Consider the following 72,089-nt stretch of genomic DNA (forward strand, 5'->3'; position numbering starts at 1 on the left):
CATTTCTGTGTTTACTATCTAGAGAAGATCCTTTAACATTTGATGGAGAGCTGTTTTTGTGATGCTGAATTCTCTCATCTTTTGCTTCTCTGTAAAGCTTTTGATTTTTCCTTCATATTTGAATGAGATCCTTGCTGGGTGCAGTAATCTGGGCTGTAGGTTATTTTCTTTCATCACTTTAAGTATGTTTTGCCATTCCCTCCTTGCCTGAAGAGATTCTGTTAAAAGTTCTGCTGTTATCCTTATGGGAATCCCCTTGTGTGTTATTTGTTGCTTTTCCCTTGCTACGTTTAATATTTGTTCTTTGTGTCTGATCTTTGTTAATTTGATTAATATATGTCTTGGAGTATTTCGCCTTGGGCTTATGCTGTTAGGGACTCTTTGGGTTTCTTGGACTTGGGTGATTCTTTCCTTCCCCATTTAAGGGAAATTTTCAACTATTATCTCCTCAAGTATTCTCTCATGGTCTTTCATTTTGTCTTCTTCTGCTGGGACTCCTATGATTCGAATGATGGGGCGTTTCACATTGTCCCAGGGGTATCTAATATTGTCCTCATTTCTTTTAATTCGTTTTTCATTTTCTGTCAATTCATTTCTACAATTATATCTTCTAGCTCGCTTATCCTGTCATCTGCCTTCGTTATTCTACTGTTTGTTCCCTGGAGAGTGTTTCTGACCTCGTCTATTGCATTATTCATTGTATATTGACTCCTTTTTATTTAAACATTTCTTGCATCTTCTCAATCCTTTTCTCCAGGTTATTTATCTGTAACTCCATTTTGCTTTCCAGATTTTGAATCATTTTCACAATTAAAATTCGAAATTCTTTATTATGTAGGTTCCCTATATCTTCCTCTTTTGTTTGTATTGGTGGATATTTATCCTGTTCCTTTACTTGCTGGGTATTTCTATGCCTCTTCATCTTGCTTATATTGCTGTGCCTGGGGTGGCCTTTCCGTCCTCTGTCAGTTTGTGGAGTTCCCTTTATTATATAGTTACCTCATTTTGTGTGGGGTTGGATGGGTGACTTGTCAAGGTTCCCTGGTTTGGGAATCTTGTGTCGGTGTTCTGGTCAGTGGAGCTGGATTTCTCTCTGGAGTGCAATAAAGTGTGCAGTAATGAGTTTGAGCGGAGAAGGAAATGGCAAGCCACTCCAGTACTCTTGCCTAGAAAATCGCATGGACAGAGGAGCCTGGTGGTCTGCAGTCCATGGGGTGGCTACTAGTCGGACACGACAGAGCGACTGCATTTTCACTTTTCACTTTCACACATTGGAGAAGGAAATGGCAACCCACTCCAGTGGTCTTGCCTGGAGAATCCCAGGGATGGCGGAGCCTGGTTGGAGGCAATCTATGGGGTTGCACAGAGTAGGACATGAATGAAGTAACTTAGCAGCTGCAGCAGTAATGAGTTTGAGATGTCAGTGTGTTTGGAGTGGCTTTGGGCAGCCTGTATATTGAAGCTCAGGGCTGTTCTCTTGTGTTGTTTGAGAATTTGCGTGGTATGTCTTTCACTGAAACTTGTTGACCCTTGGCAATCCATAATTTACATTTTAAGGTAACAGGATTAGAATCTACCAGACCCACTATCATAGTATACATTTTAATATCGTTTAGTCAGAATGTTTTCTGTTCTCAAGCAGGATACAGTGTTGTTTAAGGAATAATGATAATAAAAATAAAGAGATTGTCCTTTCCTACTCCTTGAGAATGCCAGGCGTCTATTTCCTCTTCAAGAACTTCAAACTCTTTCCCCTCCTCAGGGCCTCTGGACTTATTATACTCCTATTCGATCTGATCACATGGACCACGGCCGAATTTGGTCCACTGGAGAAGGGAATGGCAAACAACTTCAGTTCCTGCCTTGAGAACACCATGAACAGTTTGAAAGGCACAATGATAGGATACTGGATGCGGAATTCCCCAGGTCGGTAGGTGCCCAGTAAGCTACTGGAGATCAGTGGAGAAATAACTCCAAAAGAAATGAAGGGATGGAGCCAAAGCAAAACCAATACCCAAATGTGGATGTGACTAGAGATAAAAGCAAGGTCTGATGCTGTAAAGAGCAATATTGCATAGGAACCTGGAATGTTAGGTCCATGAAACAAGGCAAACTGGAAGTGGTCAAACAGGAGATGGCAAGAGTGAACGTAGACATTCTAGGAATCAGTGAACAAAAATAGACTGTAATGGGTGAATTTAATTCAGCTGACCATTATATCTACTACTGTGGGCAGGAATCCCTTAGAAGAAATGGAGGAGTCATCATGGTCAACAAGACAGTCTGAAATGCAGGACTTGGATAAAATCTTAAAAATGACAGAATGATTTCTGTTCATTTCCAAGTCAAACCAATGAATATTACAGTAATCCAGACCAATGCCCCAACCAGTAACACTGAAGAAGCCGAAGTTGAAAAATTCTATGAAGACATACAAGATTTTTTGGAACTAACACGCAAAAAAAAGATGTCCTTTTCATTATAGGGGACTGGAATGCAAAATTAGGAAGTCAAGCAACACCTGGAGTAACAGGCAAATTTGGCCTTGGAGCACGGAATGAAGCAGGGCAAAGGTTAATAGAATTTTGCCAAGAGAGGGCACTGGTCATAACAAACACCCTCTTCCAACAACACAAGAGAAGACTCTACACATGCACATCACCAGATGGTCAACACTGAAATCAGATTGATTATATTCTTTGCAGAGAAAGATGGAGAAGCTGTATACAGTTAGCAAAAACAAGAGCAGGAGATGCCTGTGGCTCAGATTATGAACTCCTTATTACCAAATTCAGACTGAAATTGAATAAAGTAGGGAAAACCACTAGATCATTCAGATATGACCGAAATCAAATTCCTTATGATTATACAGTGGAAGTGAGAAATAGATTTAAGGGACTAGATCTTATAGATAGATTGCCTCATAAATTATGGATGAAAATTCGTGACATTGTACAGGAGAGAGGGACCAAGACCATCCCCATGGAAAAGAAATGCAAAAGGCAAAATGGCTGTCTGAGGAGGCCTTACGTATAGCTGTGAAAACAAGAGAAGTGAAAACAAAGGAGAAAAGGAAAGATATCAACATTTGAATGCAGAGTTCCAAAGAATAGCAAGGAGAGATATGAAAACATTTCTCAGCAATCAATGCAAAAAAATAGAGGTAAACAACAGACTAGGAAAAACAAGAGATCTCTTCAAGAAAATTATAGTTTCCAAGGGAATATTTCATGCAAAGATGGGCTCGATAAAAGACAGAAATTGTATGGACCTAACAGAAACAGAAGATACTAAGAAGAGGTGGCAAGAATACACGGAAGAACTCTACAAAAAAGATCTTCATGACCAAGATAATCACGATGGCGTGATCACTCACCTAGAGCCAGACATCTTGGAATGTGAAGTCAATTCGGTCTTAGAAAGCATCACTACGAACAAAGCTAGTGAAGGTGATGGAATTCCAGTTGAGCTATTTCAAATTCTGGAAGATGATGCTGAGAAAGTGCTGCACTCAATATGCCAGCAAATTTGGAAAACTAAGCACTGGCCACCAGATGGCAAAGGTCAGTCTTCATTCCAATCACAAAGAATGGGAATGCCAAAGAATGCTCAAACGACCGCACAGTTGCACTCATCTCACACGCTAGTAAAGTCATGCTCAAAATTCTACAAGCCAGGCTTCAGCAATATGTGAACCGTGAACTCACAGATGTTCAAGCAGATTTTAGAAAAGGCAGAGGCACCAGAGTTCAAATTGCCACATCAGTTGGATCATGGAGAAAGCAAGAGAGTTCCAGAAAAGCATCTATTTCTGCTTCATTGACTATGCCATAACTTTTTACCGTGTGGATCACAATAAACTGTGGAAAACTCTGAAAAAGATGGGAATACCAGACCACCTGACCTGCCTCTTCAGAAACCTATATGCAGGTCAGGAAGAAACAGAACTGTACATGACACAACAGACTGGTTCAAAATTGGAAAAGGAGTATGTCAAGGTTCTATAGTCACGCTGCTTATTTAACGTATATGCTGAGTACATCATGAGGAACGCTGGGCTGGAAGAAGCACAAGCTGGAATCAAGATTTCCGGGAGAAATATCAATAACCTCAGATGTGCAAATGGCACCACCCTTATGGCAGAAAGTTAAGAGGAACTCAAAAGCCTCTTGAAGAAAGTGAAAGAAGAGAGTGAAAAGTTGGCTTGAAGCTCAACGTTCAGAAAACAAAGATCATGGCATCTGGTTAAATCACTTCATGGGAAATAGACAGGGAAACAGTGGAAAGAGTGTTAGACTTTAGTTTTGGGGGCTCAAAAATCACTGAGGATGCTAATTGCAGCCATGAAATTAAAAAACGCCTACTCCTTAGAAGGAAAGTTATGACCAACCTAGATAGTATATTAACAAGCAGAGACATTGCTTTGCCTACAAAGGTCCGTCTAGTCAAGGCTAAGGTTTTTCCGGTGGTCACGTATGCATGTTAAAGTTGGTCTGTGAAGACGGCTGATCGCTGAAAAATTAATGCTTTTGAATTGTGGTGCTGGAGAAGACTCTTGAGAGTCCCTTGGTTTGCAAGAAGAACCAACCAGTCCATTTTAAAGGAGGTCAATCCTGGGTTTCATTGGAAAGACTGATGCTGAAGCTGAAACTCCAATACTTTGGCCACCTCATGTGATAAGTTGACTCACTGGAAAAGACTCTGACGTTGGGAAGAATTGGGGGTGGGAGGAGAAGGGGACGAAAAAGAATGAGATGGCTGGATGGAATCACCAACTAGATGGACTTGAATTTGACTGAATTCTGGAAGTTCGTGATGGACAGGCAGGCCTGGCATGCTGTGATTCATGGGGTCGCAAAGAGTCGGACACTACTGAGCGACTGAACTGAAACGAAATGAATTGATGAATTGATTCTCTTTTTATCCTCTTTTCTTTTTTAGGAGAATTACTTTGTCAAGGAAAAGTGGTGTCCTTTTCATTCCATAACTACTTCCTGAAGTGATGGGGCTTCATCCCTAAATTTATCAGCATTTCTTCTAACCCTCATATTGAGTCTGTGGTCCAGAGGTGCCAAGTAATATTTGGGAGAGGCTGCGGCAATTGTAGCAGACTGTACATTTGTGACTTAAAAACTTTCACACAGTTAGAAACAAACCCTGTTATAAAGTTAGAGATGAAATATAAAATAGTCATTAAACCAAATTAAAGCCCAATCAAAATCAAGAGTTACATTATGTCCTTAGTTACATGAGTCTATTTTAGGCTTTATAGGTATCTTCAGATCAAGAATTATCACATAGGATTTTTGTGTTGAAGTCATTCACAGAGTTGAAAAAAGGCCTTTCCTTGAATTGGAGAATCCCAACATGGGAGGCAGCCTTCAACTGATGAGGAGGTTGAAAAGCTGAAACCTGAGTCACATAGTTAATTCTATAGCTTGAGGATCTATGCTAATATCTGTGCATAAAATTGGTGTGTCATTGAGAAAATCCATTTTTTTTTTTTTTTGCAGGGGGATGGGGAGTCTGAGCCTTCGTTAAAGGTAAGGGTAAATTTTCAACTTATGGTTCTCTGTTTCCTGAGTTAGCTTATGTAGATGCCTCTTAATGATATCGTTACACTTTTTCTACCTTTCCTGAAGATGGGAGTTGGGTTAGTGATATTCTATTCATATAACTTTTCACACTCCTGCAGTTACAAAAGTTTTGAAAATGGAGCCACTGTTGCTCTGAATTGTAGAGTTTTAGATTCCACTTACATCATGAGAAGTCAGTACAGTAAGATTTTGTCCATTCCTTAAACTCAGGCTGTAATGGATACTGCTTTTGACATGAAAAGAGGTTTTTGAGCATGGTATACACAGGGTCTTTGAGGTTGGTCACAACAGGAACAGCATTTGCGCTCGACCCATACTTTTCCCATCAGCCCACATCCTAGCATTTACATTATTGTCCATATTAAAAAAAGGGTTCCGTATTATGAAAACAGAGGCCTGGACCTTTTTCAGCATATTCCTCCCTAAAGGGATAAGAGAGGCTCTGGCATTATTAGGAACCCATGAGGAAATAAAAGACAATCCGAGTTGCAGCTTAATGGATGAATGAAATAACAGCGTTTGGCTCATCCTGACAGCTCCATTATAACAGTGGATGGGAGGAAATTGGACCAGAGGCTTCAGTAAGTACAGAGAAACTTGCCGTGGTTTCCAAAAGGAATCAACAGATTAGCTCCCGCACAGTGCTTAATACATGGTGTTCTTAAGATATTATTAAGATGAGGGCTTTTGTGTGCTCCCAATCCTCTTGAGAGTTTGATGACTGGGGCCTATATCTCAGAGGTCAGTCTCTCTCTAGTGTGGTCTTTTGCACACAAGACAGGGAGCCAGAGGTGTCTTGGATGCCTGAAGGGAATCCCTCTGGAGATGCCCATCCCTTTTCACCTGTGTCCCTCTGATTATTTTTCTCAGGCTGTTTCAGAGCAGTTCTAACAGACATTGTTGGGGCTTCAGTCTTTTGCTGAATTTTTTATCTCTGTTTTCCTCCCTATATTCTTTACAATGATATAGCATCTGAAATGTTTGCAACAGTTGTTCAAGGTTTCAGTCCAGTTCAGTAGCTCCATTGTAACTCTTTGCCACCCCATGTATCACATCATACCAGGCCTCCCTGTCCATCACCAACTCCTGGAGTTCACTCAAACTCATGCCCATCGAGTCGGTGATCACATCCAGCCATCTCATTCTCTGTGACCCCTTCTCTTCCTGTTCCCAATCCCTCCCAGAACCAGAGTCTTTTACAGTGAGTCAATTCTTCACATGAGTTGGGCAAAGTATTGGAGTTTCAGCTTTAGCATCAGTCCTTGCAATGATCACCCAGGACTGATCTCCTTTAGAATGCACTGGTTGGATCACCTTGTAGTCCAAGGGACTCTCAAGAGTCTTTTCCAACCGCACAGTTCAAAAGCATCAATTCTTTGGCTATCAGCTTTCTTCACAGTCCAACTCTCACATCCATTCCTGACCACTGGAAACACCATAGCATTGACTAGACAGACCTTGTTTGGCATAGTAATGTCTCTGCTTTTTAATATGCCTTCTAGGTTGGTCATAACTTTCTAAGGATTAATTTTGTACAATTACTTGTTTTCGTAAATTATGGAAGACATCTGGAGCGAAATGAGAGAGAAATCTATTTTTAGATTAATTTATCTTTCTGTATTATTAAGGTGAATGTCAGTAAAATTATGGAGAGATTCCCGTAGTCTATATAGGAATGTACTAGAATTTCCTTGTCTCCCTATTCTATGTCAGCCAACTTAGCGTAGTTTAAAATCAGTGTGTGTGGGGGGGGTGAGGGGTGCGATCCTAAGATGGCAGAGGAATAGGACGGGGAGAACACCTTCTCTCCCACAAATCCATTCAAAGAACATTTGAACACTGAGCAAATTGCACAAAACAATTTCTTTACTCTGGCAGAGGACAAAAGACACCCAGAAACGGAGTCAATTTTCTGCAAAGGTGGTAGAACAGAATATAAAAGATAAAAGGAGAGAAAAAAGAGTTAGTGATGGAGATCCATCCCAGAAAGGGAGTCTTAAAGTGGAGCAGTATCCAAATACCAGAAACCCTCTCTCCGGCAGATCTGTGTGGAGATTTGGAATCTCAGAGGGCAACGAACCTCGGAGGAAAAACACATACCTACGTATATACATACAAAAAACCCACAGATTATGTGGCTAACAACAACATTCAGCAGAGAAGTACCCCTAGACACTCGCATCTACTACCAGGGTAAAGGAGGCTAAACAGTGAAGAGCAGGCTATATTGTTTAGTGTAAGGACCAGGCCTAAATGCCCTGAGGGCAATCTGACGGAGCTACCATGAGAAAACAACTTTAACTCTGTGATAGCTAGGTAAGGGGGTGAGGGGTGGAAAGAGAGGGAGATCTATCCCGCAAAAAGACCTAACATACTACAATGGACTGGAATGGGTGAATTTAACTCAGATGACCATTATATCTACTACTGTGGCCAGGAATCCCTTAGAAGAAATGGAGGAGCCATGATGGTCAACAAGAAAGTCCGATATTCATGACTTGGATGCAATCATAAAAACGACAGAATGATTTCTGTTCATTTCCAAGTCAAACCATTCAATATTACAGTAATCCAAGCTTATGCTTCAGTCAGTAACGCTGAAGAGTCCGAAGTTGAATGATTCTATGAAGACCTATGAGACCTTTTAGAACTAACACCCAAAAAAGATGTCCTTTTCATTATAGGGGACTGGAATGCAAAAGTAGGAAGTCAAGAAACACCTGGCAAATTTGGCCTTGGAGCACAGAATGAAGCAGGGCAAACAAAGACTAATAGAGTTTTGCCAAGAGGAGGCACTGGACATAACAAAAACCCTCTTCCAACTACACAAGAGAAGAAGACTCTGCACATGGACATCACCAGATTGTCAGAACCGAAATCTGATTGATTATATTCTTTGCAGCCAAAGATGGAGAAGCTCTATACAGTTAGTATAAAGGCCAGAAGCTGCCTGTGGCTCCGATCATGAACTCCTTATTGCCAAATTCAGACAAGAATTCAGAAATTGAAGAAAGTAGAGAAAACCACTAGGCCATTCAGATATGACCGAAATCAAATCCCTTATGATTATAAAGTGGAAGTGAGAAATATACGGGACTAGATCTGATAGATAGATTGCCTGATGAACTATGGATGAAGGTTCGTGACATTGTACAGGAGAAAGGGACCAAGACCAACCCCAAGGGAAAGAAATGCAAAGAGCAACATGGCTGTCTGAGGAGGCCTTACATATAGCTAGGAGAAGAAGAGAAGCAAAAAGCAAAGGAGAGAAAAAAAAGATATAAGCATCTGAATGCAGAGCTCCAAAGAATAGCAAGGAGAGATAAGAAAGATTTCATCAGTGGTCAATGCAAAGAAATAGAGGGAAACAACAGATTAAGAAAAACAAGAGATCTCTTAAAGAAAATTAGAAATATCAAGAGAATATTTCATGCTAAGATGGGCTCGATAAAGGACAGAAATGGTGTGGATATGAGAAAAGCAGAAGATATTAAGAAGAGGTGGCAAGAATACACAGAAGAACTGTACAAAAAAAGATCTTCACGACCAAGATAGTCAGGATAACGTGATCACTGACCTAGAACCAGACATCTTGGAATGTGAAGTCAAGTAGGCCTTAGAAAGCATCACTACGAATATAGCTAGTGGAGGTGATGTAATTCCAGTAGAGCTATTTCAAGTCTTGAATAATGATGCTGTGAAAGTGCTGCACTCAATATGCCAGCAAATTTGGAAAATTCAACAGTGTTCACAGGACTTGAAGAGGTTAGTCTTCATTCCAATCCCATAGAAAGGCAATGTCAAAGAATGCTCAAACTACCGCACAATTGCACTCATTTCACACGCTAGTAAAGTCATGCCCAGAATTCTGCAAGCCAGGCTTCAGCAATATGTGAACCGTGAAATCCCAGATGTTCAAGTAGGTTTTAGAAAAGGTAGAGGAAACAGAGATCAAATAGCCAACATGCGCTGCATCATGGAGAAAGCAAGAGAGTTCCAGAAAAACATCAATTTCTGCTTCATTGACTACGCCAAAGCCTTTGACTGTGTGGATCACAATAAACTGTGGAACATTCTGGAAGAGATGGGAATAATAGACCACATGACCTGCCTCTTGAGAAACCTGTATGCAGGTCAGGAAGCAACAGTCAGAACTGTACATGGAACAACAGACTGGTTTCAAGTAGGAAAAGGACTACGTCAAGGCTGTATATTGTCACCTTGCTTATTTAACTTATATGCAGAGTACATCATGAGGAACGCTGGGTTGGAAGAAGCACAAGCTGGAATCAAAATTGCTGGGAGAAATATCAATAACCTCAGATATGCAGATGACACTACACTTTTGGCAGAAAGTGAAGAGGAACTCAAAAACCTCTTGATGAAAGTGAAAGAGGAGAGTGAAAAGGTTGGCTTGAAGCTCAATATTCAGAAAACAAATATCATGGCACCTGGTCCCATCACTTCATGGGAAATAAAGGAAAAGCAGTGGAAAAAATGTCAGACTTTATTTTTTTGGGCTCCCAAATCACTGCAGATGCTGATTGCAGCCATGAAATTAAAAGATGCTTACTGCTTGGAAGGAAAGTTATGACCAAACTTGATAGTATATTAAAAAGCAGAGACATTACTTTGCCAACAAAGATCTGTCTAATCAAGGCTATGGTTTTCCCATGATCATGTATGGATGTGAGAGTTGGAATGTTAAGATAGCTGATCGCCAAAGAATTGATGTTTTTGATGTGTGGTGTTGGAGAAAACTCTTGAAAGTCCCTTGTACTTCAAGGAGATTCAACCAGTCCATTCTAAAGGAGATCAGTTCAGGTTGTTCATTGGAAGGACTGATGCTAATACTGAAACTCCAATACTTTGGTCACCTCATGCGAAGAGTTGACTCACTGGAAAAGACTCTGATGCTGGGAAAGGTTGGGGGTGGGAGGGGAAGGGGATGACAGAGAATGAGATGGCTGGATGGCATCACCAACTCTGCGGACATGAGTTTGAGTGAACTCCGGGAGTTGGTGATGGACAGGGAGGCCTGGAGAATTGGTGGCTGCTTTTAGGCCTACTATGGTGTTATCAGATTTTACTCTCTAGTCAAGGTTGTATCTTCTGTGATTCATGAGGTCGCGGAGAGTCGGACAGGACTGAGCGACTAAACTGAACTAAACTGAACTGAAGCTCCAATTGTTTTCAAGATTTTGGATCATTTTCAGTATCATTTTTTGGAATTCTTTATCGTGTAGTTTCCCTATCTCTTCCTCTTTTATTTGGGTTGGTGGGCATTTATCCTGTTCCCTTACTTGTTGAGGAGGAGGAGTCTGGTGGTCTACAATCAATGGGATTGTAAAGAGTCAGACACGACTAGGCGACTTCACTATTCATTTTGTCTTGTTTTATCATTAGGATGATTGTGGTCTTATAGAATGAGTTTGGAAATTTATCTTTCTCTTCAATTTTCTGCAAGAATTTGAGTAAGATAGGTGTTAGCTGTTATCTACATTTTGGGGAGAATTCATCTGCGAATTCGACTGATCCTTGGTTTTTGTTTGCTAGAAGATTTCTGATTACAGTTTCAATTTCCTTGCTTGTGGTGGATCTATTAAGATTTTCTATTCATTCATGGTTCATGTTTGGAAAATTAGACTTTTCTACGAATTTTTCATTTCTTCCAAGTTGTCCATTTTATTGGTATATAGTTGCTGATAGTCTCTTATGAACCTTTGTATTTCAGTGTTGTCATTTGTGATTTCTCCATTTTTGTTTCTAATTTTGTTGATTTCATTCTTCCCTTTTGTTTCTTGATGAGCTTGGCTAATGGTTTGTCACTTTTATTTATCTTCTCAAGAACCAACTTTTCCTTCTTCTTTTTTTTCCTATGTCCTCTTTTCTTTCTTTTTTAATTTCTGCCCCAATTTTTAAGGTTTCTTTCCTTCTATTAACCCTGGGGTTGTTAATTTATTCCTTTTCTAGTTGTTTTAGAGGTGAAGTTTATTCAAATCCCTTATGAGTATACAGTGTAGGTAAGAAATGGATTTAAGGGACTCGATCTGATAGTAAAGTCATGCCCAGAATTCTGCAAGCCAGGCTTCAGCAATATGTGAACCGTGAAATCCCAGATGTTCAAGTAGGTTTTAGAAAAGGTAGAGGAAACAGAGATCAAATAGCCAACATGCGCTGCATCATGGAGAAAGCAAGAGAGTTCCAGAAAAACATCAATTTCTGCTTCATTGACTACGCCAAAGCCTTTGACTGTGTGGATCACAATAAACTGTGGAACATTCTGGAAGAGATCTGATAGATCGAGTGCCTGATGAACTCTGGACGGAGGTTAGTGACATTGTACGGGAGACAGGGAAAAGACCATCCCCATGGAAAAAAAAATTGCAAAGAAGCAAAATGGCTGTCTGAGGAGGCATTACAAATAGCTGTGAAAAGAAGAGAAGCGAAAAGAAAAGGAGAAAAGGAAAGATGTAAGCATCTAAATGCAGAGTTCCAAAGAATAGCTAGTAAGAAAGCCTTGCTCAGCAATCAATGCAAAGAAATAGAAGAAAACAACAGAATAGGAAAAACAGGAGATCTTTACAAGAAAATTAGAGATATCAAGGGAACATTTTATGCAAAGATGGGCTCGATAAAGGACAGAAATTGTTTGGACCTAAAAGTAGAAGATATTAAGAAGAGGTGGCATGAATACACAGAAGAACTGTACAAAAAAGATCTTCACGACCAAGATAATCACAATGACATGATCACTCATGTGAAACCAGACATCATGGAATGTGAAGTGAAGCGGGCCTTAGAGAGCATCACTAAGAACAAAGCTAGTGGAGGTGATGGAATTCCAATGGTGTTATTTCAAATCCTGAAAGATGATGCTGTGAAAATGCTGCATTCAATATGCCAGCAAATTTGGAAAACTCAGCACTGTTCACAGGACTGGAAAATGTCAGTCTTCATTCCAATCCCAAAGAAAAGGAATGCCAAAGAATGCTCAGACTACAGGACAATTGTACTCATCTCACACACTAGTAAAGTCATTCTCCAAATTCTCCCAGCCAGGTTTCACCAATATGTGAACCGTGAACTCCCAGATGTTCAAGCACATTTTAGAAAAGGCAGAGGAACCAGAGATCAAATTGCCAACATCCCCTGGATCATGGAGAAAGCAAGAGAGTTCCAGGAAATTATCTATTTCTGCTTCATTGACTATGCCAAAGCCTTTAACTGTGTCGATCACAATAAACTCTGGAACATTCTGAAAGTGATGGGAATACCAGACCACCTGACCTGCTTCTTGAGAAACCTGTATGCAGGTCTGGAAGCAACAGTGAGAACTGTACACGGAACAAAAGACTGGTTTCAAATAGGAAAAGGAATACGTCAAGGCTGTATATTGTCACCTTGCTTATTTAATTTATATGCAGAGTACATCATGAGGAACGCTGGGTTGGAAGAAGCACAAGCTGGAATCAACATTGCTGGGAGAAATATCAATAACCTCAGTTATGCAGATGACACTACACTTTTGGCAGAAAGTGAAGAGGAACTCAAAAGCCTCTTGATGAAAGTGAAAGAGGAGAGTGAAAAGGTTGGCTTGAAGCTCAACATTCCTAAAACAAATATCATGACATCTGGTCCCATCACTTTATGGGAAATAGATGGGGAAACAGTAGAAACAGTGTCTGATTTTATTTTTTGGGCTCCAAAATCACTGCAGATGCTGACTGCAGCCATGAAATTAAAAGACGCTTACTGCTTGGAAGGAAAGTTATGACCAACGTAGATAGCATATTAAAAAGCAGAGACATTAGTTGGCCAATCAATGTCCGTCTAGTCAAGGCTATGATATTTTCCCGTTTTCATGTATGGATGTGAGAGTTGGACTGTGAAGAAAGCTGATCGCTGAAGAATTGATGCTTTTGAACTGCGTTGCTGGAGAACACTCTTGAGAGTCACTTGGACTGAAAAGAGATTCAACCAGTCCATTGTAAAGGAGATCAATCCTGGGTGTGCATTGGAAGGACTGATGCTAAAGCTGAAATTCCAATACTTTGGCCACCTCATGCGAAAAGTTGACTCACTGGAAGAGTCTGATGCTGGGAGGGATTGGGGGTGGGAAGAGACGGGGACGACAGAGAATAAGATGCCTGGGTGGCATCACCGACTTGATGGACATGAGTTTGAGTGAAGTCTGGGAGTTGGTCATGGACAGGGAGGCCTGGCGTGCTGTGATTCATGGGGTCGCAAAGAGTCGGACATGACTGAGCGACTGAACTCTACTAAATTGAACTAAGTTTGAAGTGCGGTTATTCAGTTGAGTTTTCTGTTTCTTGAGGTAAGTCTGTAGTGTTATGAACCTTCCCTTAGCACAGCTTTTACAGTGTCATAGGTTTTGGGTTGTTGGGTCTTCATTTTTCACTCCTTTCTATGCATATTTTTCTTTTTTTTTTTCCTCTGTGATTTTTTGGTTATTCAAAAGCCTCCATATGTTGGCATTTTTAATTTTTTTTCCCTGTAATCGAGATCTAATATTACTGCATTGTGGTCAGAAAGGATGATTGGAATGGTTTTAATTGTTTTTGAATTTACCAAGGCTAGATTTATGGCCCAAGATATGATCTATCCTGGAGAAGATTCCATGTGCACTTGAGAGAAAGGTGAAATTGATTGTTTTTGAGTGAAATGTCCTATAGGTATCAACTAGGTCTACTGGTCCACGGTGGCATTTAAAGTTTGTGTTTCCTTGTTAATTTCTGTTTAGTTGATCTATCCATAGTTTTGAGTGGGATATTAAAGTCTCCCACTATTAATGTGTTATTGCTAATTTCCCCTTTCATACTTGTTAGCATTTGCCTTACATAGTCCAGTGCCCTATGTTGGGTCCGTATATGATTGTCATTGTTAGATCTTCTTCTTGGGGTGATCCTTTGATCATGATAGAGTGTTCTTCTTAGTCTCTGTTCATAGCCTTTATTTTAAAGTCTATTTCATCTAATATGAGTATTGCTACTCCAGCTTTTTTATATTTTTGGTCTCCATTTGCATGTAATATGTTTTTCCATCCCTTCATTTTCGATCACTATTTTATGTCCCGTATTTTGAAGTGGGTCTCTTGTAGAGAGCACATACCGTGGTATTGCTTTTGTATTCATTCTTCCAGCGATTGTCTTTTGTTTGGGATATTCAACCTATTTACATTTAAGGTAATTATTGATATTAGTATCCTATTGCCAATTACTTTGTTGTTTGTGGTTCGAGTGTATATACGATTTCTGTGTTTCCCATCTAAGATTCTTTAGCATTTGTTGAAGAGCTTGTTTGGAGGTGCTGAATTCTCTCAGCTTTTACTTGTCTGTAAAGGTTTTGATTTCTCCTTCATATTTGAATGTGATCCTACCTGGGTACAGTAATATGTGTTGTAGGTTTTCTCTTTCATCACTTTAAATATGTCCTGTCATTCCTCCTGACCTGAAGAGTTTCTATTGAAAGATCAGTTAGTATTCTTATGGGAATCCCCTTGTGTGTTATTTGTTGTTTTTCCCATGGAGATTTTAATATCTGTTCTTTGTGTTTGATTGTTTCTAATTTACTGATTCGTGGAGCTTGTGTCGGTGTTCTTATGGGTGGAACTGGGTTTCTTCTCTCTGGATTGCAATGAATTATCCAGTAGTGAGATTTGAGATGTCTATGCGATTGGAATGACTTTGGGAAGCCTGTATATTGAAGCTCAGCACTATGTTCCTGTGTTGCTGGATAATTTGTGTGGTATGTCTTTCTCTGGAACTTGGTGACTCTTGGGTCATCTTTGCTTTCAGTGTAGGAATGGAGGTTTTCGGATCATCTCTTATCATTTAATATTCCCTGAAGTCAAGAGTTCTTTGCTGTTCTCAAGTTTTGGGCTTAAGCCTCCTGCTCTGGTTTAGAGTCTTATACTTACAGTAGCCTCAAGACTTCTACATCCATACAGCACCAATGATAAAACTTCTAGGTTATTGATGAAAAGACTCTCCACATTGAGGGACATCCAGAGAGGTTTGCAGAATTACATGGAGAAGAGAAGAGGGTGGAGGGAGATAGAAGTGACCAGAAGGTGGAGAGGGGGAATCACAAGGGGAGAAAGCAATCGAACCAGTAACCTATTTTCTATGTGCTCTTCACAGTCTGGAACCCTCAGAGAGGCTCACAGAGTTATATGGAGAAGAGAAGAAGGAGGAAGGAGATAGAGGTGAAATGGCTGAGAAAAAGGGAAATAAAAAAGACAGGGATAGATCAAAGTATTACTATCTTCTCCACAGCCCAGAACACACAGCGAAATTCGCAGAGTTAGGTAGAGAAGAGAAGGTGGAGGGAGGAAATAGAGGCTACCTGGTGAAGAAAAAGGAGAATCAAAAGGGGGAGAGAGTAATCAAGCCATTAATCACACTCCTAGATAAAAATGGGTACTTAAGATTAGATTCGTAAAGGTAAAATATTGATAACTACCAAAAAGCAAAGATCAAAAATCTAAAGTAGAAGTTGGACTCACAAAAATTCAGTATTAAAAAACAAAAGAAAAAAAGTATATTTTGGGGTTTTTGTTTTTGTTTAATATTGTAGTTTTGACGGTCTAACCTCTACTTTTTTGGCATGGGTAAGGTAATAATATGTTATAAAATTGAAAATTAAAGGCAGTACAGAGGACTTAAAAAATAATTTTAAAAAAATGAAAGTAGTAAAAATACATCTCTCTGGAGCTGTTTCAGAGAGTGTGGGCTCAGTTCAGTTTCAGATAGCTCATTGTTCCAGCTTAGATCTTGTTCTCAAGATCTAAAGTACACCCCCAGTGTAGTTGTTGTTATCTACAGGGGGTATTCTGTTTCATCTGTCCCTGCCAACGTGGTTCCTTCTGTTTGTTTGGTTTCTTCTGTTCTCTGCTCTCTTCAGTGTCCAATTTCCACTCTAACATAAGGGTGAGAAGTGTTCTCTTATTCAAGCTCACTTTTTCAATCATGCTGTGAGGAGGGAGGAACACTGCAAACAAATATCAATGGCGTGTGTGGGGAGTGCTCGCAGTGCCTTGGACACCCTGGGTTTGCCCCTGCTCTTGGTTGTTTGCTTTCCTAGCCTACACTACTCAGCCTCCAGATTACTCTTCAGGGAGCGGGCCCCAAGTTGCGTGCACTTTCCTGATCTAGGCCACTCAGGGCCAGGTTCTCTGGTACTCCCCAAAGTTACAGAATGAGTTGGGCTTTTTTGTTGTTGTTGTTACACTTCCCAGTCCTGAATAGCTCAGACAACAAGGTGTTTGGCTAGTGTCCTCTCCCTGGCAGTGATATCGCCTTATCTCTTCCCCGGTCCCAGCCTCTTGGTTTACTGGGTAACAGTGTGCACCATCTCTGCTGTGTCTTTACTGGGGTACTGATCTGTCGCTGTGGCACTCCTGGTGGATGTCAACTGTCTAGAATTCCAGGAAGTCTTGGTTAGCAACTGGAAGACTGTTCACAGTTTGATAGGGAATGCTGTCTCTGGGACTGAATTTGCCCCTTTCTTGCTCTGGCTACCACCCTCCTGCCCCCTCCTCCTGCGGTGGATGGGCTGGTCCACATCCTGCACATTCTCCTCTGGTATTTGCTCCGTCCTTTGTTCTGTGAGTGGGCCCGGCAGTATCTCAAGTAAGGGCTTTTGTGGGATAGTTCTCTTTCCCTTTCTCTTCGCACCCCTCAGATTGCCCTCAGGACATTTGAGACTGGTCCTTATCCTAAGCAATGCAGCCCACTCCTCCCTATTCACCCCCCTCTTCCTGGTGATGGATGCAAGTGTCTGGGGTAGGCATATAACCTGTGGGTTTTATGTATGTATATATGTCTGTATGTATTGTTTTCTTAGGTGCGTTGCCCTCTGAGATTCCAAAACTCCCGACAGACACGCTGGAGAGAGGGTTTCCTGGTGTTTGGAAACTTTTTCCTCTTTAAGATTCCCTTGCCAGAACGGCTCTCCATCGCTAACACTCCTTTTATTTTATATTCTGCCCTACCTCATTTTGAAGAAAATTGGCAGCATTTCTGGGTGCCTGATGTCTTCAAGCCAGTGTTCAGAAATTATTTTGTGGACTTTGTTCAGCGTTCAAATGTTCTTTTGCTGGATTTTTGGGGGAGAAATTGGTCTCCCAGTCCTATTCCTCTGCCATCTTAGGATGACACCCCAGCCCCACCCACTGACTTTAAATTATGCCAAATTGGTTGACATAGAATAGGGAGAGAAGGAAATTCTGGTACATTCCTAAATAGACTACGGGAAGCTCCCCATAATTTTACTGACATTCACCTTAATATTACAGAGGGAGAAATAATTTTCAACATAGATTTCTCACTCATTTTACATCAGATGTCTGCCATTAGTTATGCAAACAGGTATTTGGGCCAAATTAAACCTTAGGAAAACTGTTACAGATATTTCAGATGGTATATTATAGTAGAGAATATGAGGAGGAAAATAGAGGTGGGGGGGAATCCAGGAAAAGCCTGAAGCCCCAACAATGTCTATTAGAACGGCTCTGAAACAACCTGAGAAAAATAACCAGAGGGACAGAGGTGAAAAGGGATGGGCTTGCTATTACTGAGGAAAGGAGGGATATTTCAACAAGTTTTCCCCTCAGGCATCCAAGGCACCTCTGGCTCCCTGTATCATCTGCAAAGAACCACACAAGAGAAGAGACTTACCTCTGAGATATAGGCCCCAGTCATCAGACTCTCAAGAGAATTGAGACCACACACATGCCCCCATCTTAATAACATCTGAGGAACACTAGGTATTAAGCACTCTGTGGGGGCTAATCAGTTGATACCTTTTGGAAAACAGGGCAAGTTTCTCTGTGCTCACTGAAGCCCCATGGTCCACTTTCCTCCTATCCTCTATTATACTAAAGCTATCAGGATGAGCCAAGAGCTATTATGTTCTGTTCAGTTCAGTACAGTAGCTCAGTCATGTCCGAATATTTGTGACCCCATGAATCACAGCATGCCAGGCATCCCTGTCCATCACCAGCACCTGGAGTTCACTCAAACTGATGTCCATCAAGTCAGTGATACCTTCCAGCCATCTCATTCTCTGTCGTCCCTTCTCCTCCTGCCTCCAATCCCTCCCAGCATCATCAGAGTCTTTTCCAGTGAGCCACCTCTTCACATCAGGTGGTCAAAGGACTGGAGTTTCAACTTTAGCACCAGTCCTTCCAATGAACACCCAGGACTGATCTTCTTTAGAATGCACTGGTTGAATCACCTTGCAGTCCAAGGGACTCTCAAGAGTCTTCTCCAACACCACAGTGCAAAAGCATCAATTTTTGGCAATCAGCTTTCTTCACAGTCCAACTCTCACATTCATAATGACCACTGGAAAAGCCATAGCTTTGACTAGATGGAACTTGGTTGGCAAAGGAATGTCTGTTTTTTTATTATGCTACATAGGTTGGTCATAACTTTCATCCCAAGGAGTAAGTGTCTTTTAATTTCATGGCTGCAATCAGCATCCACAGTGATTTTGGAGCCCCCCAAAATTAAGTCTGACACTGTTTCCCCATCTATTTCCCATGAAGTGATGGGACCAGATGTTATGATCTTAGTTTTCTGAATGTTGAGCTTCAATCCCACCTTTTCACTTTCCTCTTTTACTTTCATCAAGAGGCTTTTTCGTTCCTCTTCACTTTCTGCCATAAGGGTAGTGTCATCTGCCTATCTGAGGTTATTGATATTTCTCCTGGTAATCTTGATTCCAGCTGTGCTTCTTCCAGCCCTGAGTTCCTCATGATGTATTCTGCATAGGATTTAAATAAGCAGGGTGCTAATATACAACCTTGATGTATTCCTTTTCCTATTTGGAACCAGTCTGTTGTTCCATGTCCAGTTCTAACTGTTGCTTCCTGACATTAAGATGAAACTAGAACTCTGTGTTATTTCCTCATGGGTTCCTAATGATGCCAGAGTCTCCTTTATCCCTTTGGGGGGTAAATATGCTGCGCAAGTTACAGGCCACTGTTTTCATGAATATGGAACCTTTTCTTTTAAAATGAACAATAATGTGAATATTAGGGAGTGGGCTGATGGGAAATGTATGGGTCGAGCACAAATGCTGTTCCTGTTATTACCAACCTCATAGACCACACTCAAAGACCTATTCTCACGTCAAACGTTGTATCCATTACAGCCTGAGTTAAAGGAATGAACAAAATCTTAGTGTACTGACTTCTCATGATGTAAGTGGGATCTTGAACTCTACAATTCAGAGCAACCCTATTTTTAAAGCTGTTGTAACTCAAGGAGTGTCAAAAGTTTTAGGAATACAATATCACTTACCCAACTCCGATCTTCAGGAAAGGTAGATAAAGGGTAATGGCATCATTAAGAGGAATCTACATAAATTAACTCAGGAAACACAAAACTGTTGGTTTAAATGTACCCACACCTTTAGGGAAGGCTCATTCTGCCCCCGCCCAAAAAAGGGGATTATGTCAATGACAGACATTTTTATGCACAACTATTGACATAGATCCTAAAGCTTTAGAATTAACTCTGTGATTCAGCTTTCAGCTTTTCAAACTCCTCATCAAGTGAAGGGGGTTCCCCATGGTGGGATTCATCACTTCAAAGAAAGGACTTCAACTCTGTGAATACCTTCAACAACAACAATAATATATGTCATTTTTCTTGACCTGAGGACATCCAGAAATCCTAAAATGGAGTCATGTAACTATGGACATAATGTAACTCTTAATTTTGATTGTGTTTTAATTTGGTTTAATGACTATTTTATCTTTCATCTCTAACTTTAAAGCTGATTTGTTTCTAACTGTGTGAAAGTTTTTAAGTTACAAGTGAACAGGCTCCTACAATTGCCACAGCCTCTCCAAACTATTATTTGGGGCCTCTGGTCTAGAGACTCTCAATATGACAGTTAGAAGAGATGCTGATGAATTTAGGGATGAAGCCCCATCACATCAGGAAGTAGCTATGGAATGAAAATGACACCCTTTTCCCTTGGCAACATAATTCTCCTTAAAAGAAAAGGGGATAATGAGAGAGTTAATTCCTAGGTGGAATGATAAGTCCAGAGACCCTGAGGAGGAGAAAGAATTTGAGGTTCTCGAAGAGGAGATAGAGGCTTGGAATTCTCAAGGAGTAAGAAAGGACAAGCTTTTATATTTTAATTTTTCTCCTATATTTCTTAGTAAGTATTATATAACAACATTGTATCCTGCTTGGGAACAGTTTCTCCTTCTTGAAAACATTCTGACTAAACTTGATATTAGAATGTATATTACAGGAGTGGGTCTGGTAAGTTCTAATCCTGTTACTTTAAAATGTAAATTGTAGAATTGGTCTGGTAAACTTTTTTACAACCTTGAGACATTCTTTGGATTTATTGTTATAACAAAATTAAATAGTATATAGCTCTCTTGCTTAGACTAGTCAGGGGCACTCTATGTCCCGATTCTGATGTCTATGTCAGAAGCTTTCTCTGCCCTGTTTCATTCTTGGATAAAATTCTGCTATGCAAAAGCTCATGAGTGATAAAGTGTGGTAACTGTTACTGAGGCAAAATCCTGTTTCTTCAGAGATCAGGACTCTGACACTGTTCACATTAAGCTAGTAATTCTCAGTCTTCCCATTGTTCAATTAACTCTGTTTTATTCAGTCACACTGAGCTTCCATTCTATGTTCTGTTCTTCTTGGTCTCACTGCCTGTGCATCTGCCATTCTTCTGCTTCCCTTGATTTTTATCTTTTTGTTAATGGTCTTAGAGATATGATTTTAAATCACTCATGAATTTTTCTTCTGACTTTACAGATTGTTATAAGATTACCATTTTAGTTGAGCTGTTCAATTTTCTTTGATAGATTGTGTTCTCCGATTGGAATTAACTATCATATCCCATATCTATTTTTCCTTCTGAGTTTACTCTCCTTGCTTCAGGAGTAGAAGTCTCTATTTAGGGAGTAAAAAAATGTCTGAATAAGGACTTACGGAATCGACAAGAAACACATATATTAAACAAGTTCATCTTCAGAAAATCTGTATGGAAGCAAGATTCTTAAGATCCTAACCCTCTGAAAAAGTAGTATATAGTTTACAAATTAAAATCACCAACATTGGGTTTCATTCCCAAGAAGAGCTAAAAAAAATTGTCATCATCTTCTAAGGAAAGCATTTTTTACAATGACTTATGTATTTCAGAGGTGTGTATCAGGGATAGTAAATGTCACAAAGAACATTTTTCATTAACAGAAATTGATGCTTGTGTATGAAAGTTTTTTGCTTTCCTATTTTGGTGAATGATATGTGTTTTCTATTCTGTGGTGGGAACGTTTTCCATCAGTTCAGTTCAGTCACTTGGTCGTGTCCTACTCTCTGCGACGTTTTCCATAACAATCCCTTAAATCAGTGTCCATGATTGCTGTTCATGGGACTTAATGATGAGGATTTTCAGGAGACATGGAATGACAGAAACAAGATAACGCAGTGAAAAAGCAAGTATAATTTCAACTGGAAATCAAATTGTACTACACTTTTTCTCACTTTTTATTCAGTCATTTGCTTCCATGTTATTCCTGTCAAAATTTTACCAATAGAAATGCATTCTTACCTCTCAGATGAGTAGGCTTTCTTTTGACTAAAGCAGTTTTCCAGAATAGAGAGTCTTTTACAGGTTTAGGTGGCCAGGATTTGTAAAGTTGAAGGATACCTAATTTTTAAAGGAAACTTCGTGGTACAATATTAAAGAGAAATAACCTTGTCGTTTTGCCAGAAAGCCACACTGGGTGAGTTCTCTTTTTCCTTCTTTCTTTCTTTTTTTCTTTTCTTTTTTTTTTTCCTCATTGGTTTTCCTGTTTATTGCATGCCTGAGTCAGAATCTACCTTTTACCTCTGGACCATAGCATTTTACAGGAAGCCACCAATACCAAACAAATATCAGAAAGGTAAAGTGTTAGTGCCTCAAAAATGTCCTACTTTTTGTGACCCCATGAATCACATCACGCCAGGCCTCGTTATCTATCACCTACTCCCAGAGTTCACTCAAAATCATGCCCATCCCGTCTGTGATGCCATCCAGGCATCTCATTCTCTGTCATCCCATTCTCTTCCTGTCCCCAATCCCTCCCAGCATCAGGGTCTTTTACACTGAGTTAGCTCTTCGCATGTGGTGGCCAAAGTATTGGAGTTTCACGTTTAGCATCAGTCCTTCCAGTGAATACACAGGACTTATCTCCTTTAGAATGGACTGGTTGGATCTCCTTGCAGTCCAAGGGACTCTCAAGAGTCTTCTCCAACAGGACAGTTTGAAAACATCAGTTCTTCTGTGCTCAGGTTTTATTATAGTCAACCCTCACATTCATACATGACTACTGGGAAAAACATAGCTCTAGCCAGATGGATTTTGTCGGGAATTAATCTCTCTGCTTTTTAATATGCTATTTAGGATGGTCATAGCTTTTCTTCCAAGGGGCAAGTGTTTTAATTTCACTGATGCAGTCAACATCTGCAGCGATTTGGAGACTAAGGATATAAAGTCTGCCACTGTATCCATTGAATCCCATCTATTTGCCATGAAATGATGGGACGAGATAATATACCTTCATTTCTTGAAAGATGAATTTTAACATAGCCTTTTCATGTTCCTCTTCATCTTTATATCCTCTTTATCTCTTTTTAACTCTCCACTTTAAAAAAATCAAGATTTGGTAGGAAAAATATCAAAAGAAGGGAAGGACAATTCAGGCAAAATGAAGGACATTGACAAGGCACAGAATATGAGAAGAACAAAATATGGAGCTTAAAGGTATCTGAATGACTGGTCCTGTGTGGACATGAGCAGGGAGCAGGAATGACAGAAATGATTAGAAATGTCTTATCATATAGGTAGTGAAATTCATGAGAAATGCTTAAGTGGAGTAGTGTTAGGTTCTGATGCCCCTTCTGTGCAGTTAAGATGTTAATAAACATCTTAATAAACACAGATTTGATGACCCTATCTGTTTTAGTCTTGGAGCACTCTATTTTCAGCTTACCTGGAATTTGTAGTACCAATGGAAAAGGTGTTTCTTGGTGAGTCCGTACTTCAGCACATACAGTAGCTCTAGCTTCATGGCAGCACACTAGTTGTATTTTCTTCTCCCTGAACGTTTCTTGTAGGGATAGTATAAAATATGGAATAGGTGGTAGGACCTAGTGGGGGATATGTTGAAGCCATCCTTGAAGTATAGCACCAGCAGCCATAGTTCTGCATAGTTCTAGCAGCATGCTACAATATGGATTTATTTTTCTCAGCTATATATTAATTGAATTTGACACCAACCGGCCCTTGCATCACTACCTCATGGTCAGTGATGCTTCTGTGTACACCCAGATCCTCTCTAAACCAGCACCAACCTGTACTTCATACTTTAGTGAAAGATACGAAGACTAATAACATGTCTAATACTTATTGATCTTGTTGTAAACCATGTCCAGGAGGAATAAGTGATTAAACTTATTAATCTGCAACTGGTTCTGCATTCCTATGGTTTCTGTGCCCATTTGGAACTTGCCAATGCCTGATCTCTAGCATCTCCTACAACAAAGATCAACACTGGATATATTGTCCTATTCCTAGAGCCCTGAGGGATAATCAGTGTCACTATCTCATTGGCCCCTTTACTGTAATCACCAGGGCTACACAAGGTCTGCAGCATTATTAGAGTTAGAAGGAAGTTCTTGGAGGTGAATTCTGGAAATATAAATGAAAATGCAGTAAAGTTACTGAGTCAGATACACAGATTTATGACCCACTTCTTGGCACTCTACTCCGTCATTTTACCTTTGTCTCCTGCTTGAAATGTTGAAACAGTAAAGGATGGAATGTATTCTGTTTGGGGGCTTAGAGCTAAAAAATGGGACTCAAAACATTGTGAAGTAATCCAGATTGTTAAACATTTCCCTGTTATGCTTAGTTGGTCTCTTCTATATTTTGACTCATCCCAGTCCATAAGTGTGTAAACTTGCCTCTTTCACAAGTGCAACTTTGGAAATGCAGAGACACTGTCTGGAGCCAAGAGCTTATACAGTTTGCTTTACCTTGAAAAAGATGCAATAAAATGCTTGGCTAATGTTTTTCTTCAGCTTTACATGCCTAACTTAATGGAGTAGAGAATGGCAACCCACTCAAGGTTTCGTGCCTGGAAAATCCCATTGACAGAAGGGGCAGGAGGGTTACACTCATTGCTTTTCAGAGTCACACAGGACAGAACACACACACTTACACATTTACTTGTATTCAGATACAAATTGTCTTTCTTTTTAATAGGTCTCCATGTGGTGTACCCTGAAGTTAGTAAGCATTTTTCTCTAAATTATCTTTGTGTATTTTTATACAGTACTGTTTCTTTTAGAGATGCCAGCCCTGGCGATGCAGATGTGAGATATGCTGGCCCATGGCTGGATGGCATCACCGACTCTGTGGACATGAGTCTGAGTGAACTCTGGGAGTTGGTGTTGGACAGGGAGGCCTGGCGTGCTGTGATTCATGGGGTCGCAAAGAGTCGGACACGACTAAGTGACTGAACTGAACTGAACTGTTTCTTTTTCTAAAACAAAACAAACAAATTACCTCCCTTTTGGCAAGAGGTTTGTTTCCTTTTCTCCACTGATGTTTTGGAATTTCTTTCCTATTAGCAGAAATATGGATTTCTATATTGCTTTGGCTATATGGGATCTGATAAACTGGGATATTGCTTCGTTGATTTGGGAATAATAACCTCGAACAAATTTTCCCTTTTCTAGAGCAATGGAAATCTCTGGAATTGAGAGGAAACGACAACATTGAGACCCATATATATCCCTTCCTTATCTAGGACCAGGCTCCTTAATGATAGACATGATCGGGTCTGTCATATCACTAGAGAGACACTAGAACTATTTTCTAAGTGTGTGTGGCTCTGTTTTTTGTCTTTGGCATGATGTCATGCCTACTTTTATGTCACAAGTTAAAGAGGTTTTAGATTCAACTGTATTCCACAATTCATCCATACAGGAAGGTGAATCTCTATAATATTCTTTCACTCTGAGCCTCTAAACCTTGCCAGAGAATGTATCAGGAAGACTGAGAGTCCCGTTTCTGAGGGAGTTCTCAAGCATTAGGGAAGTTTCCCCAGGATTTTAGTATATTTCCCGTTTTCATACTATAATGAGTTTTATAAGATACATCAAGTGTGGTCACAATTGTCTCAATGAGTAACATATAAGAAGTACTGATGGAGGTATCTGGAGGCTCCGGAGAAGATGAATATGACATGAAGGAGATGAAACGATGCCCCTCACATTCCTATATTTCCTAGTGTCAGAAGTAATGGGATTAACTGATTGCTAGACTAAAACAAATGGAGATGACCAATAAGGCCATAAGTAATCCTGTCATGAGACTAAGGAAGAAGTTGAAATGTGTCATTTAGATTTGGAATCCAGCAGGATCTTAATATGTAGGCAGGATAATTATGAAGGAAGAAACTTAATGAGAATTAGAAGGGAGAAATAGGAAGTTACTGATACCTATGACAAGTGACAGTAGTCTTGTATGGGTGTGAGAGTTGGACTATAAGAAAAGCTGAGCGCTGAAGAATTGAATTGTGGGGTTGCCGAAGACTCTAACTGTGCTTGCTAAAAGAAATCAGTCCTGAATATTCTTTGGAAGGACTGATGCTGAAGCTGAAATTCCAATCCTTTGGCCACCTAATGTGAAGAACTGACTCACTGGAGAAGACCCTGATATTGGGAAAGATTGAAGGCAGAAGGGGAAGAGGACAACACAGTATGAGATGTTTGGAAGGAATCATGGACTCAATGGACATGAGTTTCTGAAATCTCTGGGAGTTGCTGATAGGCAGGGAAACTGGGCATATTGCAATCTATGGGGTCACAAAAAGTCACACACGACTGATAGCCGGACTGATGACAAATGATCTGTTTACAAGTTTTGCTGATTTCTCTCCAGAGTTTTCCCCACACTACTGTGTCAGTCTGCCGACTTATGGCTCACTTTCCCATGACTTTTCTTTATTTACAACACTCTTCAGAAGTTGGCTTGTCTGTTCTTTCTTTGCATTTCATCTTCCTTTCATTTATTTGAGTGTGTCTGGTATGGCAGGGGGAGTTACTATAAAATTGGCTATATTAAGTATCAGGAAGTCATTCAGCAACATTGGAACAGTTGGGAAAATCAGAAAAAAAATATCTGATACAAAAATGGGACTTACAAGTGTGTACTTTCTTCGTTTTGTATCAGTAGAGAAGTAGTCAAAGAGAAAAAAAAATCCAGGACTGTTGTTTATGATTTTGTAATTGAAATATTATGAGGACTCTCCCATAAGCCTCTCATCCTTACCAATCAGGGGACAGAAAAAATGGAAGCCACAATTGCAGAAAACTTACCAAAGTGATCACTTGGACAGAGTTTTGTCTAACTCAATGAAGCTCTGAATCATCCTATGTAGGGCCACCCAAGATGGTCAGGTCATGATGGGAATTCTCATGAAACATGGTCTACTGGATACAATAACGTCAAACCGCTTTGGTATTCTTGTCTTGAGAACCCCATGAACAGAATGAAAAGGTAAAAAGAAAGGTCACTGAACGGTGAATTCCCAAGGCTGCTAGGTGCCCAATATGAACGATTGATGGATGGAGGTTCATAACACTGTACAGGAAGTGGTGATCAAAATCATCCTCAAGAAGAAGATATGCAAAAAGGCAAAATCGTTGTCTGAGGAGGACTTTCAAATTTATTTCTTTCTACCAAAGAAGAGAGGGAAAGACGATAGGCAAAATGAAAAGATATGTCCATCTGAATGCAGAGTTACAAAGAATAGCAAGGAGAGCTAAGAAAGTCTTCCTAAGTGATAAATATAAAGAGACACATGAAAACAACAGACTGAGAAGAGCTACAGATCTCTTCCAATAAAGTAGACATAACAAGGGAATATACCATGTAAAGATGGGCAGGACAAGACAAAAGGGTATGGACCTAAAGGAAGCAGAAGGTGTTAAGAAGAGGTGGCAAGGATTCACAGAAGAACTTTAGAAAAAAGGTCTTATGATAACCACAGTGGTGTGATCATCACCTTGAGCTAGCTATCATGGAATGTGAAGTCAAGAGGGCCTTACAAAGCATCACTACAAACAAAGCTATTGGAGATGATGGAATTCCAGCTAAACTATTTCAAATCCCAAATAATGAGATGTACATGATATGCTAGCCAGTTAGGAAAAATTAGCAGTGACCACAGGACAAGCAAACATCAGTTTCATTCCTATTTCAAATAAATGTCACAGAAAACATTTTGAAATTTTCCCACAGTTACACTCACCTCACACGCTATCAAAGTAATGCTCAAATTCTCCAAGCTAGTCTACAAGAGTAAGTACACTGATAATTTCCAGATGTTCAAGTTGAATTTAGAAGAGACAGAAGAACAAGAAAACAAATTGGCAATAGTCATTGGACCATAGAAAATACAAAAGAATTCCAGAAAACACAAATTTACTTCTACTTCATTTATTATGCCAGGGACTTTGATAGTGTACATCAGAACAAACTTGATAATTCTTAAGGAGACAGAAATACCAGACTACTTTATCTGCCTTGTGAGAAATCTGTATACAGGTCAAGCAGCAACAGTTAGAATGAGACAAGGAGCAATACACCGGTTCCAATTTGCAAGAAAGCAGTTAACGAGGCTGTATATTGTCACCCTGGTTATTTAAATTATATGCAGAGTACATCATGCATAATGCTGAACTGGATGAAGCACAATATGGTATCAGGACTGCTGGTAGAAACAGCAATAACCTCAAATATACAGATAACACCACCCTTCAGGCAGAAAATGAAATGTAGCTAAAGAACTTCTTGGCGAGATTGAAAAATCTGTCTTAAAATCCAACATTCAATAAATGAAGATTGTGGCACGCAGTCCCACTACTTCATTACAAATAGATGTGGAAACAATGGAAACAGTGAGAGACTTAATTTCCTTGGGCTCCAAAATTACTGCAGTTGGTGACTGTAGTCATGATTTCAAAGAGCCTGTTCCTTTGAAGAAAAACTGTGAAAAGGTTAGAAAATGCATTAGAAAACAGACACAGTACTTTACCAACAAATGTCTATGGAGTCTAAGCTATGTTTGTTCCTGTAGTCATGTATGAATGTATGTGAGTGTTGGACCACAAAGAAAACTGAGTGCAGAACTGATGCTTTTGAACAGTGGTGTTGGAAAAGTCTCTTGAGAGTCACTTTGATTGTAAGAAGATCAAGCCAGTCAATCCTAACGGAAATAAGCCATAAATATTCATTGGATGGACTGATACTAAAGCTGACGCAAAGTTCAAATATATTGGAAAAAACCTTGATACCCGGAATATATTGCAGGCTAGAGGAGAAGGTTGGATGGCATCACCGACTCAAGAAACATGAGTTTGAGAAACTGCATGAGTTGGTGATGAAAAGGGAAACCTGTCATGTTGCAGTCCATGGGAGTCACAAAGATATGAATGATCCACTGAAGATAACTCAATTAAAATATTTCTGAGACGTGTCATCTATGGATGAATCATGGCTCCAGCTCTATTAAGTATGCTGTGTGTTGGAACAAATCTGATAGAGAAGTCTCCTACAAGTGCCCCACCCAAAAAATACTATCCCCTGAATTTCTAAATGGTGGCACTGAACTTGGTCTACTATAATATTCTGAGGTCTGAAGATTGTTAGACTTGGCTGAGGCCAAAGATCACATTAGTTTGTTAAATATTTGAAAAGCATCCTCTAGGTCTGCAGGCAGGTTTGGCATTTTTCCCACCAAATCAAACAGTCAGATCCAAGCTCTGAAATCTCTGTTTGATTCTGCTCTCCATCGTCTTCCGTCTAATCAACGACTTGTAGCACTCTCTGTCAATTACCCTGGAAATGTTCTGTGTTCTTGCAGTCTTAATCATCTTCCAAGAGTGCATGTATATTATCCATATTTTGAACTGTCAATATTGATTAAGTTCCATAGAGGGAACATGCACTGCCTTATTAGTGATTTGAGTTCTATGGTCATCTTGGAGATGACCATTTTCTCTCTGAAACTGGCACTGAAGTCTTCTTTTTTTTTTCTTTCCCAGCCTCCAACGGAAACCATTTATTTTATTATATTTTATTTTATTTTTTTTGACGCGACTGAGCGACTTTCACTTATGAGCAGATCTTTGGGGCTCCTGTATTTCATTTTTTCTTTCACATTTATTTATTTATTTTTAAATGAGGCTTTTAATTAATGTTTGACAGAGCTGATTCAAGTTTAACAGACTAAATTTCTTTAAACAAACTTACTTATACTCCAGAGTCCTTTAAAAACTTAATAGCATTTATACATTGAAGGTATTTGATTTTCTTGTAACTAGCACTTCAAATGCAACAAGCATTTGAAGCAACAAGCAATTGACCCAACAAGTAAAATTTTCTACAGTTCATAACTTTTATAAATAAAATAAATTAAATGTACAGTGAATAAGTTCTCTGAAATATTTCAATATTTCTGCAGGTTTAGTAACATCATAAAATACATTTCAACTAAAATTCACAAATCTAAAAACCTGTTAGACATTTTTAGGCATTTTAAGTTGGAAATGAAGAACCAATGTTACATCGTAATATGCCAATTACAAATAGTACTTCAAATAGCAAATACTACAGTTTGTCCCAAACTTTAAAACTATTCATGAACTCAACACTGAACTATTGATGGCTATGAGAATTGTTTCCTAGCCTTTTTGAAAATTTCAACCCATTTACGTTTAAGGTAATTATTGACAAGTACGATCCCGTAGCCTTCTTTATTGCTTTGGGTTCAAGTTTATACACTCTTTCTGTGTTTCCTGTCTATAGAAGATCCTTTAGCATTTGTTGGAGAGCTGGTTTGGTGATGCTGAATTCCCTCAGCTTTTGCTTGTCTGTAAAGCTTTTGATTTCTCCTTCATATTTGAATGAGATCCTTGCTGGGTATAGTAATCTGGGCTGTAGGGTATTTTCTTTCATCACTTTAAGTATGTCTTGCCACTCCCTTCTGGCCTGAAGAGTTTCTGTTGAAAGATCAGCTGTTATCCTTATGGGAATCCCCTTATGTGTTATTTGCTGTTTTTTCCTTGCTGCTTTTAATAGTTGTTCTTTGTGTTTGATCTTTGTTAATTTGATTAATATGTGTCTTGGAGTATTTCGCCTTGGGTTTATCCTGTTGGGGACTCTCTGGGTTTCTTGGACTTGGGTGATTATTTCTTTCCCTATTTTAGGAAAGTTTTCAACTATTATCTCCTCAAGTATTCTCTCATGGTCTTTCTTTTTGTCTTCTTCTTCTGGGACTCCTATGATTCGAATGTTGGAGCGTTTAACATTGTCCCAGAGGACTCTAATATTGTCCTCATTTCTTTTAATTCGTTTATCTTTTTTCCTCTCTGTTTCATTTATTTCTACAATTCTATCTTCTAGTTCGCTTATCCTGTCTTCTGCCCCTGTTATTCTACTGTTTGTTCCCTCCAGAGTGTTTCTGATCTCATCTATTGCATTATTCATTGTATATTGACTCTTTTTTATTTCTTCTAAGTCCTTATTAAATCTTTCTTCCATCTTCTCAATCCTTTTCTCCAGGGTATTTATCTGTAACTCCATTTTGCTTTCAAGATTTTGAATCATTTTCAGCATCAAAATTTGAAATTCTTTATCAGGTAAATTCCCTATATCTTCTTCTTTTGTTTGTGTTGGTGGGCAATTATCTTGTTCCTTTACTTGCTGGGTATTTCTCTGCCTCTTCATCTTGCTTATATTGCTTTGCTTGGGGTGGCCTTTCCCTCTTCTTGCAGTTTGTGGAGTTCTCTTTATTATGTCGTTTCTTCGCTGTGTGTGGGGTTGGACGGGTGACTTGTCCGGGTTCCCTGGTTAGGGAAGCATGTGTCAGTGTTCTGGTGGGTGGAGCTGGATTTCTTCTCTCTCCTTTAGAAGACAATAGGCTGCTTTTCTGGGAGCCTGATGTCCTCTGCCAGTATTCAGAAGTTGTTTTGTGGACTTTACTCTGCGTTCAAATGTTCTTTTGATGAATTTGTGGGGGAGAAAGTGGTCTTGCTGTCTTATCACTCCGCCATCTTGTTCCTCCCCAGAACATTGGATTCTTATATTCCACTTGGTCGTGGAGTATCACTTCCCAGCTGCTCCAGCAAGGTGCAGCCGCTGTACCTTACCTTGGACGAGGGGTATCTCCTCAAGGCAGCCCCTCCTGCTTTGAATGTGGATCAGCTCCTCTCGGCCCTCCGGTGCCCAAGAAGCCACTGCCTCCTGGACGTGGTACAGCTCCTCTCGGCCACCGCCCTAACCCTGGGTGCGGGGTAGCTCCTCTCAGCCACGATTCTGCACGTGGTCGGTTGCTCCAGAGCTGGGCATCTCTCGCGTCTGCGCCGCCAGAGATGGGCATCTCTCGCGTTTGCGCCGCCGGAGCCAGGTGTCTCTCGCGTCTGCGCCGCCGGAGCCGGGCGTCTCGCGTCTACCTGGGGCTCCCTCCACTTCCTCCTCCTGTTTGCCTTCTGTCTCACCTAGAGCAGTCCCTAAAGTCTTCTATATTACTTCACTTTCGTTGTACGACAGATCCAAGTTGTCCTCTAGCTGGTACTGTTACCTACAAATATTATCAATCATGTATGTCTTGGGCATGATGTGCTGGAGCGCAGACTCTGTCTTTTAAATTTGACTAAGATAGAAGGTCAAGAGGGTTTTGTTTGTTTTTTCCCCCCTCTAGTTGGTGAAAGTGAAGTTGCTCAGTCGTGTATGACTCTTTGCGACCCCACGGACTGTAGCCTACCAGGCTTCTCCATCATTGGGATTTGCCAGGGAAGAGTACTGGAGTGGGTTACCATTTCCTTCTCCAGGAGATCTTCCCTACCTAGGGATTGAACCCAGATCTCCCGCATTATAGGCAGATGTTTTACCATCTGAACCATCAGGGATGTGGCCTCTAGTTGATAGTGGACTTCAAATCTAAACTCTCCATCAATACTGGGGATATGTGTCTGGCATGGGCTGCAGGTGTTAATGGTGAACTTGCCTGGATCTGTGGTAATGCTGCTCATAACAGCCCTTTGTGTGGCTGAGGACCATCTATGCATCTCCTTTGGTTGGAGCCCTTCAGTTTGGATTGAATTTTATTCCTGTTTATTTAAGATATCTAGTCTAAATAGAACGGTGGTCTCTTTGGCTTCTCAGGCATCTAGAGGGTTGGTGATAAGAGTGGCAGTCATAAACCACAAATCCTGCCATAGAGATGTTGATGCCAATATACCTGGCCAATTGTCTGGTGTAAAGGGCAAGGTGGCTCCAACGGTTTGGGAGGATTTGTTATCCTCTAGGCTGCCCCATGGCTACTGCAGCCTAGTGTCTTGTTTTGGGAATGTTTAGGTTGGCTTGGTTACCACAACTTCACAACTTTGTGATTTCCCCAAAGCAATAGGAAGCAAAACCTAGGCCACTACCACTTTTCTCCTAGGGAATTAAACATGATGTATGGAAAAGATAAGTGGAGAGGGTTGTGTATTTTCAATGTCAGCCTGTTTTCCCTTGTGTTTATTTTCTTCTACCAGTTCCTGTAAACTATGATCTTTCTAATATTTCCTATGTCATCTTTAACCATGAAGTAGGAATAAATTTTAACACAGCTGAATCTCTAAAGAAAGAATGAAAGCTCTTAGAGAGCACTATGACTTTGTGGGGGTAATCAATCAATGGATAAGTGAGTTCTTTGCCAGTTTCCATTCCCTGAAAACTTATGTAAGAAAAGGAGAATTCTTTAGGTATTGACAGATGTTTTTCAAGAGAAGCGCATATATTGGTTTGCTAAAGTTGCCATAACAAAGTGTCCTATACCAGGGAGCTTCAATAAATGTGCTCCAAACTTCTGAGGTTCAAGGCAGTAATTATATTCAGCTGATTTGTTTTTGTCTGAGACCTCTTTTGGATTTTTCCTGGCCATTTTCTGGCTTTGTCTTCACATAGTAATGTTTCTGTTTTTTTTCTCTGACTGATCTGCTTTTCTTATAAAATGCCAAACATATTAACTCAACTACCAATCTAGAGGTCCTATTTCCAAATAGGGGCAGAAAGAACTATAATATCCTCACAGTTTCACTAAATATAAAGTACAGAGAGTTAGAGCTTCAACATACAAATTTCGAGAGAAAACAACTCATTGTATAATACTGAGTCTCTTCTTTCCATTTGGTACTGCTGTATATGCATCTGTTTACCATGTTCACATCAGTAGACAGGACTCCCGAATCCAGAAAGCAGTTGGTTAAGAAAAATGGATTGTGCAGGTGTAATATAGATGAAACCAGATTTCAGTATTTGATTGCTTGTTTGTTGTTAACCCATCTAGAAATCTTCACCACAAACACATAAGGGAAGGAAAAAAAATCTGTTTGTGAATGAATACTAAACCATAAGATGATGCTCATGATAAGGAAACTTCTAAAGAATTGTAAAGACAAAAAGATATACTCTATATGTTTATGCTAGCAAATCAGTTCATTACAGAATTTTCAAACTAACAGATAGACTTTAAATAAGATTTAATGACAACAATTTTTCAGTTTGTCTAGATTCACCTGGTAATTAAGGTAGCCATCATCCTTTCCTAGTATACTGAAGCTCAGCACTATGTTCCTGTGTTGCTGGAGAATTTGTGTGGTATGTCGTTCTTTGGAACTTGTTGGCTCATGGGTGACCCTTGCTCTTAGTGTAGGTATGGAGGCTTCAGATGATCTCTTATTGGTTAATGTTTCCTCATGTCAGGAGTTCTATGGTGTTATCAGGTTTGGGGCTTAATCCTCCTGCTTCTGGTTTAGAGTCTTATTCTCACAGTAACATCAAGACTTCTACCTCCATCCAGCATTAATAATAAAACTTCTAGGTTAACAATGAAAAGACTCTCTACAGTGAGGGACACCCAGAGAAGTTTGCAGAATGACATGGAGAAGAGAGGAGGGAGGAGGGAGATCGAGGTGACCAAAATGCGGGGAGGGGGAATCACAAGGGGAATGAGCAATCGAGCCAGTAAACGATTCCTTATGTGCTCTCCACAGTCTGGAACCCTCAGACAGGCTCACAGAGTTATATGGAGAAGAGAAGATGGAGGAAAGAGATAGAGGTGAAATGGAGGAGAAAAAGGGGAATCAAAAGGAGAGAGATAGATCAAGGTAGTACTATCTTCTCCAGAACCCAGAACACACAGAGAATTTCACAGAGTTGGGTAGAGAAGAGAAGGTGTAGGGAAGAAATAGAGGCGACCTGGTGTAGAAAAAGGAGAGTCCAAAGGAGAGAGAATAATCAAGTCAGTAACCACACTCCTAGATAAAAATGGGTACTTAAGATTAGATTCATAAAGGTAAAAAATTGATAACAACTACCAAAAAGCAAAGATTAAAATTCTAAATTAGAAGTTGGACTCTCAAAAATACAATATTAAAGCAAAACAAAACAAAAAAATATACTTTTGGGGATTTTGCTTTTGTTTTTGTTTAATGTTGTAGTTTTGATGGTCTAACCTCTATTTTTCTGGTTTGGGTAATGTAATAACATGTTATAAAAATGAAAATTATAGGCAGAATAGAGATCTTAAAAAATAAAAATTAAAAAAAAAATGATTGTAGTAAAAAATACATCTAGGAATTCCTCTGGAGCTGTTGCAGACAGTGTGGGCTCAGTTCAGTTTCAGATAGTTCATTTTTCCAGCTTAGACGATATAAGGCCCCTCCAGTGTAGTTGCTGTTATCTACAGCGTTTATTCTGTTTCACCTGTCACTTCAAACGTGGTTCCTTTTGTTAGGTTGGTTTCTTCTGTTCGCTGGTCTCTTAGTGTCTAATTTCCACCTTAACATAAGGGCGAGACATGGGCTCTTATTTAGTCTCACTTTTTCAACCATGCTGTGTGGAGGGAGGAACAGCGCAATCAAGTATCACTGGCATGTGTGGGGAGTTCTCGCAGTGTCTTGGACACCCTGTATTTGCCCCTACTTTTGGTGTGTGAGGTTTCCCAGTCTACACTGCTCAGGCTCCAGATAACCCTGTAGGGAGCAGGCCTCGAGTTGTGTGCACATTCCTGAACTAGGTCACTCATGTTCAGGTTCTCTGTTACTCCCCAAAGACGCAGAGTCAGTTGGGTTTTCCTTTGTACCCTTCCCATTTCTGAACAGGTCAGGCAAGCAGGTGCTTCCCTGGGCAGTGAGTGTGTCTTATCACTTCCTGTGTCCCAACTGCTTGGTTTACTGGGTGATAGACTGAACCATTTCTCGTGTGCCATGTGTCTCCACTGGGGAGCTGATCTCTAGCTGGCACCCTCCCAATTGATGTCAACTGTCTAGAATCCCAGGAAGTCTTGGTTAGCAACTGAAAGCCTGTTCGCCGTTTGAGAGGAAATACTTTCTCTGGGACCGAGTTTGCCCCTTCCTTGCTCTGGCTTCCACCTGTCTTCCTCTTGCAGTTGATGGGTTTTCCACATCCAGTTAACTTTCCACTGGTATTCTCTCAGTCCTTTGTTCTCTGAGCTGGCCCGGCAGTACTTTCACTTCAGTTCAGTTCAGTCGCTCAGTTAAGTCCGACTCTTGCAACCCCATGAATCAAAACACCCGAGGCCTCCCTGTCCATTATCAACTCCCGGACTTCATTCAAACTTATGCCCATTGAGTTGGTGATGCAATCCAGACACCTCATTCTCTGTCCTCCCAGTCTCCTTCCGCCCCCAATCTCTCCCAGCATCAGAGTCTTTTCCAGTGAGTCAACTCATCTCATGTGGAGGTCAAAGTATTGGAGTTTCAGCTTAGGCATCAGTCCTTCCAATGAACACCAAGGCTTGATCTTCTTTAGAATGGACTGGTTAGATCTCCTTTCAGTCCAAGGGACTCTCAATTGTCTTCTCCAGCACCACAGTTCAAAACCATCAATTCTTCAGCGATCAGCTTTCTTCACAATCCAACTCTCACATCCATACATGACCATCGGAAAAACCATAGACTTCATTATGACTACAAATCTGGAACTTGTTTGGCAAAGTAATGTCTCTGCTTTTTAATATATTATCTAGGTTGTTCATAAATTTCTTTCCAAGGAGTAAGCGTCTTTTAATTTCATGGCTGCAATCAGCATCCGCAGTGATTTTGCAGCCCACGAAACTAAAGTATGCCACTGTTTCCACTGTTTCCCCATTTATTTCCCATGAAGTGATGGGACTAGATGCCATGATCTTTGTGTTCTGAATGTTGAGCTTCAAGCCAACCTTTTCACTCTCCTCTTTCACTTTCACCGAGGCATTTTAGTTCCTCTTCACTTTCTGCCATAAGGGTGGTGTCATCTGCATATCTGAGGTTATTGATATTTCTCCCGGCAATCTTGATTCCAGCTTGAGCTTCTTCTGGCGCCGCGTTCCTCATGATGTACTCTGCAAATAAGTTAAATTAGCATGGTGACAATATACAACATTGACGTACTCCTTTTCCTATTTTTTAACCAGTCTGTTGTTTCATGTACAGTTCTAATTGTTTCTTCCTGACCTGTGTACAGGTTTCTCAAGAAGCAGGTCAGGTGGTCTGGTATTCCCATCTCTTTCAGAATGTTCTACAGTTTATTGTGATTCACAGAGTCAAAGGCTTTGGCATAGTCAATGAAGCAGAAAGAGATGTTTTTCTGGAACTCTCTTGCTTTCTCCATGATCCAGCAGATGTGGCAATTTGAACTTTGGTGCCTCAGCCTTTTCTAAAACCTACTTGAACATCTGGGAGTTCACGGTTCACATATTGATGAAGCCTGGCTTGGAGAGTTTTGAGCATGACTTAACTAGCATGTGAGATTAGTGCAATTGTGCGGTCGTTTGAGCACTCTATGGCATTGCCTTTCTTTGGGATTGGAATGAAGACTGACCTTTTCCAGTCCTGTGGCCACTGCTGAGTTTTCCAAATTTGCTTGCATACTGAGTGCAGCACTTTCCCAGCGTCATCTTCCAGGATTTGAAATAGCTCAACTGGAATTCCATCACCTCCACTAGCTTTGTTTGTAGTGATGCTCTCTAAGGCCGACTTGACTTCACATTCCATGATGTCTGGCTCCAGGTGAGTGATTATGCCATCGTGATTATCTTGGTCTTGAAGATCTTTTTGGTACAGTACTTCTGTGTATCCTTGCCACCTCTTCTTAATATCTTCTGCTTTTCTTAGATACATAACATTTCTGTCCTTTATCGAGCCCATCTTAGCATGAAATATTCTCTTGATATCTCTAATTTTCTTGAAGAGATCTCTTGTTTTTCCTCTTCTGTTGTTTCCTCTATTTCTTTGCATTGACCAGTGATGAAATCTTTCTTATCTCTCCTTGCTATTCTTTGGAACTCTGCATTCAGATGCTTATATCTTTTTTTCTCTCCTTTGCTTTTTGCTTCTCTTCTTCTCACAGGTATATGTAAGGCCTCCTCAGACAGCCATTTTGCTCTTTGCATTTCTTTCCCTTGGGGATGGTCTTGGTCCCTTTCTCCTGTACAATGTCACGAACCTTCATCCATAGTTCATCAGGCAATCTATCTATCAGATCTAGTCCGTTAAATATATTTCTCACTTCCACTGTATAATCATAAGGGATTTGATTTCAGTCATATCTGAATGGTCTAGTGGTTTTCCCTACTTTATTCAATTTCCTTCTGAATTTGGCAATAAGGAGTTCATGATCAGAGCCACAGGCAGCTCCTGATCTTCTTTATACTAACTGTATAGAGCTTCTCCATTTTTGGCTGCAAAGAATATAATCAATCTGATTTCGGTGTTGACCATCTGGTGATGTCCATGTGTAGAGTATTCTCTTGTGTAGTTGGAAGAGGGTGTTTGCTATGACCAGTGCCTCCTCTTGGCAAAACTCTATTTGCCTTTGCCCTGCTTCATTCCATGCTCCAAGGCAAAATTTGCCTGTTACTCCAGGTGTTTCTTGACTTCCTCCTTTTGCATTTCAGTCCCCTATAATGAAAAAGACATCTTTTTTGGATGTTATTTCTAAAAGGTCTTGAAGGTCTTCATAGAATCATTCAACTTCGGCCTCTTCAGCGTTACTGGTTGAGGCATAGGCTTGGATTACTGTAATATTGAATGGTTTGACTTGGAAATGAACAGAAATCATTCTGTCGTTATTAAGATTGCATCCAAGTCATGAATTTCGGACTTTCTTGTTGACCATGTTGGCTCCTCCATTTCTTCTAAGGGATTCCTGCCCACAGTATTAGATATAATGGTCATCTGAATTAAATTCACCCATTCCAGTCCACTGAAGTATGTTAGGTCTTTTTGCGGGATAGGTCTCCCTCTCTTCCCACCTCTCACCCCCTTCCCTGGCTATCAGAAGGTTAAATTTGTTTTCTCATGATAGCTCCATCAGATTGCCCTCAGGGAATTCAGGCCTGGTCCTTAACCTAAGCAGTGTAGCCCGCTCTTCGTTGTTCAGCCTCCTTTTCCCTGGTGGTAGATGCGAGTGTCTGGGGGTACTTCTCTGCTGGGAGGTGTCATTAGGCACATAATCTGTGGGGTTTGTTTAGGTACATATGTATGTATGTGTTTTTCCTCCCAGGTTCGTTGCCTTCTGAGATTCCAAAACTCCACACAGATCTGCCGGAGAGAGGGTTTCCCGGTGTTTGGATACTGCTCCACTTTAAGACTCCCTTTCTGGGATGGATCTCCATCACTAACTCCCTTTTCTCTGCTTTTATCTTTTATATTCTGTTCTACCTCCTTTGAAGAATATTGGCCCCATTTCTGGGTGTCTTTTTTCCTCTGCCAGTGTAAAGAAATTGTTTTGTGCAATTTGCTCAGTGTTCAAATGTTCTTTCAATGGAGTTGTGGGAGAGAAGGTGTTCTCCCCGTCCTATTCCTCTGCCATCTTAGGATCGCACCCCTCACCCCCCACTGATTTTAAACTATGCTAAGTTGGCTGACATAGAATAGGAAGACAAGGAAATTCTGGTACATTTCTATATAGACTACGGGAATCTCTCCATAATTTAACTGACATTCACCTTAATATTACAGAAGGAGAAATTATTCTAAAAATAGATTTCTCACTCATTTGGCTCCAGATGTCTGCCATAATTTACGAAAACAGATAATTGGATAAAATTAAACCTTAGAAAATTATGACAAAACTAGAAGGCATATTAAAAAACAGAGATATTACTATGCCAAACAAGGTCCGTCTAGTCAATGCTATGGTGTTTCCAGTGGTCAGGTATGGATGTGAGATTTGGACTGTGAAGAAAGCTGATAGCCAAAGAATTGATGCTTTTGAACTGTGCTATTGGAGAAGACTCTTGAGAGTCCCTTGGACTGCAAGGTGATCCAACCAGTGCATTCTAAAGGAGATCAGTCCTGGGTGATCATTGCAAGGACTGATGCTAAAGCTGAAACTCCAATACTTTGGCCACCTCATGTGAAGAGTTGAATTACTGTAAAAGACTCTGGGGCTGGGAGGGATTGGGGACAGGAGGAGAAGGGGCCACAGAGAATGAGATGGCTGGATGTGATCACCGACTCGATGGGCATGAGTTTGAGTGAACTCCAGGGTTTGGTGATGGACAGAGAGTCCTGGTGTGCTGTGATATATGGGGTCGAAAAGAGTTACGACGGAACTACTGAACTGAACTGAACTGAAACCTTGAACAACTGTTGCAAACGTTTCAGATGCTATATTATTGTAAAGCATATGATGAGGAAAATAGGGGTAAAAAATTGAACAAAAGACTGAAACCCCGAAAATGTCTGTTAGAATGCTCTGAAACAGCCTGAGAAAAATAATCAGAGGGACACAGGTGAAAAGGGATGGGCTTGCTATTACTGTGGGTAGGAGGGGCATCTCCAGAGTGGTTCCTTTCAGGCATCTAAGACACCTCTGGCTCCCTGTCTTTTCTGCAAAAGACCACACTAGAAAGAGACTGACATCTGAGGTATAGGCCCCAGTCATCAGACTCTCAAGAGGATTGGGAGCACACAAAAGCCCTCATCTTAATAATATCTTAAGAACACCATGTATTAAGCACTGTGTGGGGGCTAATCTGTTGATTCCTTTTGGAAACCACGGCAAGTTTCTCTGTGCTCACTGAAGCCTCTGGTCCAATTTCCTCCCATCCACTGTTATAATGGAGCTGTCAGGATGAGCCAAACGCTGTTATTTCATTCATCCATTAAGCTGCAAGTCGGATTCTCTTTTATTTCCTCATGGGTTTCTAATGATGCCAGAGCCTCTCTTATCCCTTTGGGGGAGGAATATGCTAAACAAGGTCCAGGTCTCTGTTTTCATAATATGGAACCCTTTCTTTTACTATGAACAATAATGTAAATGTTAGGGTGTGGGCTCATGGGAAAAAGTATGGGTCGAGTGCAAATGCTGTTCCTGTTGTTACCAACCTCAAAGACCCTGTGAATACCATGCTCAAAGACCTCTTTTCATGTCAAAAGCAGTATCCATTACAGCCTGAGTTTAAGGAATGGACAAAATCTTACTGTACTGACGTCTCATGATGTAAGTGGGATCTTAAAATCTACAATTCAGAGCAATAGTGGTTCCATTTTCGAAACTTTTGTAACTGAAGGAGTGTCAAAAGTTATATGAATAGAATATCACTAACCCAACTCCCATCTTCAGGAAAGGTAGAAAAATTGTAACGATATCATTAAGAGGAATCTACATAAGCTAACTCAGGAAACAGAGAACGATTAGTTGAAAATTTACCAGTACCTTTAACGAAGGCTCAGACTCCCCACCCCCCTGCAAAAAAAGAAAAAAAATGGATTTTCTAAATGACACACAAATTTTATGCACAGATATTAGCATAGATCCTAAAGCTATAGAATTAACTATATGACTCAGATTTCAGCTTTTCAACCTCCTCATCATATATATATGACATATGGGGAGAAGGCGATGGCACCTCAGTCCAGTACTCTGGTTGGCTGCCATCTATGGGGTCGCTAAGGGTCGGACACGACGGAGCGACTTTACTTTCACAATGACATATGGATATATATATATATATATATATATATATATATATATATATATATATATATGACAATGAAAAGCCCCTAACACGCACTCAAATTTATGAAAACAGACGATGCACTCATTCTCCTTCACGAAGAAGGCTTTCTGATTTACTGGATTTGTAATCTCGAGTCTCGGAGGCCAATGATCTGTTTCTCTATCCTTTGTTAAGAAATGATAATTCTCAAAGGTAACTAATGCCTCAATACAAAGGCGCTGATTTTTCTCATATACGACAAATGAAAAAGGCTGTAACTTCTAAACACTATGGCTTCTTCTATTTGAATTTTATTTTATTCTTTAGCTACACTGGGAGTTGCTATCTCCTTTATTGTTGTCAGAAAGGAGGCCAAAATGCTATTTGAAAAACTGCTTGTGTATGGAGAATGAAAATCAGGATTGTCAGAGAGCCATCACTCCGATTTGTGAGACCAGGAATGTTCTTGATTATTTGAAGGCTTGTTGCAACTTAGGGTTAGAAACTCAGAAAATGCAAATATTAGCTGAAGCAATGACAACTTCCTTTAAAAAGGGGAATGGAGGGCGTTTTGTTGTGGGGATAAGAACCATAAAAAAAAAATACTGATTGCCCTAAAAAACATGCAGAATAAAGTAAAACTACTAAAAAGCCTCCAGGAATCTGCCCTCGATGTTGTAGATGGGTACAACCTTGATTTAAATATCATTTGAAGGGAACCCTATTTTGTGAAACTCAAAGATGGGGACTCCCCGGGTCCCCATTAACAAAAATCAGGGGCAAACTCCATCTTGTCTTTCAAACCTTCAACATTTGGCAGGGCTACTGTCGATCTACAAGCCCTGAAAGATTTTCTGTTTTTCCTCAAACAGTCTCTTCTAGAATACCTACCGGACTTTATGGACACTTAACTCCCACAAACCTTTGACCTTATATTTGGCCAATATACTCTGAATTCTAAGGCAATTTCTATTCATTCTGGAATCATTGATTCAGATTATAAGGGAGAAAGTAAAATTATGATATCATCTCAGAAACTATCATAATTCAAAAAGGGCGACAAATTGCCCAATTACTTCTTTTACCTTACATTTCTATTAACTCCTTTAATGAATCAACTGAACTGAACTGAATGGCAAATAGATAGGGAACGAGTGGAAACAGTGGCTGACTTTGTTTTTCTGGGCTTCATAATCAATGAAGATGGTGATTGAAGCCATAAAATTAAAAGACACTTCCTCCTTGGAAGGAAATCATGACCAAGCTAGAAGGCATAGTAAAAAGCAGAGACATTACATTGCCAACAAAGTCCGTCTAGTCAAGGCTATGGTTTTTCCACTGGCCATGGATGGATGATGAGTTGGACTATAAACAAAGCTGAGCGTCGAAGAATTTATGCTTTTGAACTGTGGTGTTGGTGAAGACTTGAGCGTCCCTTGGACTGCAAGGAGATCCAACCAGTCAATCCTAAAGGAGATCAGTCCTGGTTATTGATTGGAAGGAATGATGTTTAAGCTGAAACTCAAGTATTTCAGCTACCTGATGCGAAGGGCTGACTCATTTGAAAAGATCCTGATGATGGGAAAGATTGAGGGCAGGAGGAGACGGGGACGACAGAGGATGAGACAGTTGGATGACATCACTGACTCAATGGAAATGGTGGGTGGACTACGGGAGTTGGTGACGGACAGGGAGGCCTGGCGTGCTGCAGTTCATGGGGTCGCAAAGAGTTGGACATGACTGAGCGACTGAATTGAACTGAACTGAATGATATACAGACAGGTGATTTAGGTAAATCAGATTAAAAACAACTCTTATGAACATCAATAGTATCTGAACATGCACGACCAAATATAAGTAATAAAATTAATTGCAAAAATTTTCTGCTGTTCTTGATACTGAATCCGATATTACTATTATTACAAAACATTTATTGCCCAAACCTGGGCATTTACAAATAAATTCTTGTTAAATTGCAGGAGTATCTCAAACTAAAGTACAGGAGGTTTACTAAAATGTCCAAATATATCCACGTGAGTGACCAGAAAGCCAACCTGCAACTTTAAAACCTTATGTGATCGATGCTCCCCTTAATTTAATAAGAAGAGATTTACTTATGCAATGACAAAATCAAATATATATTCCATATTTTTCCTACGGGCCACTGCTCATTTAATAAACAATATAATTATTAAAATAACTTTGAAATATGACGAGCCTATTTGGACAGAGCAGTGGCCCCTTACAAAAGTTGGACTGTGAAGAAAGCTGAGCGCCAAAGAATTTATGTTTTTGAACTGTGGTGTTGGAAAAGACTCTTGAGAGTCCCTTGGCCTGAAAAGAGATCCAAACAGTCCAATCTGAAGGAGATCAGTGCTGAGTGTTCATTGGAAGGACTGATGCTAAAGCTGAAACTCCAATACTTTGGACACCTCATGAGAAGAATTGACTCACTGTAAAAGACTCTAATGTTGGGAGGGATTGGGGGCTGGAGGAGAAGGGGAGGACAGAGAATGAGGTGGCTGGATCTCATCACCGACTCTGTGGACACGAGTTTGAGTGAACTCCGGGAGTTAGTGTTGGACAGGGATGCCTGGCACGCTGTGATACATAGGGTGGCAAATAGTCAGACACGACTGAGCAACTTAACTGAACTGAACTGAAGGAACTACAATGGAGGATACACAATTGAAATTAAAACATATTGAGGAATCATATTCTCCTTGGAATGCTCCCATTTTTGTGATAAAGAAGAAATCTAACAAATGGCGTCTTTTAACTGACTTTTGAAAGATTAATGCATCCATGAAACCTATCTGTGCAGTGCAACCATGAATTCCATCACTTGCCACTATTCCTCAAAACTGGCATATTATTATCATAGGCTTGCAGGATTGATTTTTTACTATACCTTTACACCCGCTAGACCGAGAAATATTTACTTTCTCCCTTATCCTAATCATATCAGGCCTCACAAACAGTATCAATGGACTGCATTGCCTCAAGGAATGATAAATTCTTGCGCCACGTTTCAATGTTGTGTAGCCAAAGCTCTGGAAACTGTGTGAAAGCAATTTCATAACTATGCTATTGTTCACTATACGGATGATATATTGTTTTCAGCTCCTTCTATTTTAAAAACTCAGCAGATGTATGATGTAGCTCAACAACACTTAAAAGAGTCTCGATTAATCATTGCCCCTGAATAGATTCAATCCTCTGCACCTTACAATTACTTGGGATTTAATGCTATTAGACAACATATTACTCCTTTTCTTGCACAGATTCGTGTTGAAAAATTATCAACCTTGACTGATTTTCAAAAATTTTAGGCATATAACCTGGAGTAGACCTACTTCGGGTGTTGCAGAGTATCAACTGACTTATTTAACACTTTAAAAGGAGTTTCTGATCAAAATAGCCCTCTTTCACTCTCCCAAGAGGCACGAGAAGAACTCTGCATAATGCAAAATAAACTGCAAAAGCAAATTCTTTCTCCCATCAGACTTGAGATACCTTTAGAGTTATTTACCCTTCCCTCTCTCCAGTCCCCTACAGGACTTCTTGCCCAGCAAGAACGCCTGATAGAATGGATATATACCCTTTTTTTACAGGGACAAGATCACTTACACTCTCTCTTGATTTGATTGCTCTAATAATTATCAATGGGAAAAATAGAACTATAGCTCAAGTTGGCTGTGATAAAAAATTGTAGTTCAATTCAGTTCAGTTTAGTCGCTCAGTCGTGTCCGACTCTCCACGACCCCATGAATCACAGCACGCCAGGACTCCCTGTCCATCACCAACTCCCGGAGTTCACTCAAACTCATGTCCACAGAGTCGGCGATGCCATCCAGGTGTCTCATGCTCTGTCGTCCCCTTCTCCTCCCGCCCCCAACCTTTCCCAGCATCAGAGTCTTTTCCAATGAGTCAACTCGTCGCTTGAGGTGGCCAAAGTGTTGCAGTTTCAGCTTTAGCATCAGTGCTTCCAATGTAGTACCTATTAGTAAATCTCAATTTGAGAGTGGTTTGCAAACTTGTACTATCTTCCAAATAGCCTTTGAAAATATTCTGGAAATTTTCATTTCATTATCCTTTAACACACTTTGCAATTTCTTCAAAGGTACTGAATATATTATCTGTCTCATTGTCACATCACAAAATATACCTCAAGCTGAGGTTTTTTTTATATCAGTTCAGTTCAGTTGCTCAGTCGTGTCCAACTCTCCGCGACCCCATGAATCACAGCAGGCCAGGCCTCCCTGTCCATCACCAACTCCAGGAGTTCCCTCAAACTCATGTCCACAGAGTCGGTAATGTCGTCCAACCATCTCATTCTCTGTCGTCCCCTTCTCCTCCCGCCGCCAACATTTCCTATCATCAGAGTCTTTTCCAGTGAGTCAGCTGGTCGCATGAGGTGGCCAAAGTATTGGAGTTCCAGCTTTAGCATCAGTCCTTCCAATGAACACCCAGGATTGATCCAGAATGGAATGGTTGGGTCTCCTTGCAGTACAAGGGATTCTCAAGAGACTTCTCTAGCACCACTGTTCAAAAGCATCAATTCTTTGGCGATCCGCTTTCTTCACAGTCCAACTCTCCATCGATACGTGACCACGGGAAAAACTATAGCCTTGACTAGACGGACCTTGGTTGGCAAAGTAATGTCTCTGCATTTTAATATGCTATCAAAGTTGGTCATAACTTCCCTTCCAAGGAGTAAGCGTCTTTTAATTTCATGGCTGCAATCAGCATCTGCAGTGATTTTGGAGCCCCCCCAAAAATAAAGTCTGACACTGTTTCCACCGTTTTTCCATCTATCTCCCATGAAGTGATGGGACCAGATGACATGATATTTGTTTTCTGAATGTTGAGCTTCAAGTCAAACTTTTCACTTTCCTCTTTCACTTTCATCAAGTGGCTTTTTCGCTCCTCTTTACTTTCTGCCATAAGGGAAGTGTCATCTGCATATCTGAGGTTATTGATATTTCTGCCGGCAATCTTGATTCCAGCTTGTGCTTCTTCCAGCCCAGCGTTCCTCATGATGTACATTGCATAAAAGTTAAATAAGCAAGGTGACAATATACAGCCTTGACGTGCTCCTTTTCCTACTTGGAACCAGTCTGTTGTTCCATGTACAGTTCCGACTGTTGCTTCCTGACCTGCATACAGGTTTTTCAAGAGGCAGGTCAGGTGGTTGGGTATTCACATCTCTTTCAGAATGTTCCACAGTTTATTGTGATCCACAGAGTCAAAGGCTTTGGCATAGTCAATGAAGCAGAAATAGATGCTCTTCTGGAACTCTCTTGCTTTCTCCATGATCCAGGGATGTTGACAACTTGTTCTCTGGTGCTTCTACGTTTTCTGAAACCTGCTTGAACATCTGGGAGTTCACGGTTCACACAATGCTGAAGCCTGGCTTGGAGAATATTGAGCATGACTTTACTAGCTTGTGAGATAAGTGCAAATGGTGCGGTCGTTTGAGCACTCTTTGGCATTGCCTTTCTTTGGGACTGGAATAAAGAGTGACTTTTTCCAGTCCTGTGGCCACTGCTGATTTTTCCAAATATGCTTGCATATTGAGTGCAGCACTTTCTCAGCATCATCTTTCAAGATTTGAAGTAGCTCAACTGGAATTCCATCACCTCCACTAGCTTTGTTCGTGGTGATGCTTTCTAAGGCCCACTTGACTTCACATTCCAAGATGTCTGGCTCTAGGTCAGTGATCACGTTATCGTGACTCTCTTGGTCGTGAAGATCTTTTTTGTACATTTCTTCTTTGTATTTTTGCCACCTCTTCTTAATATCGTCTGCTTCTGTTATGTCCATACCATTTCTGTCCTTTATCGAGCCCATCTTTGCATGAAATGTTCCCTTGGTATGTCTAATTTTCTTGAAGAGATCTCTTGTCTTTCGCATTCTGTTGTTTTATTCTATTTCGTTGCATTGATCACTGAGGAAGGCCTTCTTATCTCTCCTTCCTATTCTTTGGAACTCTGCATTCAGATGTTTATATCTTTCCTTTACTCCTTTGCTTTTCACTTCTCTTCTTTTCACAGCTATTTGTAATGCCTCCTCAGACAGCCATTTTGCTTTTTTGCATTTCTTTTCCAAGGGGATGGTCTTAGTCCCTGTCTCCTGTACAGTGTCACGAACCTCCGTCCAGAGTTCATCAGGCACTCTCTCTATCAGATCTAGTCCCTTAAATCTATTTCTCACTTCCACTGTATAATCGGCGTCTGCGGCAACGCAGACACGAGAGATGCCATCCCTGGCGCAACCAACCACGAAAGAGGCGCGGCCGTGAGAAGGTACCCCAAGACTGAGGCCAGGGCCAGTGGCCGAGAGGAGCTACCCCACCTCCAATAGGCCATGGCTGCGCGGGCGCAGGAGGGCCGAGAGGAGCTACTCCACCTTCAAGGTCAGGAGGGGCGTCCTTGAGGAAATACCTCTCATCCAAGTCAAGCTGCAGCGGCTGCACTTTCTTGGAGCAGCTGTGAAGAGATATCCCACACCCGAGGTAAGAGAAATTCAAATAAGACGGTAGGTATTTCGAGGGGGCATCAGAGGGCAGAAACACTGAAGTCATAATCATGGGAAACTAGTCATTCTGATCACATGGACCACAGCTAAATGTGGCCCACTGGAGAAGGGAATGGCAAACCACTTCAGTGTACTTGCCTTGAGAACCCCATGAACGGTATCAAAGGGCAAATTGATAGGATACTGAATGAGGAATTCCCCAGGTCGGTAGGTGCCCAGTATGCTACTGGATATCAGTGGAGAAATAACTCTAGAAGAATGAAGGGATGGAGCAGAAGCAAAACCAATACCAATTTGTGGATGTGAACGGTGATAGAAGCAAGGTCTGGTGCTGTAAAGAGCAATATTGCATAGGAACCTGCAATGTTAGGTCCATGAATCAAGGCAAATTGGAAGTGGTCAACAGGAGATGGCAAGAGTGAACATAGACATTCTAGGAATCATTGAATTAAAATGGACTGGAATGGGTGAACTTAACTCAGATGACCATCATATCTACTCCTGTGGGCAGGAATCCCTTAGAAGAAATGGAGGAGCCATCATGGTCAACAAAAGAGTCCGAAACACAGTACTTGAATGCAATCTTAAAAACGACAGAATGATTTCTGTTCGTTTCCAAGGCAAACCATTCAATATTACAGTAATCCAGGCCTATGCCCCAACCAGTAACGCTGAAGAAGCCGAAGTTGAACGGTTCTATGAAGACCTACAAGACCTTGTAGAACTAACATCCAAAAAAGATGTCCTTTTCATTATAAGGGACTGGAATGCAAAAGGAGGAAGTCAAGAAACACGTGGAGTAACAGGCAAATTTGGCCTTGGAGCACGGAATGAAACAGGGCAAAGGCTATAGAGTTTTGTCAAGAGAACGCACTGGTCATAGCAAACACCCTCTTACAATTCCAACACAAGGGAAGACTCTACACATGGACAACACCAGATGGTCAACACCGAAATCAGATTGATTATATTTTTTGCAGCCAAAGATGGAGAAGCTGTATACAGTTAGCAAAAACAAGACCAGGAGCTGCCTGTGGCTCAGATTATGAATTCCTTATTGGCAAATTCAGACTTAAGTTGAAGAAAGTAGGGAAAACCTCTAGACCATTCACATATGACCTAAATCAAATCCCTTATGATTATACAGTATTTTATGTAGACGGGACTAAAAATGTTAAAGCCTCATTCTGGTCTCTCGAAGAGTATAACGTTCTTTATGCTAAATCTCACTCTTCTCAAAAAAATGAATTATATGCTCTCATCCAGGTTATTCACCTACATCCTTACCATATTAATATAGTTTATGATTTTTTATATTCAATATTTGTATTACAATCTATCGAAACTTCAATCATAAATTCTAATCAGTCTATTATTCAACATTTTGTCGAACTAAAATCTCTTATTAAGAACTGCACTTCCTCTACTCGTATTACCCATATCCGAGCGCATTCTTGTTTTCTGGCCCTATGGCTCATGGCAATGAACAAGCCGATAAGCTTGTCGTTTTGTTACACCTGAAGAGCCACATGCCCTATTTTGCAATAATGCAGGTTCATTCCACCATATTTGGAAAATTCCATACTGCCATGCTAAAGAAATTATTAATAGTTTCCCTACTTGAAGGCCCTTACATCTTCAATCTATTGCACAAGGCATTAATGCTCAAAGATTACATCCTAACGAACTATGGCCAATGGGTGTAATGCATTGTGCTGAAATTTCTCACTCTTCCTTCTTATACGTCTCAATCGACACAAATTCCTTTTTAATATGGGTCACACGTCTTCAAGGTGAGGCTACACGACATGGTGTAACCCACCTGTTAACTTGTTTTCCTATAATGGGAACACCTAGTTCTATAAAAACAGAAAAAAAGCCCTGCCTATATTTCTAGGCAATTCAAACAAGTCCTACAATCATTTTCTATTAAATATATTACAAGCATCTCTTATGATCCACAAACAATTTTTTTAAAACTGGAAACTGTAACATTTTATTTTATTTTTTTTATTGGAGGCGAATTACTTTACATTAATATATTGGTTGGTGTTGCCATACATTGACACGAATCTGCCCCGGGTGTACATGTGTTCCCTTTCTTGAACCCCCAGCCCATCTCCCTCTTCCCCATATCCTCCCTCCAGGTCATCCCCGTGCACCAGCCCCAAGCATCCTGTATCATGCCTCGAACCTGGACTGGCGATTCAGTTCAAATAATATACATGTTACAATGCCATTTTCCCAAATCATCTCACCATCACCCTCTCCCACAGAGTCCCAAAGACTGTTCTATACACTTATGTCTCTTTTGCTGTTTCCTATACAGGGTTTAGGCTACCATCTTTCTAAATTTCCTATATATGCATTAGTATACTGTATTGATGTTTTTCTTTCTGGCTTACTTCACTCTGTATAATAGGCTCCAATTTCATCCACCTCATTGGAACTGACAAAAATGCATTTTTTTGATGGCTGAAAAATACTCCATTATGTAGATGTACCAGAGCTTTCTGATCCATGCATCTGCAGATGGACATCTCGGTTGCTTCCATGTTCTCCCTATTATAAGCAGTGCTGCCATGAACATTGGAGTACATGTGCTTCTTTCATTTCTGGTTTCCTCAGTGTGTAAGACCATGAGTGGATTTGCTGGATCATATATCAGTTCTATTTCCAGTTTTTTGAGGAATCTCCACACTGTTCTCCATAGTGGCTGTACTAGTTTGCATTCCCTCCAACAGTGTAAGAGGGTTCCCTTTTCTCCACACCCCCTCCAGCATTTATTGCATGTAGACTTTTGGATAGCAGCCATTCTGACTGATGTGAAATGATATCTCATTGTGGTTTTGATTTTCATTTCTCTGATTATGAGGGATATTGAGCATTTTTTCATGTGTTTGTTAACCATCTGTTTGTCTTCTTTGGAGAAATGTCTGTTTAATTCTTTGGCCTGTTTTTTAATTGGGTCGTTTATTTTTCTGGAATTGAGCTGTATGAGCTGCTTGTACATTTTGGAGATTAATTCTTTGTCAGTTGATTCAGTGGCTATGAATTTCTCCCAATCTGAAGTCTGTGTTTGTATCTTGCTTATAGCTTCCTTTGCTGTGCAGAATCTTTTCATTTTAATTAGGTTCCATTTGTTTATTTTTGCTTTTATTTCCAATATTCTGGGAGGTGGGTCTTGGAGGATCCTGCTGTGATTTATGTCAGAGAGTGTTTTCCTACGTTCTCCTCTAGGAGTTTTAGAGTTTCTGGTCTTACATTTAGTTCTCTAATCCATTTTGAGTTTATTTTGGTGTATGGTGTTAGGAAGTGTTCTAGTTTCATTCTTTTACAAGTGGCTGACTTGGTTACAAGTTTAACCAGCACCACTTGTTAAATAGACTGTCTTTACTCCATTTTATTTTTTTGCCTTCGTTGTCAAAGATAAGGTGTCCCAAGGTGCGTGGATTTATCTCTGGGCTTTCTATTTTGTTCCATTGATCTATATTTCTGTCTTTATGAGAGTACCATATTATCTTGATGAATGTGGCTTTGTAGTAGAGCCTGAAGTCCAGCAGGTTAATTCCCAAAGTTCCATTCTTCTTCCTCAAGATTGCTTTGGCTCTTCGAGGTTTTTTGTATTTCTATGCAAATTGTGAAATTATTTGTGCTAGTTCTGTGAAAAATATCGTTGGAAGCTTGATAAGGATTGCAATGAATGTATAAATTACTTTGGTTAGTATACTCATTTTTACTATATTTATTATTCCAATCCACGAACACGGCATATTTCTCCATCTATTAATGTCCCTTTCGATTACTTTCACTAGTTTTTTATAGTTTTCTATGTACAAGTCTTTTGTTTCCTTAGGTAGATATATTCCTAAGTATGTAATTCTTTTCGTTGCAACAAAGAATGGAATAGTTTCCATAATTTCTCTTTCTATTTTCTCATTAAGTGTATAGGAATGCAAGGGATTTCTGTGTGTTGATTTTATATCCTGCAACTTTACTGTATTCACTGATTAGCTCTGGTAGTTGTCTGGTAGAGTCTTTAGGGTTTTCTGTGTAGGGGATCATGTCATCAGAGAACAGTGAAATTTTACTTCTTTTTCTCCAATTTGTATTCCTTTTATGTCTTTTTCTGCTCTGATTGCTGTAGCCAAAACTTCCAGAATTATGTTGAATGGTAGTGTTGTCTTGTCCCTGACTTTAGGGGAAATGCTTTCAGTTTCTCACCATTGAGGATAATGTTTTCAGTGCGTATGTTACAGATAGCTTTTATTATGTTGGGCTATGTCCGTTCTATTCCCACTTTCTGGAGGGTTTTTATCATAAATGGATGTTGAATTTTGTCGAAGGCTTTCTCTGCATCTACTGAGATAATCATATGATTTTTATTTTTCAGTTTGTTAATGTGGTGTATTACGTTGATTGATTTGCGGATATTGAAGAATGCTTGCATGCCTGGGATAAAACCACTTGATCATAATGTGTAATCTTCTTAATGTGCTGTTGGATTCTGATTGTTAGAAATTTGTTAAGGATTTTTGCATCTATGTTCATCAGTGATATTGGCCTGTAGTTTTCTTTTTAGTGGGATCTATACCAGGGTTGGGATTAGGGTGATGGTGGCCTCATAGAATGAGTTTGGAAATTTCCCTTCCTCAGCAATTTTCTGGAAGAGTTTGAGTAGAATAAGTGTTAGCTCTTTTCTAAATTTTTGGAAGAATTCAGCTGTGGAGCCGTCTGGCCCTGGGCTTTTGTTTGCTGGAAGATTTCTGATTACAGCCTCTAATTCCATGCTTGTGATGGGTAGGCAGGCTGCCCTGCCTCCCTACCCATACCCCGCCTTCTAGAGGGTGGTGAGGGCATCTGTGCCGCTTCTCTGCTGAGAGTTTCCTCTGGGCACTTAGTCTGTGGGTTTTAATTATTTATTTAATTATTAATTAAATATTTATGTATGTATGCGTTTTTCTCCCAGTTATGTGGCCCTCTGTAGTTCCAAGTCTCGCCAGAGACACACCAGTGTTTCCAGGTGTTCTTCTGGAACCTTCTTTTTTTTTCTTTCTTTTCTTTCTTTAAGCCTCCCTTCCTAGGATGGAGCTCCATCCCTCCCTCTTTTGACTCTCTTTTTATCTTTTATACTATTTCCTACCTCCTTTCAAAAATTATGGGCTACTTTTCTGGGTGCCTGATGTCCTCTGCCGGTATTCAGAAGTTGTTTTATGGGATTTACTCAGCGTTCAAATGTTCTTTTGCTGATTTTGTGGGGGAGAAAGTTGTCGCCCTGTCCTATTCCTTTGCCATCTTTCTGTGCTCCCTAAACTCTCCACATGCACAAATTAAAAAAGTAAATAAAGAGGGGGAATACACAGGATAATTTTTGTGTTCCTTATCCAGAGCAGACTTTCAGTTCAGTTCAGTTCAGTTCATTTCAGTTCAGTCGCTGGCTCAGTTGTTTCCGATTCTTTGCGACTCCATGAATCACAGCACGTCAGGCCTCCCTGTCTATCTCCAACTCCCTGAGTTCACTCCACCCATGTCCATCAAGTCGGTGATGTCATCCAGCCATCTCATTCTCTGCTGTCCCCTTCTTCTCCTGCCCACAATCCCTCCCAGCATCAGTGTCTTTTCAGGTGAGTCAACTCTTCACATGAGGTGGTCAAAGTATTGGAATTTCTGCTTCAGCATCAGTCCTTCCAATGAACACCCAGGACTGATCACCTTTAGAATGGACTGGTTGAATCTCCTTGCATTCAAGGGACTCTCAAGGGTCTTCACCACCACAGTTCAAAAGCATAAATTCTACGGCTACAAGCTTTCTTCACAGTCCAACTCTCATATCCATACATGACCACTGGGAAAACCATAGCCTTGATTTGAGGGACCTTGGTTGGCAAAGTAATGTCCATGTTTTTTAATACGCTATCTAGATTCCAATGCAATATATTCTCTAATCTTAAAATTATCGTTAATGCAGCTTTGTTTGTTTTAAATTTTCTAAACTTATCACAAGGAGATATTTTAACAAAAGCAGAAAACCGTTTCCTGGAACTGAAGGACACTTCTCTTCCTCTACCTATTTTGTATCAAGATGGGTTGACTAAACAACGGATGTGGAAAATTAATATTACCTGGAAAGGGACACACTTGTATTTCTCCAGATGGATCCAACGAAATCATTTGGTTCCCTCTTCAGAAGATTCACCCAAGGAAGCTAAGATAGAGAGAAAAAGGTGAAATCCCTGGGAGGAGGAGATTTCAGTACAAGCCATGCCGGCTTTTAAACTTTCTAAGAAATGCCACACTCGACATCATCGACCTCATCATCTCCCTACTTGGAGACAGATAGAAACTCTTATTAATCAACCTGAAAATCTGGGTTCTCAACAGGAAATGACCTGGGATTCTGAGAATATTTTTGTGGCTACACTTGCTTTCCTTGCTTTTGCTTTTCCCGCTCAGGCTGGCTTGAATAATCACACTTATAGGGCTTATATACCTAAGCCCCAGTTATTGCAATTTGTAGAATGGACAGATATAGGACCAGTCATATCCACTAATGACACAGTACATACGCCTCCTCCTTGGAGATTGGAGGGGCCGGCTCCCCTCTTCCTGAGGAAGATGGAAGACTAATAAACATTTCTCTAGGCTATGAAATCCTTCCTTTGTGCATGGGCCCAGCAGAATTATGTATTAATGTTAGTCAACAAAAGTGGACTTTCATCCTGCCTCCGAAAAAGAATTTCGGTACGTTGCTTGGACTGTTTACTACCCTGTCCCTTTATGAAAACTATGTCAATACTACCAAATCTTTCGGAAAAGAACAAAAGTTGAAATGTAAGGGGTTTACGTATAAGGACTTTACATATATTCCTGTTTACTGGGATAGATGTCAAGCTAAATCAGGGAAATTAATGTTTTTGGCCAAGTACACCATTGTTGATTGGGGAACCCAATCATCTAACTGCTCAGATGATCTTAATAATACAATGTGTGATATGTTACTCAAGAAGAATGGAAGATTACCAATTGTTCAATGGAAAACTCCCATGACAAAGCACTCTTTGGCTGGATTGACAGTGAAAGGGCAACTCCTCGCCCTCGAATCATCCTCAATATATGAATTGGACCTGAACAACAGGACATTTGGAAACATGATGCACGTACTTAAAAACTTGGAACTTGGACTGGATATGCCACAGGGACCAGTCGTTGTCATAGTAACTCTTCCTTCCGTTATAATCATTCATATTTTATACAAACTTCCATCCCCCTTCCTTTTGTTATAGCCATAGGGAACTCACAATTTAATAAGACTTTATGTTCTGTCATTTGTATAGATTGCAAATTGTATACTTGTCTAAATTCCCTTAAAAAAAATGAATCCCTTTTGATTCTTCAATCTTGGTGTAGTCTGTGGTTACCAAGTAGATCTCCAAATACCCTGGGAAGAAGGTCCCATGGTAGGATTTGCCTCCCGGTTACTCTCTAAATTACTCCAATGATCTAAGCGGTTCATTGGATGGCTAATTCTTGGCATTTTGGGATTAATAGCCATTTGCATCACTGCTGCAGTTGAAGGCATTGCTTTACAAACCTCAATTCAAACCCAAAACTTTATTCAAATTTGGACTAAAGATGCTGATACTATGTGGTCCACCCAGGCTCAGATGGATGAGGACGTTCAGGATATAATACAAGAATTAAAAACAGGCATCCAGTGGGTCAGAGAACAATTAATACATTTTAAAAAGCAAGTATTATTAAAATGTGATTGGACAGTTTTGCATTACTCCTGTTTGGTTCAACAATAGTGCTTACAACTGGGAACAAATCAAGTTTTATTTCCAAGATATACATAATAATGCTCCTTAAATATATAATTGTTGCAAGAGAAACTCTTTGAAATCTTCTCTAAGAGTCTATCCTCTTCCAAAAATTTAGACAACTTAGCTTATCAGATAGCTGATCAATTATCTGGGCTAGTCACTTGAGGATGATTTCAAAGCATTACACTTCGTATTGGATCTGGAGCTATAAAGCTGATAATTATCATGGGGATTAGTATGTGTAGTATACAGATGCCTTTCAATTAAAATGTTCCAACTAAACAGACTCAGTTGGTCAATGCCTTTTTCACAGAAGTATATGCAGTCACCCCCAATTATGAAAAATTAAAACAGGGAGAATAGCCAGGGGACGTTCAACTTTAAGGGATCCAATAGGTTTTCTTCCTTTGTGTAGCGTTTCTCAAGGACTCTGTTCATTCTCAGTTACTGCAAAACAGGGACGAGCAGAGCTGCACGCAGTCCTCAGTACTGGGATCATGGGAGAAGACACCTGCTTGGATTCCCTTCAGTGTCTCCCTTCAGTGACCTTGAACGTAAAGGATTATGCATTTTGTTGCAACTGGTGGAATTTCATTATTTCTAATGGCAGAATAATAATTTTATTATAGATATATAAGCATGCATTTCTGCAAAAAAAGAAAAAAAAGCACGCTTGTTTCACTCGAGTCTTCTGTCCCCTGCATCCTTCTTCTTGTTAACTCCAGTCACCAGATCCGGGTTTACGAAGACCGTGACATGGATCTAGTTGAGTGATGACACCATCATGATTATCTGGTCATGAAGAGTATCTTTGTTGATTTCTTCTGTGCATTCTTGACACCTTTTAATTGTTGCTGTTTCTGTTAGGTCCCCAATATTTCTGACCTTTGTGGTGCACTTCTTTATATGAAATCTTCCCATGGTATCTTTAATTTTCTTGAAGTGATCTCTAGTCTATCTGATTCTATTGTTAACCTCTATTTCTTGGCATTGATCAATGAGGAACGTTTTCTTATCTGCCCTACTTATTATTCAATATTCTGCATTCAAAAAGGTATATCTTTCCCATTCTCATTTCACTTCCACTTCTCTCTCTCCTTTTTCTTTTTTTCTTATTCTCAGCTAGTGTAAGGTGTCTTCGAAAACCATTTTGCCCTTGTGCATTTTTTTGTCCTGGGGATAGTCTTCATTGCTGCTCCTGTACAATGTCACGAACCTCTGCCCTTAGTTCTACAAGAACTCTATTAGATTTCCAATTATAATCAAAAGGGTTTTTATTTAGATCACACCAGAATGATCTATGGATTTTCCCTACTTTTGTTGAAATCAGTCTGAATGTTTCAGTATGAGCTGATGATCTGAGCCATAGTCAGCTCCCAGTTTGTTTTGGGTGGTTACATTAAGCTTCTCCATCTTCAGCTGTAAAGCATATAATCAGTTTGATTTTGGTATTAACCATCTTCTTGTGTGCATGTGTAGAGTCGTCTCATGTGTTTTTGGAAAACAGTTTCCTATGACGGTCCCTTGTCTTGGCAGAACAGTGTTAGACATTGCCCTGGTTCATTTTGTAGCCAAAGGCCAAACTTGTCTATGACTCTAGCTATCTCTTGATGTCCTACTTTTACATTCCAGTCCCCAATGATGCAAATGATATCTTTATGTGTGTGTGTGTGTGTGTTAGTTCTAGAAGATCCTATTGGTAAACATAGAACCACTCAACTTCAGCTTCTCACCGACCTTCAGCTCAATTTCTACTTCAACATTGCTGGTCAGGACATAGATTTGGATTATTGTGCTATTGCATAGTTTGTCTTGAGAATCAGCAGAGATCTTTCTGCCATTCTTGAGAATGCACCCAAGAACTGCATTTCACACACTTTTGTTGACTGTGAGTGATACACCATTTCTTCTGTAGGGATTCTTGCCCACCGTGGTAGATAAAATGGTCATGTCAATTAAATTTGCCCATTCCAGTCAATTTTAATTCACTGATTCCTGAAAGGTTGATGTTCACCTTTGACATTTCCTGTTTGACGAATTCCAAGTTAACTTGAATCTTGGGCCTAACTTTCTAAGTTCTTATGCACTATTGTTCTTTACAGAATGAGACTTTAATTCCATCACCAGTCACTACCACAGCTGGGTGTTTTTTTGTTTGTTTATTTTGTTTGTTTGTTTTTTGCTCTGGCTTCATCTCTTCATTACTTTTGGAGTTACTTCTCCACTGATTTCCAGAAGCATATTAGGACACCTACCAACCCGGGGAGTTCATCTTTCTGTGTCCATTCTGTTTGCCTTTTCATACTATTCATGGTGTTTCAAGGCAAAATACTGAAGCTGTGCCATTCACTTCTCCATTGACCCACGTTTTCTCAGAACCCTCCATCGTGACTCATCCATCCCGGATGGCCCTACAGAGCCTGACTCATAGTTTCATTGCATTAGACAAGACTGTGGTCCACTGCATCAGTTTGATTAGTTTTCTGTGATTGTGGTTTCCATTACGTCTGCCCTCTAATGGATAAGCATAAAAGGCTTATAGAAGCTTTCTGATGGGAGGGCCAGACTGTGAGTGAACCTGAGTCTTGTTTAGATAGGTGGGGCCATGTTCAGTAAACCTTTAATCCGATTTTCTGTTGTGGGGAGGGGTGGGGAGGGCTGTGTTCCAGCCCTGTTGTTTGAACTGAGGACAAACTTTGGTATGAGAAATGTACTTGTGATCTTCAAAAGGACTTGTGCAAGCACTGTTGTATTCAGTGCCCCTCATCCTCCTGCAGCCCACTCTCGACCCACACTTACAGGAAAATCTGGCTCAGGCTGTTGTGGGGACACTGCTCCTTATGCTTGGCTCCTGGTGCACACAAGATTTTGTTTGTGCCCTCCAACTGCTTCAGTTCTGTGGAAGTTCTGTAATCAAGTCCTCCAAAGTCAAATTTCCTGTGGGGTTCTCAATCCCTTTGCCAGACCCCCAGGTGAGGAATTGTGCAGTGTTCCTAGAACTTCCTTAACAGTACGAGGATTTCTTCGGCATATTTATTTTTCAAATTGTGGATGTCTTCTAGCTGGCTTTATTGTGGATTGAATGGCAAACTCCTCCAAGAGGGCGTATGCCATAAACTGCATGACCCAGGTCTGTAGCAGCCAGAGACCCCTCTCCCCTGTGAGGCTACTGCTGACCCATGCCTCTGCAGGAGACACTCAATCACTGAAAGACAGGTCTGACTCTGTGTCTGGAAGTCTCTGCGTATTTGTGCACAAAATGTTTTCTATGAGCCCTCTGAGTGTGGCTGGAAGGTATTGATTCTAAACACAAAGTCACCCCTCTTGCAGTCTTCTTGGGATGTCTCCTTCCCCACTGGACATGGTGTACATCTTTTTGGTGGGGCCTGACCTTCTCTTGTCCTTCATCATTCAGTAGCAAGCTGCAATTTTGGAGCTCTCTCAGGAAAAGATAAGTGAACACCCTTCTACTTGGCTATCTTTGCTCCCTCACAGGCACACACTGGCAAAGGGGAGAGATCATATACCCCACGGCTGCACTTTCTTCACCTTTCTACACCGCCAGTTATGCATGTGCACCTGGATGGATTGCATGCTCGCACACGGTATGCTAGGATGCCTGTGGTTTCACAATGAAGGAGCCTACCTGATCATGTCATTTGTCTCACACGATACTATTATTGGCCGCATCAGAGAGGGAGTTTGCTGCCTGGTGGACTGGTCTGAGGCACCAGTAGGCCAGGGCCTTCCTCTAACGTGTAAAAATTCTCCAGTGCAGTAGGCTATCTTTCTGTTCCTCCTCCTTCCAGTCTCTGTTCGTTTCGGAAGGACCGTGACCTCTTCACTGTCATGGATCCTGTTATAGCCATGCCCACCATTTCCACAGGATACCCCACTTCCCACAGACTAAAGGGTTCAAAGGCTATGCTTTAAAATACCCACACCATAGAATTTACACTGGCTGAGTTCTCAAAACTTCCCCATCTGCTTCCTGGTAGAAATACACACATCAACGTGGCACAAACTGTGAGCTTCTTTATGTCTCTTGAGGTAAACCCAGATTTATTGACCCACTTTCCTGAATTGTCACTGGCCATCCTTTCCTCATCCCTGTGCTGAACAGGAGCACCTCAGAGATGCATGGGCCAGTCTTCCCCAGTCTGTGGACGCCTCCTGCCTCCTTCTGCTTGCTGCATGCCTTGTGATCTCTCACCTTCATCTCTACGTCGGATGTGGTTGGACACACATCCACATACAGAAACACACACAAACACCGCCAGTCTACCCACGCATGTACACACAAATGTTCAAAGGCACAGGGAAACATAACAAACAGGGACCATAGGTGTTTCTGTAGCTGAAGAACCAGTGCTTCATATCAAATTTAGAGAACTCCGTATTTCTCCAAGGAAAGTTTCCATTCTGATCTCCAATATGAAATACAGAGGAGTCCAACTTCCAAAGTGGAGAATTAACACCTATGATTGAATGCAGTCAATACAGAGCATTTAACATTTCATGGAAGAAATTCTGTTTCAATATAATTTGAGAAATATGACAAACTCTAAACTTGATGAAGAAACAGTGGGCCCTGATTTTCATTTGTGCAAGAGAGATCATTCCAAATCCATACTGGTTCTCGATATCTTCAGAAACAAGTGCCAAGATTTTCATATGGAAAATATACAGAATTCCAAATTAAATGCCAGAAAACCACATGTAGATTTTCATACATGAGTAATTGAGAATTCCACATTTCACGTAAGAAAGATAGAATCCAGATTTTCATAGAGTGAAATAAAAAATACAATTATCATGGAGTAATACTATTATCACTATATTTGCATGTAAAAGTATAGGTGATGCTATATTTGAGTTAATTTAAGTTCAGTCTCTCAGTCATGTCCAACACTTTGTGATCCCATGGACTGCAAATTACGACACTTCACTGTCCAACAGCAATTCAAAGTCATGTCCATCGAGTCGGTGATGCCATTCAACCATCTTATCCTCTGTCATCCTCTTCTCCTCCTGGATTCAGTGTTTCCCAGGGTCTTTCCGATGAGATAATTATTTGCATTAAGTGAACAAAATTGGAGTTTAAGCATCAGAATAAGTCCTTCCAATGAATATTCAGTACTGATTTCCTTTAACCTCCTTGCTGTCCAAGAGACACTAAAGAGTCTTCACCAACAGCACAGTTTTAAGGCATCAATTCTACTGCACTCAGTTATCTTTAGAGTCCAAATCTCACATGACTACCAAAAAAAAAAAAAAAATCATAGCTTTGATTAAGAGGATATTTGCTCACAAAGCAATGTCTCTGCTTTTCAATATGTTGACTTGGCAGGTCATACTGTTCCTTCCAAGGAGCAAGTATCTTTTAATTTCATGGCTGCAGTCACCATCTGCAGTCATTTTGGAGCCCCATAACAAAATAAAGTATCTCTGTGTTTCCACTGTTACTCCATCAGTTTCCCAAACAGAGATGGAACCAGTTGTAGTTATCTTCGTTTTCTGAATGTTGAGTTTTAAGTGAACACTGAACTCCTCCTTCTCTTTCACCAAGAGGCTCTTTAGTTGTTCTTCACTTTTGCCGCAAATGTGGTGTCATCTACCTTTCTGAGGTTATTGATATTTCTCCCAGAAACTTTGATTCAAACTTTGCTTCATGCAGCCTGGAATTTAACATGTTGCACACCAAATAGAAGGTAACTAAGCAGGGTGAAAATATGCCGCCTTGGCATAATTCTTTCCTGATTTGAAAGCACCCTGTTGTCCACGTCCAGTTCTAACTGTTGTTTCTTGACCTGGATACAGATTTCTCAGGAGGCAGGTCAAGTAGTCTGGTACTATCATCCCTTTAAGAATTTTCCACAATTTACTGTGATCCACTTATGGCAGAAAGTGAAAAGGAATTCAAAAGCCTCTTGATGAAATTGAAAGAGGAGAGTGAAAAGGTTGGCTTGAAGCTGAATATTCACAAAGCAAAGATCATGGCATCTGGTCCCATCACTTTATGGGAAACAGATGGAAAAACAGTGGAAACAGTGTCAGACTTTTTATTTTTCTGGCTCCAAAATCACTGCAGATGCTGATTACAGCCAGGAAATTAAAAGACGCTAACTCCTTGGAAGGAAAGTTAGGACCAACCTGGATAGTATATTAAAAAGCAGAGACATTACTTTGACAACAAAGGTCCGTCTAGTCAAGGCTATGGTTTTTCCCGTGGTCATGTATGGATGTGAGAGTTGGACTGTGAAGAAAGCTGATAGCTGAAGAATTGATGCTTTTGAACTGTGGTGCTGGAGAAGACTCTTGAGAGTCCTTGTACTGCAAGGAGATCCAACCAGTGCATTCTAAAGGAGATCAATCCTCGGTGTTCATTGAAAGGAATGATGCTAAAGCTGAAACTCCAATACTTTGGCCACCACATGCGACGAGTTGACTCACTGGAAAAGACTCTGATGCTGGGAAAGGTTGGGGGCGGACGGAGTAGGGGACGACAGAGAATGAGAAGGCTGGATGGCATACTCTGTGGAAATGAGTTTGAGTGAACTCCTGGAGTTGGTGATGGACAGGGAGGCCTGGCGTGCTGTGATTCATGGGAGTCGAACACGACTGAGAGGCTGAACTGAACTGAACTGAACTGACAATGCCTTTATACCAAAGGCTTTGGTATAAACAATGAAGCAGACATACATGTTGTTGTTGTTTTTTTTTCCTGGGGATCTCTTGATCTTTTGATGGGACCTCGGATGTTGGCAGTCTGATCTCTGTTTCCTTTGCCTGTTCTAAATCCTCTTTGAAGTTCATGGCTCACGTACTGTTCAAGCCTATCCTGGGGAATTTTTAATATTACTTTGCTACTGTTTGAGTTAAGGCCATTGTGTGTTAGGGTGAACAGTTTATGGCATTGCCTTACTTTGGAATGGAATAAAAACTGAAAGTTTCCAGTCCTGTGGCCACTGCTTCGTTTTCCAAATTCCTTGCATACTGAGTGCAGCACTTTGAGACAATCATTTTTCAGGCTACGACATAGCTGAACTGGAATTCCCTCAGTTCTACCAGTTTTGTTCATAGTGAAGTTTCATAAGGATGGCTTGACTTCACATTACAAGAGGACTGGCTCTAGGTGAGTGATCACAACATCCAGGTTATCTGACTCATGAAGATCCTGTTAAAATAGTTCTTCTGTGTAACCTTGCCACATCTTCTTAATATCTTCTGCTTCATTGAGGTCCATGCAATTTCTGTCCTTTATTTTGAACGTCTCTTCATGAAATGATTCCTTGGTATCTCTAATTTTCTTGACGAGGTCTCTAGTGTTTCCCATTCCATTATTTTCCTCTATTTCTTTCCACTGATCACTGAAGAAGGCTTTCTTATCACTCCTTCCTATTCCTTGAACCTTTGCATTCAGATTGTTATATCTTTAATTTTCTCCTTTGATTTAGCTTCTTTTCTTTTCTCATCTATTTGTAAGGCACCTACAGCAAACCATTTTGCCTTTTTTTTTTTTTTTTTTTGAGGAGGGTGTCGATCACTGCCTATTGTACAATGTCACAATGCTCTGTCAGTAGCTCATCAGGCATTCTTTGTATCAGATCTAATCCCCTGAATCTATTTGTCACTTTCACCGTGTCATCATAAGGGATTTGATGTAGGCCATACGTGAATGGTCTAGTGGTTTTCCCTACTTTCTTCAATTTAACTCTTGCTTTGGCAATAAGGAGTTCATGATCTGAGCCACTGTACACTCCCAGTTTTGCTTTGCTGATTCTACACATCTCCTACATCTTTGGCTGTGAAGAAAAAATCAATCTGATTTCACTTTTAACCATATGATGACGAACATTTGTAGTATCCTCTCGTGTTCCCCGAAGAGGGTGTTGCTATGAGCAGTGTGTTCTCTTCGCAAATCTCTGTTAGCCTTTGGATGACTTCATTTTGTACTCCAAGTCCAAATTTGCTGTTACTCCCAGGTATCTCTTGACTTCCTACTTTTGCATTCCATTCCCCTGTGATGGAAAGGTCATCTTTCTTGTCTGTTATTCTATGAATTCTTATAGGTCTTCATAGAATTGTTCCATTATAGCTACTTCAGCATTACTGGTCAGGGCACAGACTTGGATTACTGTGCTATTGAATGGGTTCCCTTAGAAAGAAACAGAGATCATTCTGTCATTTTTCAGATTGTCATCAAATACTACATTCCAGACTCTTTTTTTGACTATGATGGTTACTCCATTTCTTCTGAGGGATTCTTTCCCACTGTAGTAGACATAATGGTCATCTGAGTTAAATTCATCCATTCCCGTCCATTTTAGTTCACTGATTCCTAAAATGTCAATGTTCATTCACTCTTGACACTGCCGTTTTGACCCCTTCCTATTTACCTTGATTCATGGACCTAACATGTAAAGTTCCTACGCAATCTTGCTCTTTACAGCATCGGGGTGTTCTTCCATCACTAGTCACATCTGCAAGTGGGAATTTGTTTTTGCTTTGGCTCCATCGCTTCATTCTTTTTGGAGTTTCTTCTGCACTGATCTCCTATATCATATTGGGCAGCTATCAACCTTGGAATTTGTATTTCAGTACGATATATTTTGCCTTTACATGCTGCTCATGGAGTTCTTCAGGCAGGAATACTGATGAGGTTTTCCATTCCCTTCTCCAAGGACCACGATTCGTCAGAGCCCATTACCATCACCCGTCCATCATGGGTGTCCCTACAAGCATGACACATAGTTTCATTGACTGAGTTAGACAAAGCTGTGTCCCATGTGATCAGTTTGGTTAGCTTTCTGAGATTATGGTTTTCATTCGATCTGCCTTCTGATAGATAAGGTCAAGAGGTTGTGGAAGCTTCCTGATGGGGAAGACTGACTAAGGGAAACTGGTTCTTGTTCTGATGGGTAGGGCCACGCTCAGTTCAGTGGCTCAGTCATTGACAAATCTTTGTGGCCCTATGCACTGCAGCATGCCAGTCTGCCCTGTCCATCACTAACTCATAGAGTTTACACAAACTCATGTTCATTAAGTCGGTGATGCTCTCCAATCATCCCATCTTCTGTCTACTGTTATCCTCCCGCCTTGAATTTTTCCGAGCATCAGGGTCTTTTCCAATGAGTCAGTTCTTTACACCCCGTGACCAAAGTATTGGAGTTTCAGCTTCAGCACCAGTCCTTCCAATGAATATTCCGGACTGATTTTCTTTAGGATGTACTGCTTTGATCTCCTTGCCCTCCAAAAGACTCTCAAGCCTTTTCTCCAACATCATAGTTCAAAAGTATCAATTCTTTGGTGCTCAGCTTTCTGTATAGTCCAAATTTCCCATCCATACATGACTACTGGTAAAACCATAACTTTGACTGAACAGAAATATTTTGGAAAGTAATCTCTCTGATGTTTGATATGCTGTCTAGTTTGGTCATATTTTTCTTACAAAGAGAAAGCATCTTCTATTTTTATAGCTGCATTCTCAATCTGCTGTGATTTTGATTACAGTTCCATTCCCCAAACCGCACCCGTGGCAAAAAAAAAAAAAAAAAGTCTCTCATGCTTTCCATTGTTTCCCCTTCTATTTGCCATGAAGTGATGGGACCGGTTGACATCATCATTGTTTTCTGAATTTTGATTTTTAATGTCATCTATTTCAATCTCCACTTTCACTTTCATCAAGGGGCTCTTTAGTTCGTGTTCACTTTCTGCCATAAATATGGTGCCATCACCAGATAAGAGATTATTGATATTTCACCTGTCTATCTTGATTCCAGCGTGTGCTTATGCAACCAGGCCTTTCACATAATGTAATCTGCACATAATTTAAATAAGCAGCATGTCAGCATACAGCCTTGACGTACTCCTTTCCCATTGGATTCAGATTGCTGTTCCATTTCCAGTTCTAACTGTTGCGACTTGACTGCATACAGATTTTTCAGGAGGCAGGGCAGGTTGTCTGGTATTATCATCTCTCGATAAGTTTTCCATAGTTTGTTGTGACCCATAGTGAAAGGCTTTGATGTAGTCAACGATGCAGAAGTAGACTTTTTTCTTCTGGAACTCTCTTCATGTGTTGTTGATCCAAAGGCTATTGACAATTTGATATCTGGATCCTCTGCCTTTTAAAAATCAAGCTTGAACACCTGGAAGTTCATGGTTTATGTACTGTTGAAGCCTGGTTTGGAGAATTTTAATCATTATTGTGCTAGTGTGTAAGACGATTGCATTTGTGTGGTAGTGTGAAAATTCTTTGGCACTGGCTTTCTTTAAGATTGAAATGAAAACTGACCTCTTTGTATAATAATGGGTCATTAATATGTGTATATTAAAAAAATCCCAATATTGATTATGTTTATTGTCCACTTATTTTTCAAACTAAATTATGAAAAAGGAGTAAAGAATAAAAAAGAATTCTGCTTGGTGTTCTCTGATGACCTAAATGTGAAGGAAGTCTAAGAATTCAGGGATTTATGTACACATAAGTGTCCTTCATTTTGACATAGTGCAAAAAAAACTAAGACTATAATTTTTATAAAACAAGATTGGTTAATGCAATATTACAAGTCAACTGTACCTCAAGCAGTGAACAAATAAATGGTTCCACCATTTTCAATATTTTGGTCCTTGAGAACATGATGGTAAACAAAATATTTCAGTTACAATGTGACAGAAACTTTAATCACGTGATGGTGTTGTAAATATATGTGAATTTAGAAAAAGTGAGTTAAAAGTGGTTATCAGAGCCTATTCAAAATGGACCATGATTGTTCGAGTTACCAACTTGTATCGTAGGTCAAATATTTCTTCAAGAAAGATGTCTAATAGAGACAGGATGGACATAAATCTGCAGATCTTAGCTCAAGATTATTAGTGAAGTTGGAAATACAACTGCAACCACAGTCACACGTTCAATGGAGTGCAGTAGAATATATATTGTTCCCATTCTCAGGGCCCTCTAGACCTGCTACCCTAGGGCTGGGTAGTGAAAGGCAGAGTTTCTGGACAGGCAAAAGACTATGCATTGCAGAGGCACAGTTCCCTTGATGGAGCCATTCACTGGCCTCCACCAGGGTTCGAAGAAGTAGCCACACGTCCGATACTCACCTCCATGACCTAATGGCTGTGGCAAACTGTAGGGGTAACAGTCTATGACACCCAGCCCCCTTTTGGATAGTATGAGGAGACCAAGGACCAACTGTGTTTCGGGCACCTGACTCCCTCATTAAAGTGACTGGACAAAATATGAGAACCTTGGATATAGAAGGACACAGAGAACAGACAGCTTCCCCTTCAGCTGGGACTGGGCACTGATGGGAGAACCACGACCTAGCTTAAGCCCAGACAGGATAACCACCCTTCAGAGGGAAACCCTCCTTCTAACCAGGATGTTGGATGATGAAAGTCCTTTTAGGATATTTCCTTTCAGAATACAGATTGATATTTTCTTCAGTACAGGTTTACAGAGACAGCATTACTTGACTGTGATCTTACCTCAATAACAGAAGTAAGAGACCCTGACAGCAAGGTATTTGCAACACCTTATCACAACCCTCACTTACCTTTCCTCTAAGTGAGTTGGGTTGGAAGCTTTGAGGAATTTGGTGTAATTAAAGGAATAAGCCATATATCTTGCATTGTTGTGCAATGAAAACCTCTAGTATTTAAACGTCAATCTTTGAAAATAACTTAGCCTAATAATATTGGGTATTTTTAGCAGTAACATCTTATGTCTCACTTCTGTGGATGGGAGAGTGCCTCATTTCAAAACCACATTCTATCATGTGTACATGAGAAGTTTATCCTTTTCCAGTATAAAACAAATTAACTGGTGCACTGGGATGAACTAGAGCTATGGGATGCGGAGGGAGGTGGAGGGTGGTCTAGATGGGGAACATATGTACACCTGGGGTGGATTCATGTTACTGTATAGCAAAACCAATACTTTGGAAAGTAATCAGCCTCCAATTAAAATAAATACATTTAAAATAATAATAGTAATAAAAACAAATTAGCAAGCACTGACTGATGGATACCCCAATGATCAAGTTAATTAAGGACCAAATTGCTGTGACAGATGTTACCAGGTCTATTTGAAGAATACTTATAACTTTGAAAATATTGTAATGAACTGATATCCAAGTAGACATATATAATATATATGTATTTTGACTTTACAACAATTCTGTAGTTCATATATGTGCATCACGGTTTGGTTTAATACTTATACAAAATAAATATTTTTCTTTCCCTAATGAAAAGGTGTACGTCAAGGTTGTATATTGTCACCTTGCTTATTTAACTTCTATGCAGAGTACATCATGAGGAACGCTGGGCTGGAAGAAGCACAAGCTGGAATCAAGATTGCTGGGAGAAATATCAATAACCTCAGATATGCAGATGACACTACCCTTATGGCAGAAAGTGAAGAGGAAATCAAAAGCCTCTTGATGAAAGTGAAAGAGGAGAGTGAAAAGGTTGGCTTGAAGCTCAACATTCAGAAAACAAAGATCATGGCATCTGGTCCCATCACTTCATGGGAAATAGATGGAAAAACAATGGAAACAGTGTCAGACTTTGTTTTTTTGGGCTCCAAAATCACTGCAGATGCTGATTGCAGCCATGAAATTAAAAGACGCTTGCTCCTTGGAAGGAAAGTTATGACCAACCTTGATAGTATATTAAAAAGCAGAGACATTACTTTGCCGACCAAGGTCCGTCTAGTCAAGGCAATGGTTTTTCCCGTGGTCATGTATGGATGTGAGAGTTGGACTGTGAAGAAAGCTGATCGCCGAAGAATCGATGCTTTTGAACTGTGGTGTTGGAGAAGACTCTTGAGAGTCCCTTATACTGCAAGGAGATCCAACCAGTCCATTCTAAAGGAGATCAATCCTGGATGTTCATTGGAGGGACTGATGCTAAAGCTGAAACTCCAATACTTTGGCCACCTCATGAGACGAGTTGACTCACTGGAAAAGACTCTGATGCTGGGAAAGGTTGGGGGCGGGAGGAGAAGGGGACGACGGAGAATGAGATGGCTGGATGGCATCACCGACTCTGTGAACATGAGTTTGAGTGTACTCCGGGAGTTGGTGATGGACAGGGAGGCCTGGCGTGCTTTGATTCATGGGGTCGCGGAGAGTCGGACACGACTGAGCGACTGAACTGAACTGAACTGAATGTCTTTATGTTGAGGATATGGAGGTTGGCAAGTAACTCTGAATCTTGTTCACAGTTGAATTAGTCCCACAAAACCCATTTTTCTTGACAATCTGCTTTCTGAATTGGGTAGATCTGATTAGTGGGGTGAAACTCAGAGACAGATTAATATACAAGAGTAACAAGTGAAAAGAAGAAAATCAATATTGTAGAATAATTTTGTCCTCTCAAAATGTGTACTTTGAAGACGATGGCCTCACTGACTCGATGGACATGAGTTTGAGTGAACTCTGGGAGTTGGTGAAGGACAGGGAGGCCTGGCGTGCTGTGATTCATGGGGTCACAGGTAGTCAGACATGACTGAACGACTGAACTGAACTCACTGTACCTTGTACAGAGTCAAAATTGTGAGCAATGTATAATTTCTTCCTGAACCTTTTTGGCAATAGGGTTTTTAGGTAGATATTTTGATATACAGGACTGGGTTTTTACAAGGAAAGGAGAGCAGACACAGAAAACACAGAGACATTAACATGTGGAGACAAAGCCATGTGAAGATGTTTTACCATCCAAAAGAGGCCTCAGAAGAAAGAAAATCTTGTAACCCTTTGATTACTGGCTAAATCCCTGGAAGTATGAGAAAATCTTTATTGAAGCTACCTGCTATATGGCATGCTGTTACAGCAAACCTTGAAAAGACATACACCACTACCTCTTGAAAATAAACTTTAAAGTTCAAAAGAAGCCTACGGTTCATACCCAGGTTCTCACGGAAAGGAAACTGTTAAAGAACTCTCTGACCCATAACCTGATAATGTTTCAGAATTTTAATGGGAAAAATCCCATTCTCCATTGCAAAGAGAAGTACAAAGTACTTAGGAATAAATTTACCTAAAGAAACAAAAGACCTGCATTTATATATAGAAAACTAAAACACTGCAAAAATAAAGATAATAGAAACAGACTGAGAAATATGTCAGCTTCTTAGATCAGAAGAATCAATATGTGAAAATGAATACACTAGCCAAAACACAATAGGTTCACTGCTATCTACCAGTGTTCTTGCTGTTGTTGTTGTTGTTTCCACAGAACAAGGACAAACAATTTCAACCTCTAATAGCCAAAGCAATCTTGAAAAAGAAGAATGGAAATAGTGGGATCAACCTGCCTGACTTCAGGTCATACTACAAAGCTACAGTCATCAAGAAAGTAAGGTACTGGCACAAGACAAAAATATAGATTAATGGAACAATATAGAAAGCTCAGAGTTATACCCACACATATATGGACACTTTATCTTTGACAAAGGAGGCAGAAATATATAATGGAGGAGAGAAACCACTTTAAAAAGCAGTGCTGGAGAAAATGGTCAACAACTGTAAAAGAATGTGCTAAAACACATTCTACCACCCTATACAACAATACACTTAAAATGGATTAAAGATATAAACATAAGTCTAGAGACTATATAACTCTCAGAGGAAAACGTAGGTAGAACAGACTGTAGCACAAATCACAGCATGATTCTCTGTGGCCCACCTGAGTGATGGAAATAAAAACTAAAACAAACATGGGACCTCATTAAACTTGAAAGTTTTACACAATGAAGGAAACAATACGCAAGGTGAAAAGGCAGCCTTACCAATGGGAGAAAATGAGAGTAAAGAAAGTAACTGAAAACAAAGTAATCTCCAAAATATACAAGCAGCTCATGCAGTTCAATACCAGAAAAATAAGCAATCCATCAAAAAGTGGCACAAAGAACTAAAGAGATTTCTCCAAAGGAGACATACAGATGTCTAACAAACACAGGAAAATCTGCTCAACATCACTCATTATCAGAGAAACGCAAATCAATTCTCCAGTGAGGTACCGTTTCACACGGGTCTAAAGCTACCATCAAAAACTACCATCAAAAAACTCTACAAGCCAGCAATGCTGGAGAGGGAGCAGAGAAAGGGAACCTTCTTACATTGTTGGTGGGAAGGCACTATGGAGGACAGTGTGGAGGTTTCTTACAATAAAATTAAAAAAAGGAAATAGAATTGCCATGAGACCCAGTGATCCCACTTCTGAGCATACACACCAAGAAAACTAGAATTCAATGAGACATATGTACTCCAATGTTCATTGGAGCACTATTGACAATAGCTTGGACTTTTGAAACAACCTTGATGTCCGGTTCGAAGATGAATGGTTAAGGATGATGCTGTCTATATACACAATGGAATATTCAGCTATTAAAAAAGGAACACGTTTGAGTCAGTGTTATGAGGTGGATGAAACTGGAACCTATTATACAGAGAGAAGCAAGCCGGAATGAGAAACACCAACGCAGTATATGAAACCTTATATATGAAATTTAGAAAGAGGTAACAACGTTGTTATAAGCGAGACAATGAAAGTGATACATATATAAAGAAAAGAATTTGGTACTCTGTGGGAGAAGGCAAGGGTGGGATGCTAGGAAAGAATAGCATTGAAACATGAAACATTGAAACATGTATATTATCATATGGAGAACAGACAACCAGTTGAAGGCCGTTGAATGAAGCAAGGCATGCAAAACTGGTGCTGCGGGACAACTGAGAAGGATGAGTCCATGAGATAGGTGACTGACATAATAGTGTGGAGGAAGCTCTGAAGAGAATTCAGTAACCATGAAAGTAGTTCGCTTGTCTTATAGGAAAAGAAAAAGTCTGTTTTTCTCCCGGTTAGCTCTCATTAACTCTATCCACTCGTCGATACCCAGCCAGCGGGGATGAACCAGTTTGATCTCAAATCTAAACCGGACATTCCAGCAATGAAGAGTCTAACCCACTGTGACTGAGGCCTTCAAGTATGTCACTG

This window comes from Moschus berezovskii, chromosome Y (assembly GCF_049115385.1).
Source record: "Moschus berezovskii isolate FMDL1 chromosome Y, NW_MosBer_1.0, whole genome shotgun sequence".
NCBI lineage: Eukaryota > Metazoa > Chordata > Mammalia > Artiodactyla > Moschidae > Moschus > Moschus berezovskii.